At 43.0% G+C, this 72,089-nt stretch overlaps 1 protein-coding gene across 4 annotated transcripts; it reads right to left on the reverse strand.

Annotated features, from left to right (window-relative positions):
• Positions 1-1,160: 1,160 nt before the first annotated feature.
• Positions 1,161-51,306, reverse strand: LOC126278486 (cytochrome P450 4C1-like). 4 transcript variants are annotated; one of them, XM_049978644.1, is made up of 7 exons: positions 51,249-51,303; positions 49,023-49,316; positions 36,358-36,522; positions 30,016-30,396; positions 24,673-24,939; positions 11,774-12,281; positions 1,161-4,055 (listed from the first exon to the last, which is right to left on the reverse strand). In XM_049978644.1, the coding sequence occupies exons 2-7, from the start codon at positions 49,302-49,304 to the stop codon at positions 4,000-4,002; spliced, it is 1,659 nt and encodes a 552-aa protein (XP_049834601.1). In that variant the 5' UTR covers positions 49,305-49,316; positions 51,249-51,303; the 3' UTR covers positions 1,161-3,999. The 4 variants fall into 4 exon arrangements, with proteins under 4 accessions (XP_049834601.1, XP_049834600.1, XP_049834603.1 ...); XM_049978643.1 differs by having other exon boundaries at positions 49,023-51,306; XM_049978646.1 differs by lacking the exon at positions 11,774-12,281 and having other exon boundaries at positions 1,517-4,055; positions 51,249-51,304.
• Between the last annotated feature and the right edge of the window lie 20,783 nt (positions 51,307-72,089).

Consider the following 72,089-nt stretch of genomic DNA (forward strand, 5'->3'; position numbering starts at 1 on the left):
CTTCCGTAACGCTAGTATTGTGCCTTACTACAGTAGGTGGTACCCTGGCTAAACTTGTATTGGCCACGCCTCCTGTCGCAACATGATTGCTTAATAAATTCTTGAGATACATGACATTAACTGATATACATTAATGCCACTGCACTGTGTTTTCTGGCATGTTCGTTATGTCTGTTCACTTCATGAAAGTCTCGTTGAAAATTAGAGATGAAAAACTTTATCTGAAACTTTAGATTGCAATAAAGGTGAATGCGTCTAATTTAAAACGCGAATCTTTTTTACGTAAGAGTTAATCCAATTAATCTACAGAAGGTTAACTCACAAAAGGACGGGAATTTGTAGCACAGACAAAGTAAGGCTACCCGCAGAATTTAACTCTTCAAAAAAAATTTTTTTGTTTTCTTCCAGATTAGATCTTTTCTTATTATTCATAGCACCTCAAGGATAATTAAATCAATTCCTGGAAGATGTGACTTATAAATGTAGGTTTTTGATCCGCTGTCAAACAGTTCTCTCAGTTTACTTTTTCCACGCACAAAGATCTATACTGTGCATCACACACTTCATTCATTCGTCCTTTTTCTAATTACTACACTGTTTTCGTTCAGTCTTTATCACTGTATCGTCTGTGTCCTATTTCAGTCCGATAACGCAATTAATGCACATAGTTCATAACTATGGATCAAAATTGGGTCCATTTGTATACGCTGAGATTACTTTCATTTTCACGAATACCATACACATTGTGCCGTACAATTTGAAGTTAGTTTTGTTTAATTTATTTCATTGTCACGTGTAATATTTTTGGGGCTAAATAAACAGGAATAAAAGAGAAAGGGGAAGCAATTTAATTGCTCTGGTTTTCTAATTCTATAGCTCTTCTGATCAGAAGAAAGAAATATTTAGAAGCACTGTTGGTTGCAGTCATTGTTATCTTTTCGATTAAGAGTCCTGTCTGTTACGATTCGTCCTTTCTCTTGTAGGGCCGACTCACCTATCGCCATATCGTGTTTAGCATTTGTTGTAACACTGTCTGCTAAAAGCTACTTCATTAGTAAAGGTCAATGTTTCGTCATCGTAGCAGTGTGTTAATTATGGTAGTATTATTGTTCGTTTCTGGAATTCAGTTGAATGGAAAGTATCGGTAATGATTCTATGTGCTCTGCGACAGTTTTGTATTTCGTATGATATATCTAGGTATGCTACATACTGAACTGCCCTACAAACCTTGCTCAGATAAGCATGATTCTTTTGAGGGTTGTCAATTTGCATTTAGTTGTTTGGATTAACCTGAGAAATTATCAACGTTTTACGTTGCACTTTAGTGATGAATAGAATCTCGCTATTCATCTCCAGTAAACATGATAGTTAGAATATTGTACTACATGTAAGCTACCCTTACGTTGTAGATCAACATCGGAAGAACTGTTAATCAGCATCTTCTTGATATTGTGTAAAAAGTATATAATAAATAGATTTGGTGATAAAGGACAATTTTGTCGAGCTCCTCCTTTTATTTGCTAAAATGCATAAAATTCTATTCGCAGTTTCAATTAGAATTTTATTTACATCGTACTTTCTCTGCATAATTTCTCAATGGATTATGTCTCGACTTATCAACCTAGAGTGAGAAATTTTCTATTTACACTATCATATGCTTTATTTCAATCGATGAACAGGATATGTAACTTTTTTAAATCGACAGATCTTTTAGTTAAATCTGTAGAATAGAGAAAACTATCTGTATAAGGTGGAGATTTACGAGGTTATAGCCAATTAGCAAATTACTTATGGTAGAGGGCGAAGAAACTAAACAGGAATTTCACGAAGAGCGTTAACAAAACAAAAGTGACCTGTTAAACATTATAGTTACTGCAGACACAGTATTACAAAAGGAGTAAAGGGAGCAAGATCACACCTTGAGGCCGAGGTAAGGAAAGTTTCAGAAAAGGATAAACTTATCCAATAACAACATTCTTTAGCCAAGTCCTACTGATGACAAATATTGATCTGGATACAAGGAACATGGTAGTAAAACTATAGCTCCGAGCGATGTAGTTTATGAAAATGAAAAAAAGAAAAAAGGTTTAAAAAGTTAAGTGAAGATATGACACACAAATATTATGGGTATGTGGAAGGAAATCAATATGCAGAAAATTCTCACCAAGAGCTTGCATCCTACTTCCTCAATTATTTGCTGTTCTCTACAGTTTCTGGCCTCTACATCTCCTCTAGTGCCGTGAAAGTAATTTCCTGATGTCTTGCCACATGTCCTATCCTCCTTTCCCTTTTCCTTGTCAGTGTTTTCCACATATTTCTTTCCTTTTTTACATTCGTCTGTAGCAAAATATTTCGAACGGGTCGATGATCTTCTGCCCCGGTTTCGCCACATTCCATGTTTCACTATCATACAGTGCTGTGCTCTGAACATACGTTCTCAGAAATTTCTTCCTCAGATTAAGGCCTATGTTTGAGAATAGTAGACTTCTCTTGGCCACGAGTGCCCTTTTTGCCAGTGCCAGTCTGCTTTCGATGTACTCCTTGTTCCGTTCGTCACTGATTATTTTGCTGCCTAAGTAGCAAAGTTCCTTAACTTCATCAACTTATTGACCATCAATCCTGATGTTAAGGTTATCGCTATTCTCATTTCTGCTCTTCTCATTACTTTCGTCTTTCTTAGATTTACTCTCAATCCTCATTCTGTCCTACTGTTAATTCCATTAAGCAGATCATGTAATGCTTCTTCACTTTCACTCAGGATAGCAATGTCATCTACGAATAGTGTCACATATCCTTTCACCTTGAATTTCAGTTCCACTCCTGAACTTTTCTTTTATTTCCATCATTGCTTCTTCGATGTACAGATCTAACAGAAGAGGCGAAACAATACATCTTTGTCTTACACCTTTTTTTATCCGAGCACTTCGCTCTTGGTCGCCCTGTTTTGGCTCTTGTACATACTGTATATTACCCGTTCCTGTCTATAATTTGCTCCAAATTTTCTGAGAATTTCGCACATTTTGCTGAATTTTACAGCGACAAATGTGACGTCAGTTTGGGTGACCACGATGGAGATGTAGTTAAAGAATTCTGTTACCTTGGCAGCAAAATAACCTATGACGGACGTAGGAAAGGGGACATAAAAAAGAGATTACCACTACCAAAAATGATGTTCTTGGGCTAGGGAAGTATACTAATAACAAACATAGGCCTTAATTTTAAGAAGAAATTTCTGAGAGTGAACGTCTGAAGCACAGCATTGAATGTTAGTGAAACATGGACTGTAGAGAAAACTGGAAAAAAAGAGATTTGAAGAGTCTGAGATGTGGTGCTACAGACGAATGTTGGAAATTATTTTGATTGATAAGAGTGGAAATGAAATGGTTCTCCAGAGAACCAACGAGGAAAGGAATACTTGTCAAACGTGACAAATAGATGGGGCAGGATGGTACGACATATGTTAAGTCGTCACTGGACAACTTCCATGGCACTAGAGGAAGCTGTAGAGGGCAAAGACTGTAGAGAAAGAAAGACAGAGACTGGAATACATACACCAAATAATTGAGGAAGTAGGTTCCAAATGCTCCTCCGGGATGAAGAGGTTGGCAGAGGCGAGGAATTCGTGGCGGGCCAAATCAAACAAGTCAAGAGACTAATGACCCGAAAAAATATTAACAAGGTTGTTCTTAACGCACTACGTTATTTAAGCTTTCTGGAAATGGAAACAAGTAATAACTATATTTAAAAAAAACTATAATAACGAATACACTTGGAAATTCAAGGAGATCGTCATGAAACGATCTCACTCTACCGTGGAGACGGTATCTGAAAGTGCTCTGGGTGGTGGGCACTGTTAGTCGCTGCAGAGGCCCGCAGTGCAGGGGCGGTGCTGAGCCCGTTGCGCCTTCGGACAGCGGCCGCGTCCACGGCTGGCCGCAAGCCGCCTCCGCAGCACTTGTCGCGTCCCGTGTAATCTGTTTGCCGATAGTCCGCCAGCCCTCACCAGTTGTAGCTGGCGCGCCGCGGCGCCGTCTCGTCGTACTCCGGCTCCTCCTCTGCGAGGCACACAAACACGGGAGGGCTCAGCGGCAGCCGCTCTCACACTCTGTCTCACTACCGGTACATTTCGACGAAGACCTCTTACTCAACGGTGGAAATCAGTATGGAGGGGGGTTCCTTCGATACTAATAGTAGGTTATCTGTAAAATATTGTATCGAATTTATTAAGAAAGTTGTAGATACACATAAGACATACACAATCATGACGGTATTACATAGGTTCCTTCATAACGCGAGCAACAAAATAAGGAATTTTCATCTCCTATTTGGAGACTGGTATAAAGGCTTTCTCTGTCCTATTGTGTTACTGCATTGTTAGTACTTTGTCCAACCTCAGTTCTTCGTAATTACCTCAAAAATTCTCTTCTGCAACGATTTTGTTAATGTTTGTAGTTCCTTCAGTGAAATTGTTGCCTGCTCTTCTCGTATTCCACATTTCAGTTCACATAACGTTTTTTTTTTCCTTTTCTGTGCAACATTTAGTCTAAAATAGCAAGAATACTTGTAAATTTCAAGTGGTTCAAATGGCTCTGAGAAGTGTGGGACTCAACATCTGAGGTCATCAGTCCCCTACAATTTAGAACTACTTAAACCTAACTAACCTAAGGACATCACACATATTTATGAACGAGGCAGGATTGGAACCTGCGAGCGCAGCGGTCGCGCGGTTCAAGATTGAACCGCCTAGAACCGCTCGGCCACACCGGCCGGCAAATTTCAAGTGCAAAGGGTTTTCAGCCTAACATATCATTGCAGAAATTTTGAGATCCCTGAATTCCGACTTGCTATAACAGAATCCCAGAATTTTCAAAATACCTTGTCAGTAAGGCTTACATAGGACAGCCCACTCGCAATGTGAAAGAACTTTGCACTGGACATCAGCGCTCCGTTCACCTCTTGTAAATAAGCAAGTCTGCTATTGCCGAACATTGTATTGCCACTTGACATTCAATGGAGTAGGACAGAACTATGATTCTGTACACGGAAACATCTTTTTGTGAGTCCATTTTTAAAGAGTTCGTGGAAATGCACCTGGCGGAAAAGCTGATGAAACACGGTAAGGGCTACCAGTTGGACAGTGCCTGGAACCCCATCATCTCCTCGATCTTTCCTAGCTGAATACTACACCGTGTGCCAATAGACGCGACGAGCATTAATGCAGAGGACGGCTGAGTTTGGCGGTTCCACCATTGAAGGCGCTGCCGCTGGTCCGTCTGTCAACTTAATTTTGACGCGTCGACGGGATACTCACAGCGCGCTATGTATTGCGGAACGGGGTGAGTCTCCGTTAGTCTTCGATGTCTCATCTTTCCAGCGGTGGCGCCCTTCCTGGTGGAATCGCGAAACTCAGCCGTCCTCTGGATTAACGCTCGCCGCGACAGTTGGCGCACTGTGTATTCTTCAATTACGACAGATCGAGAAGATAATGGGGTTCCTTGCACTGTCAACTGGTAGCCATTATCGTGGTCCACAAGCTTTTCCGGCAGGTGTATTTCTACTGGCAGGTGCCCAGTAGAAATATCGTGAAATGAATTAAACGATGACCGGCTGCAACTGCGGTAATTCATCAAGCCAAGCTAAAGTTCTCTGGGGCTGATTACCATAGTGCTCAGAGCCATCTAAACTTTTATGGGAACAAAAACGTGCAATACGAGTTATATGTGATGTGAACTCAAGAACATCTTGCAGAGACCTGTTTAGGGAACTACGCATACTAACTACTGCTTCCCAATATATTTATTCCTTAATGAAATTTGTCATTAAAAATATATCACTTTTTCTAACCAACAGCTCAGTCCATGGAATTAATACTAGAAATAAGAATATCTTCACAACTGCTTAAAATCACTTATTATTGTATAAACTGGTGAGCATTATTCGGGAACCCACATTTTCAATGACTTGCCAGCAGCTATAAAAAGCTAAACAACCAATGAAATTCAGTTTAAGAGAAGCCTAAATGATTTATTGGTGGCCAACTCGTTCTACTCCATTGATGAATTTTTCAATAGAACCAACGTTTATTGGACATTTTTCTCGTTTTTGTCCACACTACCGCCACTGAAAGTTACCAACCCTACACTCTCCGCGACACAAGAACATATACTTGTATTCAAGTGTCAGACGTATCAGGACGATTTTCAATTATAACTTTCGACTCGTTCGTTTCCGGTACAGGGATCCTTACTTCAAATTAATACATTTATCGTTCTTCATCGCCGTAGAAAATCTATAACACCATCACGGAATCACTCCGGTTATACGTACATTTACACACCCCCGCGCCTATATTTGACGCTCTGTAGTCTCGTTGGATGAAGTTTCCGGACATGGGTTCCTATTCAAAATACGATGTACTCATTCTCTCTACAAGTCCTAGAAGTCTGTAACGGGAATTTCGGACCACCCTGTATATAATGTAGTGCAGTAATGTGTTCATTGTAAATAAGTATTTTAGTAGTTCTATTATATGTTTATTACCTTATAAATAAATAAAACATTTTTAAAATTTTAAATTGAGTGCAGTAATGCGATCTTAGTAAATGAGTGTTGTAAAAGGATTCTTTCATATAGTGTTCATTTAAAAAAATGACCATCATTCCACTTGGGAAATGTCTAAGGTACATTAGCTTATTTGTTTTAGTTGTAAATATCTGTCACGTGTTATTGTTTTTCTCTCATGTTCTACATCCTGGGGGACCTCCTCGCTACGGATCAATTACAAAGAAAGTAGATCTAATCTAATCTAATCTAAGCCCGAAACTTATTTGACCTTTTACGCATTATTTCAGTCGTTTTCAGAACTTTCCCTAGCTAACACCACCCAACAGGGAAAGGAAAAAGATAATCGCTCACATAAACTACTGAATGTACCTGAAAAATTGTATCATTGAACGACACAATCGTATGGAAAAAATACCTCATTTTTCATTGACCTATGAGGAAATAATTTGAAACTAATAAAACCAATATAATTACGATTAGTGTCATTGGCCAGAAACGTTTTACATGCTTAATGACAAATGTTTAACACATCTACTCATTTGCAAGGTAATGAGTCGTTTCGAGCTGTTTTATAGATGGGAGTTCGGTTCTTTAAAGAATCAGATTGTGTTTGTGAGTGGGACGAGCTTAAGTCTCTCCATGCGAGGCAAGATTTCTGTTATTTTATTTTTGTTGCGATGCATTTCTGTCTGTGTAGGTAGCAGTATAGAAGACAGAGGACAGAAAGAACGTCAGCTTTGATCCTAATCTAATCTGTCTTTCTCATTGCATTGTAGATCTAGATTTCAAGTGACAGTGCAACTATTATCATTGCGTTGTAAGTAGTCATGTAGACGGAATGTAATTACAGCGACACATGTTCCACGCTCAAACTTAGACCAACTGTCCTAGGTTACTTCTCGATCGTGGGGCACTATCATTCCCATGGAATCGAACTGTTCCTAATTGCAATTCCTACGTATATAATTGAAGTGACAGCCTTTAGGTTTAAAGAGTGTCTTTTAGTGCTCATGAAGATGTCTTCCCACGCTTCTTTATTTATGGTCAATTGGCACTTTTCGCACAGCACAGGTATCTTGTTTAAATAATTGTGCCGTTGGTTTTGATCTTATCGTGAATTCACTACATGGTAAATAACAGCATCATCTGCAAACAATCTGAGATGGCTGCTCAATTTGTATATTAAATCGTCTTTATAAAGGTTGATACAAAAGCAACTGTACACATTTCAAGGATGTAATGTATGCATCAAAATAAGAGTCAAATGTTAAAATAAGAGTTAAATGTTTTCTGAAATTGGCTCATTTCAGAGTTATGCAGTATAAAAGGAATTACAAGATAAACAAAACACAAAATTAATTTTTATCAGAAAGCAACGAAACGAAGGGACCCGAAATTCAATACAGTTATGTACTGTACTTTTATCCCAGGACATGTTCAAAATGGTGTCTATGTAGGGGAAGACAGTATCGTGCTTGGCATCTTACCGCTCTCTGAATGTTGGGGGCTCTGTTCATCTCATTCTGAGATGCACATTTTGAGTTTGCTGCTGTATTTGCGCTGTATTTTCAGTTATATCACAAAAGAAAAGCTCCTTCAGATGGCCCGAAAGATAAAAGTACAGGGTGCTTAGATCCGGAGATCCGACTGCGGAAGTGACTGGTCCTGCACGATCAATCCAAGTATATGGTTAAGTAACAATGAGATACTCTCTTGCCGCCGGACTGAAATATACAGACGCACCGTTGTGCGTAAACCACAAGTAAGTTCGTGTAGCAAGTGAGACATCATGGAGGAGACCACCCAATGCATCTCCAAAAGCTATCGATACACTCTGCCAGTCAGGCACTGTGAAATAAAATGCGCTCCGAGTAAACCGATTGTCCACTATAGCACACCAGATGATCATTGCAAAATGATTTTGATAACTTCTTACTGCAGGTACACGATGTTTCTCATACAGGTACACGTGCATGTTACGAGCGTTCACAATACCCGCAAGGGTAAAGAGGCTCTCATCCGTAAAAGGTACCAGAGGACCACACAGTGGCGCTCGGGTAACCACTGACAGAAATTCTGACGTCTAGGATAGTCTGTAGGTGCCAGCTCCTGTGCTTTCTGTATGTAAAAAGGGTGGAATTGCTGTGTCCGTAGCAGGCGCCACACAGGTCACTGAAGAGCCCCTGCGGTGGCAGTTGCACGGCGTGAAGTATACTGTGTGATCTAAGGTATCCGGACACCTGGCTGAAAATGACTTACAAGTTCGTGGCGCCCGTCTTCGGTAATGCTGGAATTCAATATAGTGTTGGCCCACCCTTAGCCTTGATGACAGCTTCCACGCTCGGAGGCATGCATTCAATCATGTGCTGGAGCGTATCTTGGGGGAATGGCTGCCCATTCTTCACGGATTGCTGCGCTAAGGAGAGGTATCGATGTCGGTCGGCGTGTCCTGGCATGAAGTCGGCGCTCCAAAACATCCCAAAGGTGTTCTGTAGGTTTCAGGTCAGAACTCTGTGCAGACCAGTCCATTACGGGGTTATTATTGTCGTGTAATCACTCCGCCACAGGGCGTGCAGTATGAACAGGTGCTCGATCGTGTTGAAAGATGCAATCGCCATCCCTGAATTGCTCTTCAAGATTGGGAAGCAAGAATGTGCTTAAAACATCAATGTAGGAATGTGCTGTGATTGTGCCACGCAAAACAATGGGTGCAAGTCCCCTCCAGGAAAAACATGACCTCAGTATAACACGCCTCCGAATTTTACTGTTGGTACTACACACGCTGGCAGATGAAGTTCACCGCACATTCGCCATACCCACACACTGCCATTGGATCGCCACATTATGTACCGTGATTCGTCACTCCACACAAAGTTTTTTCACCGTTCAATCGTCGAATGTTTACTCTCCTTACACCAAAGGGAGGGGTCGTTTGGCCTTTACCGGCGTAATGTGTGGCTTATGAGCAGCCGCTCTCACCTGCAGCCTAACTGTCATAGTACTTCCAGTGGATCGTGTTGCAGTTTTGAATTCCTTTGTGATGGTCTGAATAGACGTCTGACTATACACATTAGAACCCTCTTGAACTGTAGGCCGTCTTTGTCAAACAGACAAGGTCGGCCTATACACTTTTTCGCTATATGTGTCCCTTCACGTTTACTCTTCACTATCACATCGGAAACAGTGGATCTAGGGATATTTAGCAGTGTGGAAATCTTGTGTACAGATGTATGAAACAAGTGACATCCAATCACCTCACCACGTTCGAATTCCCTCAGTTCCACGGAGTGTCCCATTTTGCTCTCTCATGGTGTCTAATGACTACTGAGGTCTCTAATACGGAGTACCTGGCAGTAGGCGACAGTACAACGCCCCTAATATAAAAAGGTATATTTTGGGGGGAGTTGGACACTTTTGATCTTCATCTACGATTTCCAGGATGTTCTCAAGACCGGTGATGTAATGCTTAGCACAACTGATAATACGTGTCTTAACTCGGAAATAACGCAATTTCAGAAAAAAAAATTCTATAGCAATTTAGACTTATTTCGATGCATAGATTACACTCACGAATCTTGTACAGTTACTTTTGAATCACCCTGTGGGCTGGTCACAGCAGAAGGCCTAAAATACTTACTTGGGGAACGTCGGCTATCACTTCTGTTTTACAAGGTCATTTTCCGTCACTACAGTACTGGCTATTAAAATTGCTACACCACGAAGATGACGTGCTACAGGCGTGACATTTAACCGACAGGAAAAAGATGCTGTGAAATGCAAATTATTAGCTTTTCAGAGCATTCACACAAGGCTGGCGCCGGTGGTGACGCCTACAACGTGCTGACATGAGGGAAGTTTCCAACCGATTTCTCATACACAAACACCAGTTGACCGGCGTTACCTGGTGAAATGTTGTTGTGATGCCTCCTGTAAGGAGGAGAAATGCATACCATCACATTTCGGACTTTGATAAAGGTCGGATTGCAGCCTATCGTGATTTTAGTTTATTGTAGCGCGAGACTGCTGCCCGCGTTGGTCGAGATCCAATGACTGTTAGCAGAATATGGAATCGGTGGGTTCAGGAGGGTAATACGGAACGCCGTGGTGGATCCCAACGGTCTCGTATCACTAGCAGTCGAGAAGACACGCATCTTACCCGCAAGGCTGTAAGGGATCGTGCAGCCACGTCTCGGTCCCTGAGTCAACAGATGGGGACGTTTGCAAGACAACAACCATCTGCACGAACAGTTCGACGACGTTTGCGGCAACATGGACTATCAGCTCGGAGACCATGGCTGCGGTTACCCTTGACGCTGCAACTCAGACAGGAGCGCCTGCGATCGTGTACTCAACGACGAATCTTGGTGCACGAGGGCCAAAACGTCATGTTTTCGGATGAATCGAGGTTCTGTGTACAGCATTATGATTGACGCATCTGTGTTTGGCGACATCGCGGCGAACGCACATTGGCAGCGTGTATTCGTCATCGCCATACTGGCGTATGATTCTGCGTGATGCTATGGGGTGCCATTGATTACACTTCTCAGTCACCTCTTGTTCACACCGACGGCAGTTTGAACAGTGGACGTTACATTTCATATGTGTTGCGACCAGTGGCTCTGCCCGTCATTGCATCCCTGCGACACCCTACATTAAAGCAGTATAATGAACGACCGCATGTTGCAGGTCAGGTGGATACAGGAAATGTTCGACTGCTGCCCTGGCCAGCACATTCTCCAGATGTATCACCAACTGAAAACGTCTGGTCAATGGTGGCCGAGCAACTGGCTCGTCACAATACGCCAGTCACTACTTTTGATGAACTGTGGTATCGTGTTGAAACTGCATGGGGAGCTGTATCTATACACGCCATCCAAGCTCTTTTTGACTCAATGCCCAGGCGTTATTACGGCCAGATGTGGTTGTTCTGGGTACTGATTTCTCAGGATCTATGCACCCAAATTGCGTGAAAATGTAATCACATGCCACTTCTAGTATAATATATTTGTCCAATGAATTGCCATTGATCATCTGTATTTCTTCTTGGTGTAGCAATTTTAATGGCCAGTAGTGTACCACGAACTGCGGTCTTTCCCGCAGCAAATCACTCATGTGGAAGGTGATTAGACGTCTGAAGCTGAGTTATACAAGGGAGCTCACCTGATTAAGGTATCGGGAGTTTACTGGTCGAGACTCTACACCTCCGTACCTTGAGGTATGGTGGCCGAGACGTGAGCGGTGGAGAGACGCCTGTGGAGGAGTCCGCAGAGGGGCGGCGCCGGCGTCTCCGGGCGGTAGTGGGCGGGGTAGCGCGGGAACAGCTCCAGGGGGAAGCCGGCCTCGAGCTTGAGCACGATGCCGTGGGCGAGGCCGCGCAGGTCCTGCCAGCTGAGGCGGGACTCGACGCGCAGCCGGCGCAGCACGGCCGCCACGGCCGCCTTGGCCAGCAGCAGGCCGTAGGCGCGCCCCACGCAGATGCGCGGGCCCGCGCCGAACGGCACGTACGCGTACGGGTGGCGCGGCCGAGCGCGCGGCTCCGCGAAGCGCTCCGGGCAGAAGTGCTGCGGGCTGTCGAAGTGGTCGGGGTGGCGGTGCGCCGAGTAGCTCAGCACCAGCACCGACGCGCCCACCGGCAGCGTGCAGCCGCCGATCTTCAGCTCCGACGTCTCCACCTCGCGGTGGATGATCGGCGCCGGCGGGAACAGCCGCAGCGTCTCCTGCCGCGCAGAGGGCGCACGTCACGCGGGCGTGCCAGCATCGGGCGCACGGAGTGACCAATTTTACGTCGGGGAATTGGGAGAGGGAACAACAACTCCAAGGAAAGGCACTTCTCATCCTCACCGGCTGAATCAGTAAAAGAGGCCATACTGTGCTACGGTCGTAATCTTAAACACGACCGGCACACTCGGTTACGAAAAGTAGGTGGGGCTCAAGCACCAAGATTTAAATTCTTGCGAACTAATAGTTTCAGAGTTCCTCTTCGATAAGACACCAAATCTTTTCTTTTTACCATCGAAATGTTATCCTCACACTCTCCCGGTTAGTAGCCAATAATTAAAAAAGCATGCTAAAAAGCATTGTCCGTAATTTTTTATGTGAAATCTCTTAAGGGGAGACGTTAATGAAAAACACATACTATTTCAAAAATGCACCAAATCCACAGTTTTTTTAGATATGGCAATGAAATTATGTACCACTCTTCACACGAATGTAACACGTGGACTTATAAAATCCTTTGATTCTATACAGGGTGCTCCACTGATCCTGACTTATTTAACGAAATAAGCGTGAAACGAAAAAACTACAAAGAACGAAACTCGTCTAGCTTGAAGGAGGAAATCAGATGGCTTTGTCCTTGGACCGCTAGATGGCGCTATCATAGGTCAAACGGATATCACCTGCGTTCTTTTAAATAGCAAACCCCATTTTTATTACATACTCGTGTAGTACGTAAAGAAATATGAATGTTTTAGTTGGAGCATTTTTTTCGCTTTGTGACAGATGGGGCCGTAATAGTCACAATTGTATAAGTACGTGGCATCACGTGACATTCCGCCAGTGCGGACGGTATTTGCTTTGTGATACATTACCCGTGTTAAAATGGACCGTTTACCAATTGCGGAAAAGGTCGATATCGTGTTGATGTAAGGCTGTTGTAATCAACATGCCCAACGGGTGTGTGCTGTTTATGCTGCTCGATATCCTGGACGACATCATCCAAGTGTCTAGACCGTTCGCCGGATAGTTAGGTTATTTAAGGAAACGGAAAGTGTTTAGCCACATGTCAAACGTCACCCACGACCTGCAACAAATGATGATGCCCAAGTAGGTGTTTTAGCTACTGTGACTTGTGAGGAACGGTGTCAAAAAGCTTCTGGCAATCAAGATATACATAATCGCTCGTGATAAGTGTGTAATCCACCCCTGCCACTAATTTTAGTTGTCGTCATTCCACTATATAGCCTATAGTAGTTCATTATTCGCAAATTCAAATTCATTACTTCATGAGAATACAGAGCTAGCAGTGTGACACAAGAATGATGTTTTCAGCCGCACGGGATTAGCCGAGCGGTCTGGGGCGTTTCAGTCATGGGCTGTGCGGTTGGTCCCGGCGGAGGTTTGAGTCCTCCCTCGGGCATGGGTGTTTGTGTTTGTCCTTAGGATAATTTAGGTTAAGTAGTGTGTAAACGTAGGGGCTGATGACCTTAGCAGTTAAGTCCCATAAGGTTTCACACACATTTGAAAATTTTTTTAAATATATTTTCTGAATCCATACCGACTGTGTGTCAATAGATCGTTTTCTTCGATGTAGTTCATAATTTTTCGGACACAGTGTATGTTTCAAAACCCTACCGCAAATCTATGTCAGTTGTATGAGACATTTATTCATCGCATTATTCCTGTTTCCATTTTTGAGTACTGATGTAACCAGTGCAATTTCCGAGTCTTTAGGTACCAGTACGGACCTTTCATCGAGCGAGCAGTTCTATATCACTGCTAAGTGTGGTGCATATTCTGAAACTAACGTAACTGGTATGCAATTTGGGCCAGAATATTTACTCTTAGTTATTGATTAGAACTGGATCACTACACCAAATATGTGTAATTTTAAGTTACTCATGTTTCCTGCAGTTCTTGATTGTAATTGTGGAATTTAACTTCGTATTTTGGCGAACGAATTTCGGAAGTCTGCATTTAGTAACTGTTCTTTAGTAGCACTGTCATCGGGAACATTAATATCGCTATCGCGTAGTGAAGGTATCCATTGTGCGTAACCGCTGGTGTGATTCACATGCGACCAAATTTTTTTTGGACTTTCTGTTTGATTTCGTGACAGAGTTTCGTCGTCGAAACTATTAAAAGCACCTCGCATTTAAATACGCGCTAAATTTCTGACATCTGTAAAACTCCAGCCACCTTCTGGATTTTGCGTTCTTTTAGATTTGGTATGCTTTTCTGATCACTTCTGTAACATTGTTCTGACCTGTTCTTTGTACGTCTAGGGATCAGTTCCGTGGGCCGGCCGCGGTGGCCGAGCTGTTCTAGACACTTCAGTCCGGAACCGCGCGACTGCTACGGTCGCAGGTTCGAATCCTGCCTCGGGCATGGATGTGTGTGATGTCCTTAGGTTAGTTAGGTTTAAGTAGTTCTAAGATGTAGGGGTCTGATGACCTCAGATGTTAACACCCATAGTGTTCTGAGCCATTTTTTTGGTATCAATTCCGTCTGTTATTGATTTACATTGTTTCTTTGAACTGAAGCCACCTCTCGTCCAGCTTACGTAGTTAGTTATGTTTTGCACTTATTTTAGGTTGGTTTGGATTTTACGGTATACAGTCTATTTACAACAACTTTTTGGTCATTATTTCTTGTACTGATAATGATGCTCCCTATCCGTTCAGGATTATTTGTTACAAAGAGGTCAAGTATACTTTCTAAATCATTTACATTACGAGTGGGCTGCTGAACTAATTGCTAAAAACAGTCTTCGGAGAAAGCATGCAGTACAATTTCTGACGAAGATTTATATGTATAACAGGCTTTGAAACTGTATTTTCGTCAACAGATCGAATGTTGATTGCCATCACCACCGAATTGTAACCATATGAGTGGGGTTCCTATTTGAGATGATAAAAGAAGTTTTCTTTCATCTTCTGAGCAACTGTATGATCTGTGTCAGGGGTGTCAGCAAAGGGAACCAGAAGCATTCGGGAACAAAATTAGGACCCCGAAACCAAGGAATTTCTTATAAAGAAATTTTTCATTAATTACGGTCCCACAAATAAAATTTTCCATCAACAATAAAGCAGAACATAACCTAGTATGTGTTCGTAAAGGAGATATGTTTGTAACAAGTTTTGAGACGTTCGTGGATGTGATTGCTAACAGCTGAAAATAGTAGTTCTGAGAGTAGTGCTTGTGAAAATGTCGCTTTTGAGGAAAGTCAATGACAGATTATGATCCAATTTGACCGTGGGAGTCCTGACAGTAGTGGCTGACAGTGTACCCGTCATGAGAACAACAGTACAGAAAATACTTGTTATGAAAGCATCCATTGTGAGGGTAGCCACTGTGAGAGTGTCGATCAAAATAGTACCAGTTGTGAAAGTAACATTAGCAGCAGTGAAGGAAATAGCTCTTGAGAGTATCAGATATAATGGGAGCAGTCGGAGTAAAGATGTTCACACATTAGTTCTATAGATAATTAGGTACGCGACTTGATTCGGAATAAATTTATCATTAAGTTTGCACATACAAGAGGGTCTACTTGAGATAACTATACATGTATGCAACAATTTGATACTGTGTCGTAGTTTCTACTAGCTTTTACAATGTGATGTGTCAAATGTAACTGCAAAAAATGATGATAGTATAAATATCAAAACCATTATAATAAGACATTTAAGTGTCCGCAAATACGAGACGTGTGTGCTAGTGGGATTTATGAGAAACGATTTCTTTACACTCTAGCACCTTCACAAAGTAGACATTAACACAAAGTCTATCATCCCGCTAGATGACCAAAACTAGACAGAGCCTCTGTTGTGAGTGACAGGTTATGAGGCATAACACAGCTGGAATGTTGTACCTAGAGGATAGTGTAAGTAGAAACACATAGGGATAGTGTTTCTTGATTGGTCTTTCAGTCTCGTAACCAAATTTTTAATCACGCGAAGGAATGTACATTACAAACTGTCATAAGCAAATTTCTCCATTTGCTACTGTTTCTGTTGTTGTAAGAAATGAGGTTGTGGTCTTTTTTGTAGCGTCTGGAAGTATTACAACTTCTACATATTTAAGTACTGCTTAGTATATTTGCCCCCCCCCCCCCCCCCCCCCACTGAACCGCGGGGGTGAGGTGGTTTGGTGCCACAGCAACAGACGGGTATATGTCGAAATTCTAGATAAACGTGTGGTTCCTGGAAATGGACAGTAGCATTTCATTAGTTACAGGGGCAACTGTTTAGATGGATGACTGATCTGGCCTTGTACCATGGTACTCCGAAAGGCTAAAAGGAGGTGGAAACTACAGCCGTAATTTTCCCGGCGGCTTGCAGCTCTGCTGTATGGTTAAGTGATGATGGCGTCTTCTTGAGTAAAATATTCAAGAAGTAAAATAGTACCTCATTGGTATGCCTGTGTGGGGACTACTCAGGAGGACATCGTCATTAGAAGGAAAAAAAACTGGCGTCCTACGGATCAGAGCGTGGGATGATGGCTGCCTTAATCGGGCAGCAAGGATAGAAAGTTAGAATGGGGAGTGGGTAGGTTGAATTTAGGTATAGTGGGGATTAGTGAAATTCGGAGGCTGGAAAAACAGGATTTCTGGACAGCTAACTACAGGGGTATAAAGAAAACGTCGAATAGGGTTAATGCAGCAATGTGTTTATTTACGAATAAGAAAACGGGGATGCTAGTAAGCTGCTATGAACAGTATAGTGAACGTATTATCGTAGCCAAAACAGCCATGAAGCCACGCCTGTCATAGTAGTACAAGTTTACATGTCAGCTAGCTCCGCAGATGATGAAGAGATTGAAGAAACGTATGACGAGAAAAAATTACTGGGATAGTTAAAGGAGACGAAACTCTAATCATGATGTTTGTGATAAGGGACTGGAATTCGATTGTAGGAAAAGGAACAGGCATACAAGTACTAGGAGAATATGGACTGAAGGGAAAGGAATAAAAGAGGAAGCCGCCTGGTAGAATTTTTCACAGAGCATAATTTAGTCATCGCTAAGACTTGCTTTAGGATAATATGTTTTCAGATGGATTATGTAATGGTTAGACATAGATTTTGGAGCCGGATTTTAAATTGTGAGACATTTTTAGGAGTGGTAGTGGAATCTGACCACAATTTAATGGTTATGAACGGTAGATTAAAACTTAAGAAATAAAAAAAAGCTTGGAAATTGAAGAGATGAGACCCGGATGTTGTTGTTGTTGTCTTCAGTCCTGAGACTGGTTTGATGCAGCTCTCCATGCTACTCTATCCTGTGCAAGCTGCTTCATCTCCCAGTACCTACTGCAACCTACATCCTTCTGAATCTGCTTAGTGTACTCATCTCTCGGTCTCCCTCTACGATTTTTACCCTCCACGCTGCCCTCCAATGCTAAATTTGTGATCCCTTGATGCCTCAAAACATGTCCTACCAACCGATCCCTTCTTCTAGTCAAGTTGTGCCACAAACTTCTCTTCTCCCCAATCCTATTCAATACCTCCTCATTAGTTACGTGATCTATCCACCTTATCTTCAGTATTCTTCTGTAGCACCACATTTCGAAAGCTTCTATTCTCTTCTTGTCCAAACTAGTTATCGTCCATGTTTCACTTCCATACATGGCTACACTCCAAACAAATACTTTCAGAAACGACTTCCTGATACATAGATCTATATTCGATGTTAACAAATTTCTCTTCTTCAGAAACGCTTTCCTTGCCATTGCCAGTCTACATTTTATATCCTCTCTACTTCGACCATCATCAGTTATTTTACTTCCTAAATAGCAAAACTCCTTTACTACTTTAAGTGTCTCATTTCCTAATCTAATTCCCTCAGCATCACCCGATTTAATTTGACTACATTCCATTATCCTCGTTTTGCTTTTGTTAATGTTCATCTTATATCCTCCTTTCAAGACACTGTCCATTCCGTTCAACTGCTCTTCCAAGTCCTTTGCCGTCTCTGACAGAATTACAATGTCATCGGCGAACCTCAAAGTTTTCACTTCGTCTCCATGAATTTTAATACCTACTCCAAATTTTTCATTTGTTTCCTTTACTGCTTGCTCAATATACAGATTGAATAACATCGGGGAGAGGCTACATCCCTGTCTCACTCCTTTCCCAACCACTGCTTCCCTTTCATGCCCCTCGACTCTTATTACTGCCATCTGGTTTCTGTACAAATTATAAATAGCCTTTCGCTCCCTGTATTTTACCCCTGCCACCTTTAGAATTTGAAAAAGAGTATTCCAGTCAACATTGTCAAAAGCTTTCTCTAAGTCTACAAATGCTAGAAACGTAGGTTTGCCTTTTCTTAATCTTTCTTCTAAGATATGTCGTAAGGTCAGTATTGCCTCACGTGTTCCAACATTTCGACGGAATCCAAACTGATCCTCCCCGAGGTCTGCATCTATCAGCTTTTCCATTCGTCTGTAAAGAATTCGCGTTAGTATTTTGCAGCCGTGGCTTATTAAACTGATAGTTCGGTAATTTCCACATCTGTCAGCACCTGCTTTCTTTGGGATTGGAATTATTATATTCTTCTTGAAGTCTGAGGGTATTTCGCCTGTCTCATACATCTTGCTCACCAGCTGGTAGAGTTTTGTCATGACTGGTTCTCCCAAGGCCGTCAGTAGTTCTAATGGAATGTTGTCTACTCCGGGGGCCTTGTTTCGACTCAGGTCTTTCAGTGCTCTGTCAAACTCTTCACGCAGTATCATATCTCCCATTTCGTCTTCATCTACATCCTCTTCTATTTCTATAATATTGTCCTCAAGTACATCGCCCTTGTATAAACCTTCTATATACTCCTTCCACCTTTCTACCTTCCCTTCTTTGCTTAGAACTGGGCTGCCATCTGAGCTCTTGATATTCATACACGTGGTTCTCTTCTCTCCAAAGGTCTCTTTAATTTTCCTGTAGGCAGTATCTATCTTACCCCTAGTGAGATAAGCTTCTACATCCTTACATTTGTCCTCTAGCCATCCCTGTTTAGCCATTTTGCACTTCCTGTCGATCTCATTTTTGAAACGTTTGTATTCCTTTTTGCCTGCTTCATTTACTGCATTTTTATATTTTCTCCTTTCATCAATTAAATTCAATATTTCTTCTGTTACCCAAGGATTTCTAGCAGCCCTCGTCTTTGTACCTACTTTATCCTCTGCTGCCTTCACTACTACATCCCTCAGAGCTACCCATTCTTCTTCTACTGTATTTCTTTCCCCTATTCCTGTCAATTGTTCCCTTATGCTCTCTCTGAAACTCTGTACAACCTCTGGTTCTTTCAGTTTATCCAGGTCCCATCTCCTTAATTTCCCACATTTTTGCAGTTTCTTCAGTTTTAATCTACAGGTCATAACCAATAGATTGTGGTCAGAGTCCACATCTGCCCCTGGAAATGTCTTACAGCTTAAAACCTGGTTCCTAAATCTCTGTCTTACCATTATATAATCTATCTGATACCTTTTAGTATCTCCAGGGTTCTTCCACGTATACAACCTTCTTTCATGATTCTTAAACCAAGTGTTAGCTATGATTAAGTTGTGCTCTGTGCAAAATTCTACTAGGCGGCTTCCTCTTTCATTTCTTAGCCCCAATCCATATTCACCTACTATGTTTCCTTCTCTCCCTTTTCCTACACTCGAATTCCAGTCACCCATTACTATTAAATTTTCGTCTCCCTTCACTATCTGAATAATTTCTTTTATTTCATCGTACATTTCTTCAATTTCTTCATCATCTGCAGAGCTAGTTGGCATATAAACTTGTACTACTGTAGTAGGTGTGGGCTTCGTATCTATCTTGGCCACAATAATGCGTTCACTATGCTGTTTGTAGTAGCTTACCCGCATTCCCATTTTCCTATTCATTATTAAATCTACTCCTGCATTACCCCTATTTGATTTTGTGTTTATAACCCTGTAGTCACCTGACCAGAAGTCTTGTTCCTCCTGCCACCGAACTTCACTAATTCCCACTATATCTAACTTTAACCTATCCATTTCCCTTTTTAAATTTTCTAACCTACCTGCCCGATTAAGGGATCTGATATTCCACGCTCCGATCCGTAGAACGCCAGTTTTCTTTCTCCTGATAACGACATCCTCCTGAGTAGTCCCCGCCCGGAGATCCGAATGGGGGACTATTTTACCTCCGGAATATTTTACCCAAGAGGATGCCATCATCATTTAATCATACAGTAAAGCTGCATGTCCTCGGGAAAAATTACGGCTGTAGTTTCCCCTTGCTTTCAGCCGTTCGCAGTACCAGCACAGCAAGGCCGTTTTGGTTAATGTTGCAAGGCCAGATTAGTCAATCATCCAGACTGTTGCCCCTGCAACTACTGAAAAGGCTGCTGCCCCTCTTCAGGAACCACACGTTTGTCTGGCCTCTCAACAGATACCCCTCCGTTATGGTTGCACCTACGGTACGGCCATCTGTATCGCTGAGGCACGCAAGCCTCCCCACCAACGGCAAGGTCCATGGTTCATGGGGGGGGGGGGGGAGACCCGGATAAATTGAAAGAACCAGAGGCTCCTGAGAGTTTCAGAGGGAGTACAGTAGAAGACCAATGAGTAGTTTGAATAGATGAAGTAGTGAAGGCAGCAGAGGATCAAATTGGTAACAAGACAAACCCTCGTAGAAATCCTTGGATAATGCAAGAGATTTGACTTTGATTGTTGAAGGGAAAACATTTACAAAAATGCGCCAAATGAAACAGGTGAAAGATAATATAAATGTTTAAAAATGAGATTGGTATAAACTGAGAAATTGCTAAACAGGAATCGCAAAAGGACAAAATGTAAAGATTGAGAAGCATATTTCTCTAGAGGAAAGATAATCACAGCCCTGACGAAAATTAAAGAGGCCTTTGGGGAAAAGAGAAGCAGGGGTATGAATATCAAGAGCTCAGATGGCAAAGAAGGAAAAGCTGAAAGGTGGGCGGAGTATGAAGAGCATCTGTACAAGGGAGATGAGCTTGAAAGCAATATTATAGAGAGGGAAGTGAACATAGATCAAGATCAGATGGCAGATACTATACTGCGAGAATAATCTGATAAAACTCTGAAAAATCTAATTCGAAACAAAGCCCCAGTGAATAGAAAATATTTCGTCAGAGCTAGTAATAGCATTTGGAGAGCTACCCATGACAAAACTCGTACATCCGGTGTGCAATATGTATGGGACATACGAAATACCCTCAGACTTCAAGAAGGGTGTTGTATTCCAATTCAAAAAAAAAAAAAAATAGTTGCTGACAGGTGTTAAAATTACCGAACTGATAGTTTAACAAGTACAAACACGAATTTATTACAGAAGAATGAAAAAACTGGTAGAGGCTAACCTCGGGAAAGATCAGTTGGATTCCAGAGAAGCGTAGGAACACGTGAGACATTACCGAATCTACAACTGATCTTAGAAGATGGGTTACGGAAAGGGGAACAGACTTTTATACATATGTGATTTAAAGAAACGTTGTTAGTGTTAACTGAAATACACTCTTTGAAATTCTGAATGTAACAGGAATAAAGTACAAGGAGCGAAAGGCTATTTACAATGTGTACAGAAACCAGACAGTAGTTATAAGAGTCGAGGGACGTGAAAGGGAAGCAGGGTTGAGAAGGGATTCAGACAGGATTGTAGTCTATCATGATGTTATTCAATATGTACACTGAACAAACAGTAAAGGAAACGAGGTAGGAGAAAGTAGACGAGGTACTGGCAGAAGTGAAGCTGTGAGGACGGCGCGTCAGTCGTGCTTGGGTAGCTCAGATGGCGCCCGGCACGTTGGCTCAGCGTGTTCGGCCAGAGGGTTAGCAGCCCTCTGTAATTAAAAAACTGAGCTAATCGATCAACAACGAACTTAAACGGATATCTTACGACGTCCGCCCCGAGCAGATGCAACGAATAAAAGCGAACAAAATGAGATTTAAAAAAAATGGTAGAGAACATGCCGGCGAAAGGCAAAGGTCCCGAGTTCGAGTCTTGGCCCGGCATACAGTTTTAATCTTCCAGGAAGTTTCAGCAAAGGAAACTAAAGAAAAATTTGAAGTGAGAATTAAAGTAGAGGGAGAAGGAATAAAATCTTTGAGGTTTGCCGATGACACTGATAACTCTGTCAGAGACACCAATGGACTTGAAAGAGCTGCTCAGAGCTACGTGCAGTGTCTTGACAGGAGGACATAAGGTTAGCATCAACAAAAGCAAACAAGGATAATGGAATGTAATAGAATTAAAAAGGCGATGCTAAGGGAATCAGACACTTAAAGTTTTGCCATTTTGGAAGCGAAATAACTGAAGGTGATCGAAGTAGAGAAGGTATAAAATGATAGCAAAAAGAGCAGTTCTGAAGCAGAGAAATTTGTTAGTATCGAATATAGTTTTAAGTGTTAGGAATCTTTTCTGAAGGTATTTGTCTGGAGTGTGGCCATGTATGGGAATGAAACATGGACGATAAACAGTTTACGAAAAAAGTGAATGGAGTTTTCCGAAATGTGGTGCTACACAGGAATTCTAAATATTAGGTGGATTGATCAAATAATTAATGAGGAAGTATTGAACAGAACTGAGGAAACAAGAGATTTATGGCACAACTTGATCAAAAGAAGGTATCGATTGATGGGACACATTTTGAGATATCAAGGGTATGGTGTGCGTACTGTAAGACCTCCAGCACACACACCATCAGATTATTTGACTAGTCGCTCTAACGAAGTAGGCGAGTGTCAGAAATATGTTTTGTGGTCTTATCGTGGCGTGTTTATCTTCTGCTGTTAGGTAAGACGATAGAAATGCCACTTGCACGCTTAGAGTAGCAGATTCACTGTGACTAACTTTAAACAGAACTTGATTAATTTTCACACAAATTTTTTAAAATAATAACAAGCATAAAACTTGGTTCTGGATGCTATTTACAATTGACAATCTGAAGTTCCTTTGGTATTGGTACGTTAATCTTATTCTCATATATATCTCTGATACTTGACAAAAGTGTCTATACATTTAGCTTCATGGCTATATACAGGAATATGGTAATCTTATTAGGTGCAGACTGAAACTTGACTATAGGCTGGTACAGACTAGTTCAGACAAATGAACACTGGTACAGACTGGTGCGGACTGACTAATCGGAGGTCTGTGCACTCATTATAATACCTCGTGAGTTCATGTATCACTGCGCAAGTGTGATCTGCGAGGAGAAAAGGTTCTACGTTAGCAGCAATCTCATTGGCTGCGTTACATATTAATACACGGATCGGCGGAAGCAGAATTTGGTCCGTCTCTATGGCAGCGCCATCTCGTAGTGAGAAGACGGACGAGCGCTGCGCCTGCGCTGTTGTACTTAGCGGGGCGCGCTCCAGTGGGAAAGTTGGGTACGTGCTGACTATGTGGAACTATGTACACAACAAAGGGATAATCAGTTTAGTATTAGGGAATTATGGGGGGTAACATTCTTAGAGGGAGACCAAGAGACGTTTTCAGTAAGCAAATTCAGTAAGATGCTGGTTACAGTAGTTATTCAGAGATGAAGAGGCTCACACAGAATTGAGTAGCATGGAGAGCTGCACCAAATCAGTCGTTGGACTGAAGACGACAACAACAATGTAATATATTGAAGCTGTTTGGAGGATACTATTATTTCTTTAGTTAGAGAATCTGACAGAGAAAAATTCTACATACTTTTAAAGCTAGTCACTTAAGGTGGGTGCGGTTGAAACTGACTTCAGCCATCATACATCATTTTGCACCTTTAAACAGAAAAATATCTTCGACTGAACACATACTGATGGCAAATGAAATAAGATTCTCTAATTTTTATCAATTTTACCTGTCTTGAGAACAGTATTTTGTGTTAGTAGCCGATAGCTTCAATTTAAAACTTTTTGTTTTGTTTGTAATAGATTTTTGAAAATACTTCTTATCAATTTGATTTCACTTGATAATTAGTGCTATGTAGTAGAATAAAAAAAGTAACACAAAACTATTAAATACACTATCGACAAGACTTTATCGATTTGTCCACATACATATGGCCATGTTGTATCTTGTAACACATTGTCACATTAGGAAAGACCTTACCTTCTCGGAATAATTTTTGTAATTTCAGAATGACACTGCAGCACACATAAAGTGATTACTATGATTCCAAAACGGAATAAGAAAATATATCTATTTCTATTGTAGGACTAGATAGTGGCGAAAATTTTAAATGTGTTCGAACGTACGACACTGCCCGCTGCTCACTGAAACTACAAAAGCGTTTGAGCTACTAAACAGCAAGCATTAAATAGAAGAGAAGATGGAGAGATTTTCTTTGTGTAAATGCGGCTGTGGAGACAGTTTAAGTGCGTAGAGTTAGGTAGCGGTGCAGGTAGCTCACCTTAATGACAGCATCGAGATAGTGCAGGCGCCGTAGGTCAGCCGCTGTGGGGGTTCGTTGCGGGTCGTCTCCGAAGACGGCGTCCAGCTCCGCGACCAGGTTGTCCTGCACGCGCGGGTACATGCCGAGCAGCAGCAGCGCGAAGCAGATGGTGGTGGCCGTTGTCTCGTAGCCCGCCGACAGCAGCGTGTTCACCTCGTCCTGCAGCTCAGTCGCGCTGAGGCGGCCGCCAGACTCCGTGGCCGCCAGCAGGTAGTCCAGCACCACCTGTCAGCGGTCAACACGTCACTGGTTTGGTTCTGTTTTACGACAAAAGCATCTGAGAAGGGCTAATAAATCAGAGGTGGAGGTAAGATATTGACTGTCCTCGGCAGCCACTTGTCAACGAGGAGGAAGAAATCCTTCGAAATACCGTAAGTGGGATGTGGAACACACTTCTTCCGATGGCCATTTTTGCGGAGTCTGGTCTCTTGCTGATATAAGCCACCATGTGAACGAATGCGAAGCAGAGAACCACATTGTGGTGACATAGTTCAAATGGTTGAAAGGGTTCTGAGCACTATAGGACTTAACTTCTGAGGTCATCAGTCCCCTAGAACTTGGAACTACTTAAACCTAACTAACCTAAGGACATCACACACATCCATGCCCGAGGCAGGATTCGAACCTGCGACCGTAGCAGTCGCGCGGTTCCGGACTGAGCGCCTAGAACCGCGAGACCAATGCGGCCGGCGACTGGAAGTGAATCAAGGACTGTGAGAAAATATGTGTTAAGACATCAGGGAATAACTTCTCAGTGGTACTTCAGGAAGCTCTTGAGGTTAAAAACTGTACAAGAAGACATAGATTGTAAGATGTCCAAAAATAATTGAGGCTGTAGGACGCGAATGATACTCTGAGATGTATAGATAGGCACAAGAGTGATGTTCTTGGTGGATTACATCACACCCGACAGAATATTCGTGACTAAATAGAAAGACTCTTAGTTTTCATGCTGGAAGTTTATACGTTTAAAAATACTATCCTATTCCCTGCATCTTCGTCGATTTATGCATTTGACAAATATACTGAACACATCTCCTCCTTCCTTTCCGTGTCAACCTCTTCCTCCATCTCTCTGTCCACCTCATCCTCTCACCTCCGCCTATCTCCTCCTTGCCATTCTCTCTTATCTCCTCCATCTTTATCCTTTCCCTCTACTGCCTCATTCTGACCATACCTTCCACCTCGTTCTCTCTGACCATATTCTCCTCCCCCCCTCTCTTTCCATCTCCACCTCCCCCTCTTGATTTTCCACCTTCCCACTACCTCTCTATACCTTCCACCTGCCTCAGAAATCTCCCCCTCCTCCCCCCTTCACCCTATTTCCTCCTCCCCCCATCCTGTCAATATTCTCCTCTGTCCATCTCAAGCTGTTCCAAGTCACTGTATGTCTATCTTTTAAGCGATGGTTGCTTTGTGGGACTCGGTTGTTCGAAAGAGGATGTCAATTAACCAACCGTCAATTTTCAACCTTATTTTATTGGGCAACGAGTTTCAGCATTTTACTACTCCATCTTCAGGCCCCTGACAGACGTGTAGGAATATTCCGCCATGCTTGTGATCAAAACAGCGGTCACCAATAGTGGTGTTAGTAGATATTTGTTACAGTGACCACTTAAGCCATCACCTGCCGACTATTATCCTTCAATTAAAATAGCAAATGTTATCCCTGTGTCAACATTGTCGAAAATTGTGCAGACAGGAAGAGACCAATAAGACGACGTAATGACTGATAGGTGAGAGGTAATTAGATAGTATGCATTACCGATACCTTGGATGTTCGTAATCCTCGGAGAAACAGAGTGGAGTCATTTATGCAGCAGTGTATTACTAGCGACTGCTGACATTGCTGTTGCTAATGTTGTGCAGTAAGCTCTATCACGTACATGTACATGCACTGATGTGGCAAAAGTCATGGGATGGGGACAAGCACACATCCAGATGCTGGTATCATCACATACACAGGATATAATATGGCGTTGCATTGGTGGAGTTGTCATTTGCACTTAGTTGATTTACACTCCTGGAAATGGAAAAAAGAACACATTGACACCGGTGTGTCAGACCCACCATACTTGCTCCGGACACTGCGAGAGGGCTGTACAAGCAATGATCACACGCACGGCACAGCGGACACACCAGGAACCGCGGTGTTGGCCGTCGAATGGCGCTAGCTGCGCAGCATTTGTGCACCGCCGCCGTCAGTGTCAGCCAGTTTGCCGTGGCATACGGAGCTCCATCGCAGTCTTTAACACTGGTAGCATGCCGCAAAAGCGTGGACGTGAACCGTATGTGCAGTTGACGGACTTTGAGCGAGGGCGTATAGTGGGCATGCGGGAGGCCGGGTGGACGTACCGCCGAATTGCTCGACACGTGGGGCGTGAGGTCTCCACAGTACATCGATGTTGTCGCCAGTGGCCGGCGGAAGGTGCACGTGCCCGTCGACCTGGGACCGGACAGCAGCGACGCACGATTGCATGCCAAGACCGTAGGATCCTACGCAGTACCGTAGGGGATTGCACCGCCACTTCCCAGCAAATTAGGGACACTGTTGCTCCTGGGGTATCGGCGAGGACTATTCGCAACCGTCTCCATGAAGCTGGGCTACGGTCCCGCACACCATTAGGTAGTCTTCCGCTCACGCCCCAACATCGTGCAGCCCGCCTCCAGTGGTGACGGGACAGGCGTGAATGGAGGGACGAATGGAGACGTGTCGTCTTCAGCGATGAGAGTCTCTTCTGCCTTGGTGCCAATGATGGTCGTATGCGTGTTTGGCGCCGTGCAGGTGAGCGCCACAATCAGGACTGCATACGACCGAAGCACACAGGGCCAACACCCGGCATCATGGTGTGGGGAGCGATCTCCTACACTGGCCGTACACCTCTGGTGATCGTCGAGGAGACACTGAATAGTGCACGGTACATCCAAACCGTCATCGAACCCATCGTTCTACCATTCGTAGACCGGCAAGGAAACTTGCTGTTCCAACAGGACAATGCACGTCCACATGTATCCCGTGCCACCCAACATGCTCTAGAAGGTGTAAGTCAACTACCGTGGCCAGCAAGATCTCCGGATCTGTCCCCCATTGAGCATGTTTGGGACTGGATGAAGCGTCGTCTCACGCGGTCTGCACGTCCAGCACGAACGCTAGTCCAACTGAGGCACCAGGTGGAAATGGCATGGCAAGCCGTTCCACAGGACTACATCCAGCATCTCTACGATCGTCTCCATGGGAGAATAGCAGCCTGCATTGCTGCGAAAGGTGGATATACACTGTACTAGTGCCGACATTGTGCATGCTCTGTTGCCTGTGTCTATGTGCCTGTGGTTCTGTCAGTGTGATCATGTGATGTATCTGACCCCAGGAATGTGTCAATAAAGTTTCCCCTTCCTGGGACAATGAATTCACGGTGTTCTTATTTCAATTTCCAGGAGTGTATGTGAAAGGCTTTCTAGCATGATTTTGGCCGCTCGGCAGGAATTAACAGACTTTGACTGTGGAATGTTAGTTGGAGCTAGGCACATGGGACATTATATTTCGGAAATTGAATTCAGTATTCCGAGATCTAAAGTGTCAAGAGTGTGCCGAGAATCCCAAATTTCATGCATTACCTCTCTCCACGGACAACAAAGTGGCCGTCAGTCTTCACTTAACTACCAAGAACAGCAGCGTTTGCCCAGAGTTGTCCCTGCCAGCAGGCAAGCAACTCAGCATGCAGTAACCGCAGAAGTCAATGACATCGTATATCGAACGTATCCGATAGGATTAGGACTGGGAAATTTCGAGTTAACGGACTATGACAACAGACGACGAATGCGAGCGCCTTTCATAAACGCGTGACATCGTCCAGAGGGCCTCCAAAAATGGTTCCAATGGCTCTGAGCACTATGGGACTTCTGAAGTCATCAGTCCCCTAGTAATTAGAACTACTTAAACCTAACTAACCCAGGGACATCACACACATCCATGACCGAGGCAGGATTCGAACCTGCGACCGTAGCGGTTTCGAGGATCCAGACTGTAACGCCTAGAACCGCACGGCCACTCAGGCCGGCAGAGCGTCTCCCCTGGACTCGTGACCATATAGGTTGGATCTTAAATGACTGAAAAACCAAAGCCTGGTCAGATGAGTCTCAACTTCATTAGGTAGAAGATGATGGTAGAGTTCGAGTGTGTCGCACACCCCACTGTGCTATCTGGTGGTGTCTCCATAATTGTGTGGGCTTTATTTACAAGAAATGGACTGGATCTTCTGGCCCAACTGAACCGATCACTGACTGGAAATGGATATACTTTTAGACAGAATAGTTGCGTGGAGATAGTAACGATTGGTTTACTTATAATCAATCAATCAAAATGACAGCCACAATAGCGTTATTTATTTTGTTTGCCCTGAAGATGACTCCATCACGGGTTGAAACTGGTTTGCGACAAAATAAATAACTCGATTGGGACTGTCATTTCGATTGAATGTTTGGAAATGGATATATTAGAAACAAATAAGCCCTCGGTCACAAATATTAAGTCAAAATTGACCAGGTTACGACGCTACTATGAGCGTCGTCTTCAGAATTAAACTAACTGTTCTAAAACATATTAGGTGTATAATACATTAATAATATTAAAGTTTGCACTGACTGGAAAGAGATTCAGTACTTACAAATCACATTTAAAAAAAATCTAAGCTGGAAAGGCGACGTCATGAATAGTTGTCAAGAAGATGGCGAGTCGCTAAATGTTGATCGTACTTGAATTAACAAGGGTTGCATATACCTAATATTTTTAGAACATTTAGTTTAATTCTGAAGACGACGCTCAAATTTGACTTAATATTTGTGACCGAGGCCTTATTTGTTCCTAATGTAATTCTGACACGGTCACTGAACCTTAGCAGCTACCTGTATGTTCAAAGGAAATGGATATGTTCGGCTACCTGGAGACAAGTAGTAGCATTTCATGGATTTCATGTCCGCGAACATGTTAGCAGGACACAATTGTTCGCGACTGATTTGAAAAAGTGTTTGGACAATTCGAGTGAATGATAAGATTACCCATCGAGCATTTATGGGACGTAATCTTGCACCGGAAACAACTCCGCAATTATTGACGGCTATAGGGGCATCGTGACTCAGTACTTCTGCAGTCATCCTCCAACCCCTACTTGAGTCTATGTCACGTCGCGTTGCTGTGCTATGCCGGGCATATGGAGGAACGACACGATATTGGGAGGTATCCCATGACTTTTGCCGGCTAGGTGTAATTATGAGTGTTAACAGGGGTCACGTTGTGCTAGGCACCTGCTTGTCTCGACTGTCCCCGCCCGCAGCCTCCTGCCGGCGGCAGGAGCGCTGGGCGATGACCTCCTGCGAGAAGGCGTTGAGCTCGGCGAGCGTGCGCGCCTCGTCGCGATAGAGCGCGGTCCGGCGGTAGAGCCAGCCGCAGGCCCACAGCCACGGCTTGCAGAACTTCTCCTCCACGATGGCGACGCTGCGCGCCAGCAGCTGCACGTAGCGACGCTCGCCCGCCGCCGCCGGTGCCGCCCCCATCGTGGTGCGGCACACCGCCTCCAGCACGGCTGCCGCCACGTACGGGAACACGTCCAGCGTCGCGCCGTCCGCCAGGTCGGCCAGCGTCGCCGACAGCTGCTCAGCCTGCCGCGACAGCTCGGGCACCATGTCCTGCACAGGCGCGTCTTACCATTCCACTCACCTTGCGCATGTCCATTGATCACTGGTGCCTTACAGGGCCATTGAAGGCACAGTAAGGTTAGTTTCTCTACAACAAGCTCTACAGTTTTAATTCATTTCTTTAATCCTTTTTCGGCTTGGTAGGTTGGGGTGCCGGTTATGCTCTTATGATGATGCGGATGATGATCAAGTTTTCGTATAACTTCCTGGCAGATTAAAACTGTGTGCCGGACCGAGACTCGAACTCAGGACCTTTGCCTTTCGCGGGCAAGTGCTCTACCAACTGAGCTAACCAAGTACGACTCATGACCCGCCTCCACAGATTTACTTCAGACAGTACCACGTCTCCTACCTACCAAATTTTACAGAAGTTCTTCTGCGAAACTTGCAGAACTAGCATTACTGAAAGAAAGGATATTGCGGAGACATGGCTTAGAGTGAAAATCTCGTTCTGGAAACATCCCCCAGGCTGTGGCTAAGCCAGGTCTCCGCAATAACCCCACAACTTTACTTCAGCCAGTACCTCGTCTCCTACCTTCCAAACTTCACAGAAGCTCTCCTGCGAACCTTGCGTAAATAGCACTACTGAAAGAAAGTGCACACCCCGCTGCAGAGTGAAAATCTCGTTCTGGAAACATCCCCCAGGCTGTGGCTAAGCCAAGTCTCCGCAGTAACCCCACAACTTCAGCCAGTACCTCGTCTCCTACCTTCCAAACTTCACAGAAGCTCTCCTGCGAACCTTGCGTAAATAGCACTACTGAAAGAAAGTGCACACCCCGCTGCAGAGTGAAAATCTCGTTCTGGAAACATCCCCCAGGCTGTGGCTAAGCCAGGTCTCCGCAATAACCCCACAACTTTACTTCAGCCAGTACCTCGTCTCCTACCTTCCAAACTTCACAGAAGCTCTCCTGCGGACCTTGCATAACTAGCACTACTGAAAGAAAGGATATTGCGGAGACATGACTTAGCCACAGCCTGGGGGATGTTTCCAGAATGAGATTTTCACTCTAAGCCATGTCTCCGCAATATCCTTTCTTTCAGGAGTGCTAGTTCTGCAAGGTTCGCAGGGGAGCTTTTGTAAAGTTTGGAAGGTAGGAGACGAGATACTGGCAGACGCAAAGCAGTGAGGACGGGGCGTGAGACGTGCTTCGGTAGCTCAGATGGTAGAGCACTTGCCCGCTAAAAATATAAGCCTCGAGTTCGAGTCTCAGTCCGGCACACAGTTTTAATCTGCCAGGAAGTTTCATATCAGCGCACACCCCGCTGCAGAGTGAAAAATCTAGTTCTGGAAGCTTTAGTATTTCGATCCTTTTGACCGATGGTCTGCAGAACTTCAGCTGTTCACTTAAGTAATAAAATAAAATTCCTGCAGCCGTTGTTTTGATGTGATTTTATCCTATGGCAACCAGTTTCGGTGACTCAACAGACCATCTTCAGGCTTTCACCAGAGCCCAGTTTTAATCATTACACATCATGTTATTCTATTACAGTGTAATCAGTTTCGGTGACTCAACACACCATCCTCAGGCTTTCTTTCCGTCGGTGTTGTCGTCTCTTATTCTCAACCGGGTGTAGTTGGGGGTGACGCCTTCAGAGACATATCTTTTGTTGAAGTTGATGGCTGATGCTAGATTCTTTAGCTTTATCTTGTTAGTAATATATCCGCAAGACTGTCCCATTATCCGGTAAGGTGTTTCAAGTATTTGTAGCTACATGCAAAAAAAATAACTAGATGTATGTTACTAAGTAATGTGACAGTCCTGCAGTTTTATTATAGACAACACCGACGGAAAGAAAGCCTGAAGATGGTGTGTTGAGTCACCGAAACTGATTACACTGTAATAGAATAACATGATGTGTAATGGTTAAAACTGGGCTCTGGTGAGCTACAGATAAAGGAAGCTTCTCATATGATCATCCAAGTTAATTGTTGGAAATTATAACTGTACGCAACGGAAATGTCTTACTGAATGTAATTTAATAGGGTTCCAGTCAAACATGACAATGTGGGCACCACATCACGTGCATGGACTTATTTATGGTAGGAAGGGTCATCTAATCTATTCAGAAACAAGTGGTCATTATAATGGTCGTATAGCAGGGGAACACCAAACTTCAAGCCTGCAGCATGAGCAGTCTGCGTGGCGTCCACGGTGTGGCCTGTCACACGGCTTTGCTCCTTCCCTCTCGGAAGTGCACAGGTCAGTGTGACGTTGCATTGTGCATACAGGTGAGCCATTTTTCGGTCGGCACAACTCTCTCAGTTCGGCACAATCGATCTGTCAGAGCTGTTTAACCTTCTTCGAGTGAAACGCATTCAAAATCCTAGTGGCTGATTGCACAAAGAGAGGTAGTCTAGCGACCTATCGTCTCATTATTTTTTTAAATTAATGGGAATGACAAAGGATCCGGATTACAATACTCCAAATGGTTCAAATGGCTCTGAGCACTATGGGACTCGACTGCTGTGGTCATTAGTCCCCTAGAACTTAGAACTACTTAAACCTAAGGACATCACACACATCCATGCCCGAGGCAGGATTCGAACCTGCGACCGTAGCAGTCGCACGGTTCCGGACTGCGCGCCTAGAACCGCGAGACCACCGCGGCCGGCTACAATACTCCATTCGCATTAGCGACAGGTGTTGCATACTTGCTACGGCCGGGAGAGCGGCATACTGACCACATTCCCTTCCATATCCGCATCCAGTGATGCCAATGGTGTGAGGACGACACGGCGGCCGGTCGGCTCCGTTGGGCTTTCATGGCCTGTTTGGGCGGAGTTAAGTTTATTTTTTTGCATGAGAAACCCCTTTTTTCAATTATGAAACTAACGAAGATACGATGACGTGGCAATTTGAGCGAGGAACTCTATGAAATTGCCTGAATCTGCCCATATAATAATAGTTTGTACCACATAAAAATTATATTATGGTTCGAGCGCTCCAAAAATAGTTAAATAATACTGAAAATTTGTTTTTTTTGTCACCTATGTTGTTATAAAATGTGAAGTACAAAGACAAGCAGTATCGCTCTCAGGCTGCGTGGCGTGCCGGTTGGGGAAATGTGAAGCGATGTTGAGCGCTTTGGCGCTCGTGTCGGGGCATGTCCCACCAGCCAAATTAATAGCCGATCCTGCATAAAGTGAATCATACTAATTTACCCACGTATATGAATAACTGAACATTCAAATCTTGTACACGACGTTGCTAATGGTGAATGATAGGCATCGCACATGTGAGTGGACACGTTAAATGCTAAATTATGCAGTTAAAACACGAATAGGGACAGTGACTGTAAGTATTATTTGTAAATTGCAGGAACAATACCCAAAAATAGGATCGAAGACTAGTGAGATTGCCAAAGAGCATACATAAAGCCGACTAGCTACTACAACGATATAGCTGGCTCCTCAGTGGACTGAACAAATATTGCGTACCTACGAATGTGCCGATCGCAATGATTGCGCCTCTTACCACACTCACAACATCATACAGACGATAAGCCTGTAGAAACTGGCTACTCAGAGATCAGCTCTCTTTCTGTTCTCTGTACTCTGTTTTCTGGGCGACAGCAAGAGTAATCATAACTGAATTTTCGTCTGACCGTTGGCGGGGTTGTTACTGCTACGAAGATACGGAATCAAGATGATTCCAGCCCGATGCCCGATGCTGACGTAATATGCTTAATAAGGTGTACTGTTCCATTTGAAGGCTCCATTGGTCTTTGTCAGTGTGATTCGTACGTTGATGACAGATTTCACGTGAGCGGTGAAGATGACGCTTTTCGGCGTCGAAACTGGTAGAATGCTTCGAATAAATGACGTTGGATTACAATACAGCTGTCGGTTTCGATTATCATTCTCCTAGTGCTCTATAACTTTACCGCCTTTCCCCAGTGCGGGAAATAGTCGGCTATTAGTGTGCGATTTCTGTGCAATAGAATTTAAGTAAAGATTTTAAATAACCATCTGGTGTCGCGAACTTTTACTATTTTCAATCAAGAGTGGTCTGAGGTTGGGAGGAGGGCAGTAAATCTCTCTTACTAGATGTCATAATATCCTAAATAGGCTATGAGGAACCTGACACATAGGCACAGCGGAGAAAGAAGTCTATGTTTTCTCGGCATATACTTCACGATGAACGACCAATTGTAGAAAGGAATACCGTGAACGAATGAGTAGATACTGGGAACTCAAACTCATTCCTTGGTTGAACACAACGAATAAAATATATGTCCTACAATTTCCAGTTATTAATGAAAGTTATACAATTTTCGGATCAGAACCGCACAATCAATATTCAAAACAATCCTCCTCTTATATCGGGAAACCTATGAATTTAATCGGATTACACGTTTTCGAATCCCCAGAATGGTGGCGAATGGTTTCGAGGGCTTCTGCGAAACGTTGATGATGCATCAGTCCAATAAGACTGTCTGCTGTACAGATCGAATATTGTCGGTAGTGTCATAGATAATAATCTCAGTAATCCACGCAATGCCAGGGTAACGCGAGCTGAGTGTACCTGCCGTAACAATCTATATATGATTTCACGCATTACCCGCGCACCTCAAAGAACGTGACTGAAATTTGCTGGAGCCCCATCACGTACTTTTCTACAGGCTCTCACGTCTTTGAGGGGGAACATTCTGCGGCATCTCTGGAAAAGCGTTTTGAACAAATTCTTGCTCATCGATCTTTTTACAGGCACAATAATTTCTACTAACTTTTGCCTATAGTCATTCGCTCGCTCTGTTTTGAACCCAGAGTACAATGGTCTCTACTTCCTCAACATTTTACGAATTTTGTTATTAAATAGCGGTGGGTGTTTTCCGTGCTTATGCCCTTCCTCGGCACATTTTTCTCCAGAGCGGGATTTACAATCAGTTGAAACTTGGCCCATAACTTCTCTACGTTACGTTCAGTGTTTCCGAAACTAAATAACATTCATTCATTGTGTAAGTGGGCTGCTAAAACAGCCCTTCTCTTCTTAACAGAAATATTCTCGCAGTCTTCTTAAAAGATTTATCAAGTTCAGTAGCCATCGTTACTATAATATCATGATCACTAATCCCTGCCTCCGTACTGACGCTGCCGATAAGGCCAGGCCGGTTTCGACAGGGCCTAACATATTTCCATTGAGTGAGGACTGTGGATCTAGCTGCTCAAGACAGTTTTCTAAAAACATATTAAAACTGCTTCACAAGACTGCCGGCCTGTACCACCTGCAATGAATCCATAGACTTTCCAGTATACGAACGGTAGATTAAAGTCGCCTCAAATTAATATAGTATGACATCAGTATTTTCATGCCTCTGAGCGTATAGTTTCCTTTGATGATTCTGAAACTCTCAAGGCGGTATCTGGTGGCTGGTAAAAACATCCGACAAGTATCTTCGCCTAGAACTGTTAGAAGCGTCCATATAACTTCACATTCAGACTCACTTTCAACTTCAATAGACACAATTATTTTGCTTTGCAATGAACATTCTCCCGTCCCACCGCATCTCACGTGTCTTTTCGACATGCACTCTGTGCTTCATGAACTATTTGGACCTTCCTAATTCGGGTGTCAGCCACATCTCGGTTCCGAGATTAATTTGAGCGTGTCAACTGCCTCGGTGGGCAGTAACTTCGAGCGGTTTACTGTTATAAAAACACCATGTTGGCTCTACAGGTACTCTGCTACCCTTTTGTAGAGCACCAACAACCTAACATGTGGAGTCTTAAAAGTCTCCATCCTATAACGCAGTTCCATAAATCTGCAGTCAAGACCGTTGCAGAATCGACGGAGACTTTTGTTGAGACCCATCTACTCGGCTCCAAACCAAAGGCCCCGCTTTACTCGGGATAGTATACTGCAAATTGCGAGCACTGCTTGCACTCCACGAGCGAGGCCAGCTGTCTTCACCACTTCCGCCAGACGGAAGCATGTGATGGTTGGAGCATACCTGCAGGACGTTGGAGCTGAAGGCTGGTGCGACGATCTTGCGGTGCGCCTTCCACAGTTCTCCGCTGGCTGTGATCAGTGACTGGCCCATTAAGTTGCTGGCTAGTCTGTTGATGTAGCTGTCACGGGAAATCACTGAAGAATTCCCCAGCACACACGCGATGTCCTGTAGCGAAACACAGAGTTGCCATCCACTTTTAGACACTTTCGTTTATGCATATTTAGAACAAAACTTGGATAAAGAGAGATAAAAACGAAATATTAATCCGGCAGTGGTGTGTAGTGATATGGTACACCCCTTCTGATGATTTTCTATAGTTAATTACCAGACTCCCTACCACACGGCTTTGTAGTTCCATATAACTGCTACGGAATGTCAGTACAGCGGTACAAGAGAATTACTGTAACTTTAGTTGAGAACAAGACTTCGTGAGACGCTACGCTGTTGAAACAAGTTCGAGCATGATGAGGTATGTGAAACCCCAACACACCATTCCCGTCCCGTAAGCAGAGAGAATCAAGGTAGCTATATCATTGCATTTTTGTGCTTTTTTTGGTATATGATATGGTATTTGGTCACATAACTAATAGTAAATATTGTTATACGTGGACTGTTGTAGGCCAGAAGGGGACATAGTACGAGCGTTGGTTGAACATAATGAGGGGGCAGCAGATTCCGATGATGGAGATGAGGAGGATGCTGTTATTGACAGTGATCACAACACATCAGAGCAGGAAGCAGATGAAAACGATGAAGACGAGGTCCAAGATAGTTATTATCTGCGGAAAGATGGAAGGAGTAAATTGAGAAAAGAATTTCCATAACATAATGTTAGAACAAGGCTGCACCATGTTATTACTCATCTTCCAGGCCTCGTTGATGATGACAAAAAATTATATACCATTAGAATGTTTCAATCTCGTTATATATCCAAATATTTTTGTCTAAAGTGTTTTTTTTTTTACGAATAAGCGCCTGTAGACTCAGAGAAAAAAGTAGTCACAAAAAAAACGTAGTAAAGTCATAACGAAGCATTAAATGATTGCAGTGGGCTTCTGTCCTCGTTTTTATGACCAAGATATTTGAACAGCCAGGAAAGAAGTAAGGCTCCAGTTAGAGAGTAATTGTAAGAAGCTATTCTCTGTCAGTGAATATATTACTTTCGATGAGAAATTAGAACCTATTACACAATATTTCTAACTGGTTGACTAATATTAAACAACATTATTTAATTTCGTTGTTGTCACTACAAGATAATAACATAAAAAGATATTAATGCCTAGTAATAACTTACAATTGATTAAATAAGTAATTTCAGCGTTAAATTAGTCGAAATATGCAGAAAATTACATGAGATACAGTACACCTCACACATCATTAGCTTTAGAATTCCATGCTAAACAAGTACCGGATTAATAGTGTTTCATGTGGGAAGTACGGCAAAAATAATCATGAAACAATTATCATCGACCAGAAATAAAACTACAAAAATTGTTCAATGAATTGAACGGTCAGATACGAAATGGCAACAAAAGAATGTTTTCATGAACACAAGAATCTTACTGCTAATACATATTGGATGTAGCAAGATGTTTCTGAAACTGTATTCCACAATTGCATCGTTCTGAGGTATATAATAATTAAATTTATTAAAAAATATATATGAAATATCTTACAGAAAACGTATATGTGGTGTCACAGCCAGATACCACACTTGCTAGGTGGTAGCCTCTAAATCGGCCGCGGTCCGTTAGTATACGTCGGACCCGCGTGTCATCACTATCAGTGGTTGTAGACCGAGCGCCGCCACATGGCAGGTCTAGTCTAGAGAGACTCCTTAGCACTCGCCCAGTTGTACAGCCGACTTTGCTAGCGATGGTTCACTGTCTACATACGTTCTCATTTGCAGAGACGACAGTTTAGCATAGCCTTCAGCTACGTCATTTGCTACGTCGAAGCAAGGTGCCATATTCAGTTACTATAATTCATATTTAAATGAATGTATTCTGAACACATAATATTGTGAATCATCTACCGTCAAGAGCGACGTTCATCATTAATGGATTAAAGTTAAGTATCAAGCTAATTATGTCCGCTTTCTGAATTCTCATTCCTTATCATGTTCCAGACCTCACGTAAGTATAGTTCTTCTCTTTTCACGCCAGCCTGCGTGAGCTAAAACGCGTGCATTTCGGCCTTCACTCGTAACACGGTGTTGGCTCTTCTGCTAACACAAAAGTACACAAAGACACACGTTTGTTTAAATGCAATGTTGCGTCTACATTTCAAAACATTTGGTAAAAAATTTTCGGATATTTGCTAGTGGCAACATTTACAATTTCTGTATTAGTACAAACGTAATGTTCGTTTCTTCAAAATCTCAAATCTCCAAAAGTTCTTCACAGATTGCTTTGAAATTTTGACCCAACGTTAATTTCTAATAGGAAGTGTTTTTGGGTTCCCAGTTCTGTAATATATGTACACAGAGTGAATCACCCAAAGATTGCACCGCAAATACTGCGGAAATTTGCTGCTGGTGTGCGGTTTTCAAAGAATGGGTTGGTAGTCAGGGGCTCATATTGTCCGCCGATAAACGGACTGTAAAAGTAGTTTGAAAGTGTACTTTTGTGCTAACATACACTATTACAAATGCAACAATACCTATTGACATTAACAGCTTAACAATGTAAATTAGAATGTCAATGGTGTTTGTTGTAGGATTAGTGCGATTCGTTTGTGAGATATCGTATTTTGAAAAGTTTCCCCACCATCACTTGTTTGACATTCAACGTGGGTATTTGATAGGTACGACTTTGTTACGTTTCGTTACAGTGTGCTTGTGTGTATCTTCAGTGCATCGTGACTTGCTAGCGAGTTAGTGTGTGATAGTCCAAGCAGTACGTCGAGACTGGGCCTTGGGATTTAGCAATGCAGAAAATGCCAACATGCTCGAGCTGTAGGGTGTAGGAAGAATGCAGTACGTTGTTGTTAGATGTCAACCGTCTCGACAATTATTTATCAACCCATCCAACCAGTTACGTGATAGTAGTTGTGTGAAACCTAGACAACGTAACAGAAGGAAATAAGTGAGGACAGAAGTGGGAGAAATTAATGTTATTGCTGCTGTGATAGTTGATCCGCACGTTAGCTTCCACGCGATCCCACGAGGAAGTAGCATGGGTCACGCAAGTGACCTACAGGTTCTCCTTCGATTTAGATTCTAATTCTATCACATCTCTCTCCACCAAGTGCTGCATGGAAATTATTATGAGAAACGTGTTAACATCTCTCTTCTACCGGGAAAGCAGAGAGACGCTGTCCACAGGGACATACCAACTACACCCCAGGATATGCAACGACGTATTACTGCAGCCTACTCGGACATCTCCGCTTAAATGCCAACACGTGTGCGGCAGTTGCTCCATACCACACTGAAAGCGCGTATTGCCGCTGCCGGTGCTCATTTAGAACGCAACTTATGATAGTCAGTAGTCTCGTTACTGGTGAGAATCCAAAAATCTAATTTAACAGGTATGTTGTTCTTCAGTGTATGCTACCACCAGTATTTTACAAATGTCGATGTGGGAACTTTTAAAAATACGGTATCTCGTAAACAACTCGCACTAGAATTCTGCAACAATCATCACTGACATTATAATTTGGCGCAACATTTCCGCAATATTTGCCGTGCATGTTTTAGGTTATTCACCATGTATTTTAGTTCATATCATATACCAATAAACGCGTATAACACATAAAGGAAAAATACTGTAACCGAAGTCTCAAAATTCGCGATTTACTTTGAATTTGTAAGAAACATATAGGCACGTATAGTGAAACATTGACAGCAAACAGGAAAGTTTCATTTGTGGCTTATTGGTATATGATTAGGATATTATTATATGATCTGCATTTGCAATAAAAAAAATAGCCGGCCGATGTGGCCGAGCGATTCTAGACGCTTCAGTGTGGAACCGCGCGATCGCTACGGTCGCAGGTTCGAATTCTGCCTCGGGCATGGATGTGTGTGATGTCCTTAGGTTAGTTAGGTTTAAGTAGTTCTAAGTTCTAGGGGACTGATGACCTCAGAAGTTAAGTCTCATAGTGCTCAGAGCCATTTTTGTAATAAAAATAAACAAGGCTCAACATCCGATAGAGGGGGCAAAGAGGAGATGGACAGAGGTTTTTGAGGAAATTGACATAGGAAACGGGAAAGAGGAGATGGGGAGAGAGAGAGAGAGAGAAAGAGAGAGAGAGAGAGAGAGAGAGAGAGAGAGAGAGAGAGAGAGAGAGAAAGAGGGTAGGTGGAGATAGAGAAAGAGGTGGGAGGAGAAGATGGACAGAGGATGGGGAGGCAGCGAGGAGGAGAGAGAGGGAGCAAGAGGAGATGTTAAGAGAGGGGAAAAGAAGAAGATGGACATAGAAGAAGATAGATAGAAGGGGAAGGAGGAGGAGATGGGTTAAGAAAGAGGAGGCGGAGTTGGTCAAGGACTGGGGAGAGAAGAAGATTAGGACCTACATGCAATTCCCATACATATTAGAAACGTGTGATTTCCCTTTTTTTATTGAAGCAGGCCGGAAGGGTGGAAATAAAAAGTTGGTAACAGTAAAGTTGGAAAGTTGTTGCGGAAGACAAAGAATACCTGAAATTTATGACATATGTTGACACCACCGACAGGCATTGGTTGGCGGATAGGTCGTTATTTCAGTGTTTAAATTTTCCTACCGCCACAGACTCCTGTGGAAGGAAGATGGCAGAGTCATGAGGACCTGGATACGGTGTGTTACTGGCAGTTTAAAGTTTCATAAACGGACGTCCCAATTCTAGGGTGGTTATGTGTAACTACACGGGAACAGATTTACTGCAGTAATATGAAATCGACAGTTGTGACAATGGAAGTTGCGTGATCTCTTGTTGAACCCGGTCGTGTCCTATTATTCGATAACAGTTTTTTATCAGAACAGGGAGCTAAGAGGCAGCCGGAGACAGCTCTGATCGAGGAAAGAAAATGGCACGGCTTATTAAAGCTGGAGTACAGGACATTGTTCCTGGAAAATATGCACTCTTTGATTTTGGTGTACCGTTCTGACCTTCGTATTTTTGAACTTCCGTTTCGAGGCATTCTTCTTTGTTGAGAGTTCTACAACGGGCTGAAAATGGATTAGTTAATGTTGTACGATCCCCGAATGTATTTGAGCGTAAGCTGATTTCTAGAGAGAAGAGGTTAGCTATGCCAATGTTGAGACATTTTTATATAGTTTCATATGCCTAAATGAGTCTTTCGAAACTTATCAAAAACTTTATTTGTAACAATGCAGTACAAAGGGCATGATTAGGCCGTGATTAGTAATCCCACCGACCTTTTTCAGCGTGCATGTTTAGCGTGGAAACGTGACAGAATGGGACAAAGGAGCCATCACGTTCAGACGAGCCCATTACTACACTGTTTATAGTTCTTGGTGCACCAATAAAGGCTATTCGTTGTGACTGAAAGTAATAGTGTGCCAGCCCCAGCCATGAAAAACGGCGTAAAGTCAGTTGTCGTTGGAAATCATAACCGTCAAGGACTCACGCACTTCGCCCGAGACAATAGCTCAATCCCGATAGGCATTTTTGCGGTCAGTGAATGGAGTTCAAATTCAATCAGTTTCCCAGTGAGTATTCCGAAGATATCTGCATCCAGTTAGCACGTGGAGACTGTCCAAAAGTTTCGAAAACTGAGTCGGGGATTATCCAATATAGCTTTATTATCTATCACATTCCTTTGATTACTAGGAGTTAATAAGCTAGCTAGTTTGCCTAAAAACTAGGCTATTTACAAAACATGAATAATTTAAGATTTCATTGTCATTGTTCATTTCTACACATTTACCTGATTACTGAACTGCTGATAGAATAGCTGAGAAGGATATACAGACAAGTGAAAAAGTATCCATACAATCAGTGCTGAATATATGTTAGCAATAATAGCACTCAATTAACTCTGGAATAATGAAGATCGTTAGTTCGCTACTGAAATAGAATCCCACATGCAGGCAAGCATACCAGCGTAATTCAATAGCAATTACTATTGTATATGAAAGGCGTTATTAAAAATAATGTCCCTCCACTATTCAGTTACTGAGAAATGTTAATCCCTAATTCAATTTCTGAAAAATCTAGTAAGCAACAACAGCTTACTTTTAACTGCCGTAAACATATAAAAGCGTCTTGTCCGGAGCCATTTTAGGTCAGTCTGCAGCGAGTTTGACAGGAGAAAGAGCTATGTCCGCCGATACGAGGAAATTTACAGCAGACGATGCAGTACAAATTTCAAGTCAGAAAGTGTACCGGATTTTATCCAGATTTTGTTTGTGGGAGTTTTTTTGATCATCCAGTGACTGTACTGAATGCTGAATGATTAGTTGGACACAGAGTGTGTTATTATTATTACTGTTATTATGAACTGTGTCTAACTTCTGTCATACTTGCTGTGAGGCAGATTAGCCTGTGAGCAGTATCAATTAATGAGGGCGTCGTGTTTGTGCCTATTCGAAATTTGGATCTGAAACACAGAGTCACAAGAGCATAATTCTGTGACTGCATTAAATATTTGTCCACCACAATTAAATTTTTGTGTACAGATACTTCAGTGTCAGGTCACTGCACATGAAGAAGCACATTATAGGTCATCAATCTAGTGTAGTATGTGGCTTTCGGATTGTCTGTCATAATTTAAGTAAATTGGATTAGAACTGGCGATAAATAGTGGTTCATTCAAAATCTAAGAGAAAAATAAGTGTTCCAACTTCAAAAAACGGTTTGAACTGCAAATAACTGTTAGAACTGCAAATTTGGTGTAGACTACACTCCTGGAAATGGAAAAAAGAACACATTGACACCGGTGTGTCAGACCCACCATACTTGCTCCGGACACTGCGAGAGGGCTGTACAAGCAATGATCACACGCACGGCACAGCGGACACACCAGGAACCGCGGTGTTGGCCGTCGAATGGCGCTAGCTGCGCAGCATTTGTGCACCGCCGCCGTCAGTGTCAGCCAGTTTGCCGTGGCATACGGAGCTCCATCGCAGTCTTTAACACTGGTAGCATGCCGCGACAGCGTGGACGTGAACCGTATGTGCAGTTGACGGACTTTGAGCGAGGGTGTATAGTGGGCATGCGGGAGGCCGGGTGGACGTACCGCCGAATTGCTCAACATGTGGGGCGTGAGGTCTCCACAGTACATCGATGTTGTCGCCAGTGGTCGGCGGAAAGTGCACGTGCCCGTCGACCTGGGACCGGACCGCAGCGACGCACGGATGCACGCCAAGACCGTAGGATCCTACGCAGTGCCGTAGGGGACCGCACCGCCACTTCCAAGCAAATTAGGGACACTGTTGCTCCTGGGGTATCGGCGAGGACCATTCGCAACCGTCCCGCACACCGTTAGGCCGTCTTCCGCTAACGCCCCAACATCGTGCAGCCCGCCTCCAGTGGTGTCGCGACAGGCGTGAATGGAGGGACGAATGGAGACGTGTCGTCTTCAGCGATGAGAGTCGCTTCTGCCTTGGTGCCAATGATGGTCGTATGCGTGTTTAGCGCCGTGCAGGTGAGCGCCACAATCAGGACTGCATACGACCGAGGCACACAGGGCCAACACCCGACATCATGGTGTGGAGAGCAATCTCCTACACTGGCCGTACACCTCTGGTGATCGTCGATGGGACACTGAATAGTGCACGGTACATCCAAACCGTCATCGAACCCATCGTTCTACCATTCCTAGACCGGCAAGGGAAGTTGCTGTTCCAACAGGACAATGCATTTCCGCATGTATCCCGTGCCACCCAACGTGCTCTAGAAGGTGTAAGTCAACTACCCTGGCCAGCAACATCTCCGGATCTGTCCCCCATTGAGCATGTTTGGGACTGGATGAAGCGTCGTCTCACGCGGTCTGCACGTCCAGCACGAACGCTGGTCCAACTGAGGCACCAGGTGGAAATGGCATGGTAAGCCGTTCCACAGGAGTACATCCAGCATCTCTACGATCGTCTCCATGGAAGAATAGCAGCCTGCATTGCTGCGAAAGGTGGATATACACTGTACTAGTGCCGACATTGCGTATGCTCTGTTGCCTGAGTCTATGTGCCTGTGGTTCTGTCAGTGTGATCATGTGATGTATCTGACCCCAGGAATGTGTCAATAAAGTTTCCCCTTCCTGGGACAATGAATTCACGGTGTTCTTATTTCAATTTCCAGGAGTGTATATTATTCGCAATTGCCTATTTCCAACCACTCATTTCTCAGCCAGATTCGATGGAGGTGCAGCTATCGAGAACATATTTGTTCGGGTAAAGACAGATATGCTACAAGGTACATGCATTCATTCAGCAAAACAAACGAAAATTAGCTAGTAGACGACAAACGCTGAAATGACGAATACTCATGCACTCAATCGCACTTTGGATGGCCATCTAAACCACCCGATCTTTGAAATTATATAGAACTAATTCGAAAAATCAGCGAAATATATGTCAATATCCATGGAATATGGTAACAATTAGAGACCTAATTATAGTATTCTATTGATCACAGACATAAGGTGTCAGGTGTTTTTGGCAGCCCTTGGCCTAGCGAGTATTTTTTTACCTATTGGAAGAACGGGTATACAATACAGGGTCAAAAATTAAACACTATACACCTCCTTAAACGCAGACAAATTGAGAGAATCTGTTTCTTCTTTTGCATTAGGTGTAGTCTATGATGAATCATAGGCAGTTTATAGAAGCATCACTTGTTCGTGGGTTGTTCCTGAAAAAACCTGAAAAACCATGATTTTTTACTACGAAAATTGCCAACTGTGAGGATGGCACTTCTACAATTTATATTCGTAGCGTAAAGATAAACCTTTTTTATGTTCTCTTAATATGATATTCTTGGGGAACTCTGAAAATTTTTTTCGATATCATTATCGTTTGCGGAGATCAAGAGGTTCTAATTTTCTGTACATATGCACTTAAAATATGCAATGACGTAGTGAACACATGGCAAGGGTTTAGAGCCATTGCAGAGGTTCCGAGGTCAGCAAAAATGTTTAGGTGAATTTTTTCCACCAACATAACATTAAGACGAACCGTCTCTGTACAATGGGTACTTTACTCCTACTCAAATATGCCCAAAGTGATACTGCAGTGACAAAGATTAGCTGTAAAGGATCTCAACAAGACTGAAAATAACTTGCAATGATTGTTAAAAATTACGTAAAATGAAAAGACTTCACATTCAGTAAAATATTTCTTATAAGAGTTTTACTCTTTTAAGATACAAATCAGAAGCCGGTCTTTCTCGACGAATTGCTATCTGAGGCCAAAGTATCCAGAAAAATAGTAAAGTACACGATTTTATGTTAACCTTACATATTTAACATACTTATTTGTTGTTTATATGTGTCGAAGTACATAAACAAGTCGAAGTATATAATAAAATTTTCAAAACTTTACTGACCTATGGAATTTGGTATAAGTAAGGAGCACACCCTTCTGTAGCTGGGTAAAGAAGGTAACCAGTGGAAAGATATTCTTGTCGGATCAAGAGAAAAAAAACTAAATGCTCTTCTATAAGAGAGGGGAAACCAAATGCCTCAATTCTCATTCCGCCTTCCTCAGCAAAAATTAATGGATGCGAACATATTCACGGTTTTTGTGTTGGAAAAGAGTAACAGTGACGGTGGAAGAGATAGGAGGCAGTGCCAGTGGGACAGAAGAAGGGAGGAGGTAGTGATGATGGGAGGGAGAAAACAGTAGTCGAGGAGAAAGAGAGATGGATAAAGCTAATAGCAGTGGGCGCCAAAGGCAGAGCAAACAGTGAAACTGAACAATACGTATAAGTAGAGGCCATATAGGCCTAGAAGCCTGGGGGAGTCTGGCCTTCCCAGCTAGGCAAACTTTAACTTGTTAGTATAAGCGAGGGCGCATTTATGACCGAAATTTCAAACTCGTGGCTATAGAGGAAAAAATAAGCTGAACCGTCTAGAATTTTTGAACTACCGAGGTACGTTGGAGACAGTGAGACTGGAAGAGAATGACAAAAGAGATAGTATAAGTGAGATTGGAGACAGTGGTAGTGAGATATTCAATAAATAAATGGCAGAAAATGGAGAAGTGTGGGAGACACACATACAGACGAATAGAGGCAGTGAGTTGCTGAGTATGAATGCTTCACCACAATTAGAGATTAGGTAAAACGATTTAGAACGCCGTCCGTCAAAAAGAGTGAATATATTCGCATGACAAAATTTTTGGTGAGGAAAGCGAAATGAGGATTGAGGGAGCTGGTTCTCCACTTACGTGTCAGGGTCTTTCAAATAGAAACACATTCGCCTTTTTTGTACTCCAACAGAAACTTGTTGACTGCTTGCCGATATGAGACCGTTGTCATTGCTAGAGGCGGATTTACTCAATTCTAGGTCAGTGTCTCCTGGCAGTGACTGACGCTTTCCACTCGTGTTTACGTTACGTACCGGATGGTACGAAGGTCCAATATGGACTGTAATTATCGCGTGACATCGAAGCTTGTTAGACATGCCAATGCGTTAATGTGGAACCGATAAGTTCCAACTGTGTCCATCGCTGCAGTTCTGGTACTGTGCATGTTATGACGTTATGATATCGGCGCTATCATTTGACAAGCCATAACGTGAGTAAACATGAGAACTGCCGAATTTGGGGCACTGTTAATCCGCATGTTGTGCACTAAAAGGCATCCCACTCACCGTGTATGAATGCATGTGAATTCACAAGCACCTTTATTCTCGGTCCGTTCTTTTTTTGAAGAAAATACTCCCAGAGGGTCTGCCAGGTGCATAGCGGCATGTACTCGTTATTGAGACATACTCGTACAGCGTGTGATTCCTGGTTTGGAAGAGTTTAAGTGCGTAGAAACCACTTTCTTTGTGGAAGTTGGGGTAGCACCTCATGTTGCTCTCCCAGTGAAACACCTGCATACGGCAATCTTTCATGAACGTGTTATTTCCAGAGTTTTTCAGACCCACAGCCTGCAAGATTGACTTATCTGAATCCATGTGATTCTCGGCTCTATAGATACTTAAACGAATGCTTTCACCAGGAACACGTTCGGCCTCTACCTGCTCTCAACGACAGTATACAGGAACATGTTGCTCAGATTCCATCGGAACTGCTGCGGACAACTATTGATCATTTTTGAATAGATAAACCGTCTTGGCCGCAAAACAGGCTTCATCATTTTAACTTTTGCCAGTCACGCATTTTGCCGTGTTTAAGGCATCTTCATATATTGTGGCATAACTGGTGCTGAACACATAGGCTGCCGCCCATACAAATGTCTTAGCAGGAAAAAACCGTCATCAGTGTTTTAAGCAAATTACGTGATGTCCTGATACAAAATAGTGTTGAGTGTATAGGAAGTCATGTTCTAAAATGCACAAAAGCCCTTACTAGGCAGTTGCACTTGTCTGCGTTTTATGCATTTTGGACATGACTTCACGAATACTCAACATTATTTTCTCTCAGTACACCACTCAACGTGCTTAAAATATTGACTAAGGTGTTTCCCAGTTAAGAGATTCGCATGAATGCCAGCCTATGTGATTATCATCTTTTGTGCCAGTCAGCCTGCAGATGCCTTAAACAAGGCGAAACGCGTTATTGGAAAAGTGTAATATAATGAAGCGCGTTTCGCAGCCAAGACTCTCTCTTCAACATATTTATCACTCCTTGCTACATTTTTCCATCATGAATTAAAAAAACATTGTTGATCACATCTTTTTACGGATGCAGCATTTCGTCGACGTCTCTGGTACTCATCTCTGGTGCTCATACTGAACAAGTTATGTAAATGGCGGTTAACAATAAAATCAAGATACGGCCTTTCTCACTTGTTTGATCTTTTTGCCCACGTCCCATTCTTAATCCATTACAAATGGAAACATTTATATACGTACTCTCTTGAATTCACAGCGACAGATTTCCAGCTGGTGACCAAAACTGGGGCTATTTTATTTCAGCATATATCAGTTCCGTTCAAAATGGTCCAAATGGCTCTGAGTACTATGGGACTTAACATCTGAGGTCATCAGTCCCCTAGACTTAGAACTACTTAAACCAACTAGCCTAAGGACATCACACACATCCATGCTCGAGGCAGGATTTGAACCTGCGACCGTAGCAACAGCGCGGTTCCGGAATGAAGCGCCTGGAATCACTCGCTCACAGCGGCCGGCTTCAGTTCCGTATTATCGCAATAGCCTATCTACGAAGTTTCGCTGCCATACGAATATAACAAAAAAAAAAGAGTGTGAAATCTTATGGGACTGGGCTGCGAAGGTCATCAGTCCCTAGACAATAACGGTCCATATTGGATCTCTATGCGTAACTGCACTTAAATTATAATCATCCGATAGATTAGTAGAATAGCACAGTAAAGAATCCACCACCTTTCTCGGACAAGAGTTGTTGACTACCACATACTTCGTGATATGTGGGTGAAATATTGACAGAATAAGCATGGAGAGCTGCGTCAAACCAGTCTCAGGACTGAAGACCACAACAACAACAAGACACATTTGTCAACGAGAAAAGGAATTTGGCCCTGTTGAGCAATAAGATTTTTCGGTGAGACCCACAGTTCCAGCAGCTGCGCTTACCTGAGGGTCAGTGACGACGATGTAGAGCTTGGAGCCGATCCAGACACGGACGGTGGGTCCGTAGTGATCTATGAGCGCCAGTACCGTCTGGAAGGCGCGCTGGGGATTCCTGCAGAAGAGCGGCGCGTTGCCCACCAGAGGCCAGGGTTCGGGCCCCGGGATGCGCGCCGCCAGCTGCCGCAGCCGCTGCCGCCCCCACCACCAACGCCACAGCGGCCAGAACAGCGCCGCCAGCACCACAAGCACCGGCCACCCCGCCCATTGCACCTGCTGTGACGTCATCTTCAGCACCTGCTACTCCAGTCACATGCACAGCACACAGACACGGGTGCAAGTCCCGTGGAGACGGCTTCTCAGCTGCGTCGAGACCTACTCACTCCACCATACCCTTCTGTAGTATGACTTGCTGCACTTGTTGCAGTTTTCTGGCAGTAGTATCAATGCAGTTACCCTTAAGTTACCTTTTAAACTAATGTTCCACCAGTCAAGAAAAACAAACTGAATTAAAGAAGTCGGAACTATCAACCTCTCGTCAATCTTTGTCATGCGATGCTACAACGCTGCAGACGTTATCTGCCTGATTTACCGAAACATAGTTTACAGAGATATGAAAATAAGATTTTCCATACACAAAAGTAGCAGTAGTTGTGAACTGCACATTTAATAACCAGGTGATATTAGACACGAATGCAATGTGGTATTCATTTACTCGCAAGTTACTGAATCACGGCCACGAAGTTTTATATAAGGATGTCTAACATGCAATATAAAATAAAGGAGAGCTTGAACATTGTAATCTACCTTTTAGTTTTACCAACAAAGCCTCTGTGCTGATAATCTGAATAGCTTGGCGTGGTCACTATCTACGTAGCTAGTTATCTAGTCCCTAATCTCTAGTTAAACTACTTTTTGTAGCTCGATAGGCGTTGTTTTACGCCTTTGAAGAGCCTGTGTCACTCCTTGTTTCTACCTCAAACGCAGTGACAATTTCGTTGTTTCATACCGATAACAAATATTTTATAAATTTCATTGAAATTATCAGTGCAATGCCCCGGCTGAAATATTGGAATAAGTTCTTAATTTTAAATTAGTCGTCCTTTTAAAGCTCCCAGGAACAACTTTAACAAGAAACTGTGGTTGCATTATACGGTGGCATTAAAATCATTGGTTCATAAATTCAATTTCAGTCAAAATGCAGAAAGTCCGTCTTCTTCTTTCTGCTCAGTCCCACTCCAAAATTTACCTGTGACTGGTAGGTACAGCCTTGTACCAAAAGCTACTCCAGCAACGATAGCTTGCTGTTGACTGCACCGTCTATTATCTTCTGCCACACTATTTCAAGCTTCTTACATATCGCCTCCAGCAGACAGCTCCTGCTTACCGACACGTTTAAGCTGATTTTCCACTCTGCATTCATCGGTGGCATTAACTCTGCATAGGAAGCTATGTCAGTCACAAAAGGTCAAAGTTTTTTTTTATAGTTGTCACGGAATTGAAATAGTAGCTAACAGAGCAGGTACATAACATTACACTTGTGCACAGAATGCAGAATTACCCAACAAATTTGCTTACTGATAAAACTCAGAAAGTACAATGAGGGTCTTATACAGAGTCAAGGATTCCTTTTTGTGGTTTCAACTGTAAGAATAAATTCACAAGATCTCTAACCAAATTTTATATTTTATGAATAACCATACATCAACTTGATGAAAGCTTTCTGAGAAAATTAGGTCTCCTTCGAATCGTTCATCAAACAATGTTTACCTCGAAATGTGAAAGAACTGCCTAGGTTGTTTCTAGGCGCACTTATTAGTCTTGCATTCAAGTACAGGTATTATAAAACATGAGATCAGTGGAAATATGACTTGTGTTTTTCACTGGAAACCGTCTCTTAGACCAAGAGGAAAAGCGTGGAAAACATTATATACCTGGAGTACAAAAACAGTACAAGTATATTCATTGAAAATTAATGTGGGACTGAAAAACAGACGCACACGTCCAGCACCTCGTGAGAATAGTGAATACGAACTCTGAATGGTGTGATGGCTCCTGCGATCTGTGAAGCGAACGATTAGGTGTTACACACTCCTCAGCTATCTTGATAATCAGATATGAAGTATATTCCAATTAGTTATTACACTTCATACTAATAGCTGAATGCACACTGCAAACTACGATACAAATACTCTCCGTTTACGAAAAAGAAGCGAGAGTTGCGCTACTGACCGTAAGTGAACGTTACTTGAGCACACGTTATTCTGTCGCTACGTTCATAATGAAAGATTCTCCACTTCTCTAGCTTCCATATATATACGCTCGCGAGAGAGTCGGTGTTCCGGGATGCTTCCCACGCATCTTGCTGACGCGAAAGGATCCATTAATCTGTTCCAAGAACACAGAAGCAAGGTGTAATCTGAAATTTCCTAATGAGACTGATGACATACTGCTTACGTGGCAGGCGTGATAGACCTGTCTAATTACAGATAAATGCTGGGTTACGCACTTCGGAAATAACTGTATACGGAGATTACGTCTTCGAATGGAATAACAAATATGGCTTACTTTACAGAACGAAATAAGAAAAGGACAACAGAAGGACTACACACCACGTCCTCGAGTAACCATTTGACCTGGCGCACAACACGACTATTAAGATTTTCAAAATGTGTTAGTAGAAATTTTTCTAATTAAACGAAGGAAATATGAGGAATCTAAACATAGGTTTTAAATTTTAACTGGCCGTGTAATCCCCTGTGGGACGTACAAGCTTATTATCTGTCCATGCATATTATAAAAATGGATGTATGTACGTGTGTGTATGTACGTGTGTGTATCTGCATGTGTGTATGTGCGTGTGCATATGTTCGACATCTCCTTCTAAACCACTCCACCGATTCCAACCAAACATAGTATACATATCTCTTAACGTGAGGCAACTTCCGCTGTGGGATAGGAACCAGCAACCTACCACAGTTCAGGAAAGACGATGTCATACACTCTGAGATGAGTGAAAAAGTGCCACACCATGTCTGATGTTCAAATTTATTACTTCCTTCCTACTAATTCTATTCGTGACACATTTGGCAGACAATATCCACATATGCCGCTGACTGTATCTACAGATATATATCATTGTAGGACACATAGTTCAAGAACTATAAACACTAAGATGCGAGAAAAAAGTGCGCATCATGAACGATGTTGTATGGTAGCTTTTTTGACAGCTTTCAACTACGAAGTGCAAACTGTTGTGGGCGAAAACAACTGCCGTCTACAGATCTATGAAGATGCGTTTCCATGGAGACGTTCACAAAATCTCGTTACAAATAGGCGAAGCAGCAGCGCCCAAGTTCAGACACTGTCCGGGATACTACATTTGGACATTTGCACGTGACGTATATTGTTTTGCATGAGTATTTCATAATTTGAAATGTGTTTTCATGAATACATGGAAATGAAACTTTTTAAATGTTACACTATAAACAGAGTTACCTTTTGTTTTCGTTTCTAATAGAAAATTGGCAAATTGAATAACAGGGTAATGTCTGGTTGGCCAGCTGAATAGAAGTCGTTTTTTAACATTGTTATCAAAAGTCTGGAAACCGATCTACTTTATACACATTGGTCAAATATGAATTCGGACGCACATAGGCGATGTATGTTTTTAATATGTATAGTACCTAATATATAAAGGGGAAACCTTGTTAGCAAAAAGCGAAAATTGTGCCATTGACTGATTTAATTCAGAGTTTCACTTGTTTAACGAACATTCGGACGAACGTAGGCTAACTATTAGTGTCCGGAAAAAAGATTCCAACATTTACGGAGGATACAGTATGCAACAGAGAAAGAAAAAAGTGTCTATACATATTGGTAGTAAACCTCGTATCTTCGGAATTGTCACCTGCATGTATATAAGAAGAATATCTTAAACACCGAAGACTTCGTGAGGAGACAAATGAGGAAATATCTTGCATACTAGTCGTATATGCAGAACATCATCTTTGCACTGGTATGAAGCACGTGTCCAGCACAAGAACACATACAGTATTCCGTAGCGTACTGCAGTCAATAATGTACCTGTCAGGAATGTTATTTTCACCTGGTGTGCCCATGGTGCATTGTTTGTTGTGATGCAGCAATATACACTGTAATATTTTTTCCCTGTCCCTCACTGGATGTACAGCCAAATCAACACAGAAGACGCCACATATGTTTTGCTAAGAGGCCAGCAAATCAAAGCAGAGATCGCGTGATCAGTACCTGCAATGCAACCCGCCAATGACCTTGAGTGTTCCAACGAATGTGTGATTCCATGAGATGTGAGGTGGAAAGCTCGATTGCATTGGATGGCAGTCACATCGAGCACGTGTTGTGATAAGTTGCGCAGAGACATGGATATCACTGACAGAAGTGGTTGTAGACAGTAACTCCAAAAATATGATATTCACAACCGACATTTATTAGAACTTTCTTCTTCCCTTGCTTCAAATGGTTCAAATGCCTCTGAGCACTATGGGACTTTACTTCTGAGGTCATCAGTCCCCTAGAACTTAGAACTACTTACACCTAGCTAACCTAAGGACATCAGACACATCTCGGGAAACGTTTGACCCATGCACTTTAATTTTTTAGCCAATACTCGAACAAACGTTCAGAACGACATAGGCCATTTACTTTCAGCAAGTTTACTCTAAAAGTGTATGTAATAAATAATACAGAAATGTTGTTAGCAAAAATCTCGAAAAGTGATTGGGTGATTTACTTCAAATTTTAACGAAGTACCCGTATAAACATTTGGGTGGACATAGGCTACATTTTTTGAATGTAAATAATGCGTAAATATTTATATGAAATGCAGAGGGCTAGGAGTATAATTTCAGTTATTTTTATGGGTTGCTGTGGTCAGTGTACAGAACGACACTACATCAGTACTGTATTTTATGTATTGAACCGGGGACCTAGAAACGATGGTGAGCCTTCTGTCCGCCGTAGCCCTCAATGGTTCACAACCCCACAACAGACCACAGCAGTCTATCCATCCCACCGCCGTCCCACACCGAATCCAGGGTTATTGTGCTGTTCGGGCCCCAGTGAACCCCTCCCTCTGGGAGCGTCTCATACCAGACGAGTGTAAACCCAAATGTTTGTGTGCTAGAGTAAGTATGGTGTTCGCGGGTGGAAACAGTGTTTGTTCAGCAATCACCGACATAGTGTAACTGAGGCGGAATAAGGGAACCAGCCCGCATTCGCCAAGGTAGATTGAAAACCACCTTAAAAACCATCCACAGGCTGTCCGCCACACCGGAACTCGACACTAATCCGCAAGTCGGATTCGTGCTGGGGACCGGCACGCCTTCCCGTCCGGGAAGCAGCGCGTTAGATCACGCGGGTAGCTGGCTGGCTAGTACTGCCTTTGTTTGCAGAGTAATAGTTATAACGAGAAGTACGTTTCCTTTGTTGCTTAGTATCTCCAAGTCCATGGGGCAAAAGGAAGCCCTTAATGCTTATTTTCCCCTGGTCAGCGTCACAGGTGTTGAGGTGTGAACCAAGGCGCGTAAGCCCATAGAGACAAGCGCAGTTATCTTAGCGGTGCACTTTCGACCATAGAGAAATCCTCAGATACCAGATTTTGAAACGTGTTTTTGCGAGAAGACCGTTAAACGCAGAGAAAAGACACGTGACACACAGTGAAAGAGTCGCACATTAAGGTACCAATGATCACAATAGTTGCATTTATCAACGTCCCGCAATTCTGGTTAAATCCACGTCTTTTAACGACAGTGTAAAAGTTTTTTGTTGAAACCAAATGCGAGAAAGAAATTATTGCGATGTGCTGTGAAAGTGAGTGGTATAGTTTTCTTTCTCGCAATCTGTTTTAACCACGATAGTAGGGTATGTAAACTATGAGACAAATTGTTTCCCCCATGTATGTTCGTTCTTCTTACGATTTATGAGTTGAAATTTTAAAGAAAAATTGTATATGCAAAAATGAGCTTTTGTTTCTTCCTCGCCTTCGCTTTTACAGAAAACAGTGAAACTGGATTTATCGTTTATCGGTTTACGATTGTAATACTACTATGAAATACAATCGTACAAAACTTTATAATCCTACACATTCATAGATTTATACTATGAGAAATATTGTAATTAGAGCTACTATCCTGACAGGTCCAGGAGCTGGAGAGCTCTATCTCATACTCACTATACCAGTGATTCCAACCGAAAGGGGAAAGAGGATACTGACAGAGATAATGGAAAGGAGATGATGCCCAGAGCGATGGGAGAAGATGGAGATACTGATGGACAGAGAGAGTGGGGAAGGAGTTTAATATATATATCCAATTTAATAAATGAAGCTAAGGAATTCTGTTACCTAGGCAATAAAATAACCAATGACGGACGGAGCTAGGATATCCAAAGCAGACTAGCAATGGCAAAAGGGCATTCCTGGCCAAGATAATTCTACTAATATCAAATATCGGTCTTAATTTGAGGAAGAAGTATCTGAGAATCTACACCTGGAGTATAGCATTAACGGAAGAGAATCCAAGCATTTGAGATGTGGTGCTACAGACGAATGTTGAAAATTAGTTGGACTGATATGGCAAGGAATGAGGAGGTTCCGCACAGAATCGGAGAGGAAAGGAATACCTGGAAAACACTGATAAGGAGAGGGGATACGACGATAGGACATCTGTTGAGACATAAGGCAATGTCTTTCATGGTACTAGAGAGGGATGTAGAGGGAAAAAACTGTAGAGGAAGACAGAGATTGAAATTCATCTAGCAAATAATTGAGGAAGTAGGTTGCAAGTGCTACTTTGAGAGGAAGAGGTTACCACAGGAGAGGAATTCGTGGCGGGCCGCATCAAACCTGTCAGAAGGCTGATGACAAAAAGAAAGAAAAAAATTCTAATTTCCACACATGTCTAGCATTTGCCGAGTTCACTAGCAGTGTACAAAGTACAGCCATTTACACATGTAGCTACATTTAAAAAAAATACTGGCACCGGTTTAATCCAAGCAGGTAGAGAGAGATGGAGGCATCCTGCGCATTCGCGGATTTGCAGGAAACCATACATCATTATTTACTTTGTTTACAAAACAATATATTCCAGATAGATAAAAACCGCGGGTGACTTGCCAAACAGTGAAACCACAAGGTGATTTCGAACCTGAGTGAAATATTTTTAGCGGGTATAGTCTCTTATAGACAATGATACTTGAACTGCGTTGATTATAAGTTATTCCAGAGAGACTTCCAATAGTACCTTAGTTGAGTGACGACAGCTGGACACAAATTATATTTTATTAAAGGCTCTTTAGAATAAAAATAAAAAGCGGTTAAAAAATTCTACATGTTTATAATGCTTAATAACCTAACAACAGAACTAAACAATGTAGTAATAGCGAAATAATCAAAGAGAAGTACGAACATATGTGATAATTGTCGAAATATGAAGTGTTATTAAACCTGTATATAAAGCTTTAGTGACGGAAACCAGGGACAAATTTTCTAAAGGCAATTATTAAGGGTAAGGAAATAGAAGCAAATTTAACGTTCGCCATTGACATTACGACAATGGTAGCAGTAGACTAATTTATCTGTACATCAGATTTAAAAGAAAGTTTGACATGATGATACAGTTTAAGAAAAATAAAAGTGCTTACGTATTTATCGGTACCTTCATAAACCAGGTGATGAAACAATATACGAAATGAAACTCCATTTGTGAACCAAAATAACTGACGACGACAGAAGTATAGATCTTATGAAACGCAGACTGTTAACACAAATAAATTAATTTTTTAGAGAAATAAAAAGATTTGTAAACTTAAATAAAAAATTTGTAGGAACTATTTCTTCATTCTATACTGATCATATATACAACTTAGTACACTTCGTCTCTTCTAGATAATTACAGGGAAACATAGTTACAGATATATTTACATGCAAACACATATAGGAACAGATATATTAGTTGTGCATTTTTAACTTCTCAGCCAACCAGGTGTACAATTTACTTTGAAAAAGGTTCCAAAGCATGGACCAAGATGAGGGTAAAATTTAGTGTGGTTTTTAGGGAGCTGACTTGTTGAAAGTGGGCTGCTTTTACCAGTCCAGAATGTTGCTTTCAATTAAAGCGATACCAGGGTGATAAACACTACATAGAGGGTGGGATTATAAATTTTCAAATGTGTCGCTACAGAATAACACCTATGATTTGAACGTTAGATCGGAGCATCATTGAAAAGGTAGTGAATAAAATTTCCGAGTAATGTTTAGAACACATTTTCACTAATGAAAATGACAGGTTGATGGGCATCGACGAATAGTTGAATTGATAATGAAAGGAAATGCACTGGTTAAAATTCTAAAGGTAGATTCAAATGGAGGTCCAACTAAATACACTGATGGGAAAAGAATCGCTGCTGTGGCTGCCCACTTCGGACATCGTAGCGCATACCACATAGGCATCCCATTTTACGCCGAACCATCACGGTATGCCTGCATCACAGGGTTTAAATTCATCAGGAGAACCTACGTCGTCTGTGATGTCAAAACAAATACTTACCAGCGAACACAGCACAACAAAACACCAGGTCTCCAACAACAGCCGCCAGGGACCGGTATCCGCTCGAAGAGGTCGTGGCTAGCGGAGGAACTACTTTGCTACGCCAGGCATGTAATCGCAAATAGTTATGGCAGAAACATCCGCCAACGAAATCTATAAGGCGGCCCACTGCCGGCAAAAGGCAGTTCAACGCACCGCTCGGAAGGATACAGAGCTGCCGCCCCAGAAACCACGGGCAGCCTCCTTTTTCTAGCTGGCCGATCTCTTGGTGTAGTCGTCGAAACTCTTGACGTTGTAAAATTATTTGTGTTTGATCCCCGTGAACAGTCGAATCTTTATTATTATTATTATTATTATTATTATTATTATTATTATTATTATCTGTTATTTTGTATTTGTGTCGATCCACAGTTGGGATCGAGTCGGTTGTTCCTTTGGAGATTGTATTATTGTTTGGTTTTGGTGAGTCCAACAAATATTTTTCGGACTTGTGATTTCCTTAGATACTTCAATCACTACACCAAAAAGGAGTTGTGCAACACAAACGAAAGTTAGTAGGTGCGTTCCCACATCTGAAAGAAGTCTATTAAAATTTCGTACAAGTCGCATAAGAGTGGCGCCACTATGAATAGGGTCTCAAACGCATGCTGTAACGGTACCGTTTGTTAGTTACCTTTGATACTGGTCGTTGATGTTAGTCAAGAATGACATTATGGCTACAGAGACGCCATTATCAACACATTAGTGACTTTGAACGAAGTCGTGTAAGAGGGCTAAGAGATATTGAAGAAAGATTTGACAGGAATGTAGCCACTGTACATTATTGCTAGCAGCGGTAGTCACGAATGTGGAGGTATCTTCCAACAGGGTAATGCTCGCCCACTTACCGATCCACGGGGCGTCAAACTTAAACTTGTGTTATCGCACGATCTACCGAACTTCGGCTACTGCGATACGGCAAGAGTGATGAAAACTTTAAACGGTTGGAACTAACCGTTAATTCCTGTGTACGAAGCATCTGCACCATCCATGTATTTGATCGTATCGGTGCTTCATACGTGCATCCGCTGTGTCTATTTCATCGGTTCACAATGTGCACACACTGAAATACCTCAGACAAGGGATCGAATACGTGGTATCTCCTGATAACCACAAGACAAGGTCTCACTTGTAGAATCCTAGCTACTCCCTTCCATCAAAAAGAAAGATTCGCAAACTCTTTCTCTGTAGTTGCTGTCCACTCCAAGAAAAGCTGCCCTACAGATCGCACGCAGTTTATAACACGTTGCATTTGAGGAAAAGCTGAAGTACTTCCTTTCCCCTTCCTCGTTACCTTTCCTTTAAAAACTCATATGTACGGTCAGTTTCTCTCCATGAAGTGTAAATCAGATACCTTTGCCCAGCTATGCTTCTCACAGTGTCTTCTGAAATTGGTACATATGTAGCTTTATTCTCAAAATACACTCCCGAAAGTTATTTGATCTTTGCCCAAAGCATTTTCTCGACCGTGCGTAATGCTTAACGCTGCACTGTTGACCCTCTCCATTACTTCATTCTTAAAACTCAGTTTTCACGTCACCCACCGTAGGTTAACTACTTGTTTATCATTGATAGTTGGAGTGTAGTGCGATTGGCTCCTGACAGAAGATCAGTCTTCGTTTTGGTCGACCAGTAGTGGTCGTGGAGTGAGTGGAGGAGCGGTTGAAGGTTAGTACTGAACGTTGTTGCACAGACTGTTTTCATACACTCCAGATCCTTGAAGCACAAATGTCTTAAGTCCGTTCCAAGTCAGGTTACCCGCTGTAGGGGCCTGCAGTAAGTCCCCAGTGAATGCTGAATGGTAAGTTAGCCCTTACCAGCTGAAATTTGAACTCCCAACAGATGTGCTCACGAACACAGGTGAGGCGCTGCAGGCGTTGACTTGCTGTTACAAAGGACCCCGCGTCGGTCAGCTGCTGCCATAGCCCATTAACGCCAACTTTCGCCACACTCTTCTAATGGATACATACGTCGTATGTCCGACTTTGATTTCCATTGATATTTCACTCAGTGTAAGCACTGACAACACTACGCAAACGCGGTTGCTCTTTTTCGTTAACTGAAGGCCGTCGGCCACTGTCTAGTCCGTGGTGAGAGGTAATTACTGAAATCTGCTGTTCTCGGCACACTCTTGACACTGTGGATCTCCGAATATTGGAATCCCCAACAATTTCCGAAATGCGTTCAAAGTATAAATGACAGCTCCTTTAACGCATCGGTCTTCTATACCGCCGGCTGGGGTGGCCGACCGGTTCTAGGCGCTACAGTCTGTTACCGCAGGACCGCTATGGTCACAGGTTCGAGTCCTGCCTCGGGCATGGATGTGTATGATGTCCTTAGGTTAGTTCGGTTTAAGTAGTTCTAAGTTCTAGGGGAATTATGACCTCAGGAGTTAAGTCCCATAGTGCTCAGAGCCATTTCAACCATCTTCAATATCTTGTGTTGGCGATACTCCTGACATCTACATATGTGCACATCATTATCCCATGACAATGTAATCATCAATTATGCGTTCAGGCTGACTGGGTCGCACAGGTAAATGTCAGTCATTAGGCAAGGGATGACTTTCATATGACGCGTTTAAGAATTGGCAAATGGGTCTGAACAGTATGGGACTTAACTTCTGAGGTGATCAGTCCCCTAGAACTTAGAACTACTTAAACCTAACTAACCTAAGGACATCCATGCCCGAGGCAGGATTCGAACCTGCGACCGTAGCGGGGGCGCGGTTCCAGACTGTATCGCCTAGAACCACTCAGCCAACCCGGCCGGTCATTTAAGAATATATTCAGCATCAGGTAACAACAAAAAATCAAATACAAAAGTATTTTAAAAACATAGTAATGGATAGCCTCAGAAACACACCTGATAGTAATCACTTGCCACAAACTGTACTGCCTCTACCTAGGAGCGACGGTTGCACGTAAATATGGTATATAAGGTTGTATGGGAAACAACCATTAGCAGACAATAGATAGAAGTCTACAGAGTTGCGGACGAAGAAGATGCTACAGATTGTATAGTGACATCAAGGCACATCAACATTTGTTATATCATGTGTCTCATGGCAGTGAATCAATTTATTAACATATAAATATAAGAAATATTTTAACATCGGAGGTGATCAGTCCCCTAGAACTTAGAAATAATTAAACCTAACTAACCTAAGGACGTCACACACATCCATGCTCGAGGCAGGATTCAAACCTGCTACCGTAGCAGTCGCGCGGTACCGGACTGAAGCGCCTAAAACCGCTCGGCCACCGTAGCCGGCTAAAGAAGTATTTTATATAGGCAAATGGTAATGATGAAGTTAAAGTGATAAAAGGTGAAACAAAATATTTGTTTCAACTCCCGAATATTACATTGTTCCACACTCATCGTCAAAAGAAACTATCACAACAACTGTGCGATATGACAATAGTTATAAAATCACAATGTAAAATAGCAATACAAGAAATGTTTCAAAGTAAAATTATTGTCACCTGCCGTCGTTAGTCACTCAGTTTGGTGTCAGGTGATTTCACCATCCACTGCACCTTTATATATTACGTAGCTCGTCATTATAAACAGCTTCCTGTATCAGTCTTCTTTCAGACATAAGCACATAACATTTCTCCCACTTGTATTTTCCGTTAGTTGCTCAGCAGTTTTGTAAATGTTTCTGTCTTTATGATGTGCACAAGGATTAAAATTACATACCGACGGTCATCATAATGAACCGTCACAACTGCCTACAATTGAAATTTGCAGCCTGAACATCTTATGTAAACGAGAAGACAGTATTATACAGAAGAGGGACTGAAGACGTTGACAAGGCAGCGTACTGCCGTGTTCACAGCCGAGAAACAGGGAAGGGAGGCAGTAACTGCAAACACTCCAGTATTTGTGTAATTGGAGTGGCCATATGGTACATGTCCAAAAGCAAATACCCTGCGTAGTAGAACACCCGAGGTGATGACATGGTATGGGGGTAAATTTTGGCGCGAATGTCGTTGCTTCTTACCGATAAAAGGTGTCCAGACGTTACTTGAGATTTTTGTGGCCACTGTGATTTACGTACATGTTCCTGTCTTCAATCTTACCTTCTCTGGTCACACACTTTCTTTTTGGTGGCCGTTAGGTTACAAGTTGCACAATTATCTGAAAGCAGACGGTGAGTTTAGAACTTCTTGTCGTGTTTTCTGGAAACACGACGATGGAACAGCTGATTAGGGCTCTTATGTTGGGAAAGCGGATGTATGAGTTTACATTAAATTGGCACCTTATTATGCGTATTTCTATTATAGCGATCAGCCTGATGGTACATTCGTCAGAGGCCTCGATAAATGACGTCCCCTCTTTTCTTTGTTTCCGTCAACATGTTACGACGATCGCCCAAGAGCCTCAAACTTTTTCTAAAATGGCTTACTGCATCTTAGGAAGTTATTACGACTCATTTGCAAAGTTAAGCTGAGTTACCCTGCGGCTCTACACAGTTGACATTCTCGATCACTACTACATAGTTGTCGCCTTTTATTGACAAAAAGTAAAGAAAGAGTCGTTGATTTCCGACGTTTATTACCAAAACTCACTACATAGTTTAACCCGTAACGTTCCCTCATGCCTTCACACTGGTTGCAATTCTTGCAGCTTACCAAGCAAAAAATAACAAAAAATATAATGAATATTTTACAACGAACATGGCTATGCCTTCCAGACATGGCAATAGGAAGTACATTACATTGTGGAGGCAATGGTTTTCTGTTTTTAGGAAATGCAGGAAATTTATGATTGCAGCCACTGTACTAATCCAAAATTTATTACACAACCTGTTTCGTCGTTAACAGCCGATCTTCTGGTGTATGTAAACAATAGAAAAATGAAACAAGGCACAATACGTTATCACAAAGACAATTATAAATATAGTATTCATCGATACAACTTGTTGAGTTCTTACACTTTGAAATCATAGTCAGGAGGGAGACAACTCACAACCATTATAAATCATCGTAGCACAAACCAACCTCTCTCTTTAACCGACAGAAGCACATATACCGTCTCCTAATACAAGGACGAAGCACTTGACAAAACTGAATTAACAAACGATCCTCAGTAGAGAACACATGTCAGCTGCACCCCAACATTGCGTGATCACGATTCGTAGGGATATGGAATATTTATGGTTGACTTTCCATTCTCTCTTTTTGATCAGATGCGTTAATTTCATTCCGGCTGAGGATTGTGTCCTCGTGCTGTGCCTTGCATACATTTGACTTACTATACATGTATCTCTCCTTCCTATTTCTCGTCACCAAAAAATTTACGGACGTTAACAAGAAGCAGTCACGTCTGTCCGCAGAGTCATTTTCCACAATCACTTTCGACGTTTGTACAGTGAAGTAGAAGCGCACTGGAATGTGACGCAACAAATCACAATTAGCTACCAGTAATGCCTGTACTAGGTTCACTTTTTTCAAATAATATACTTAAGGTCTGGAAGCAACACAACAAATAAGTTCAGTTTCGCTAAAATGTGTGGAGAACCATGACCAATACACATCATACGTGGACATAGCTCATAAACTACGCTCTAAAAAGTATGCGTCCCAGAAGAAAAGTTAATCACCTACAGTTCCAAGAAATTTGCCAGTTGGCTTCTGACACACCCCATATGGTTAGTATCTACAAATCGTTACAAACACTACACTTCAGATCCAATGTAATCCTTACACATGATGTCCTGTCTCAGCTAAATGAAAAGCGACTACCATATTAAAACAGTCAACGTACCTGTCAATTTCTGTAATGAATTCGTTAGCGTGTCGTTGACACAACGTGAAGATGTTGATGAAGAGCTCAATGAATCAATGACGAATGTAAGTGGCTCGCTTAAACTGTACCCAGTTACCGGGCTACCAGTTTTAAAGAACGCTGCTATCTTTGAGGTCCAACTTATCGATATTGTACTGCTGACTTAACCACCGTCTTTTGAAACTTTGGTATCAGAGTGAGCATTCTCTCTCAACAATTTCCTAATGTTAGTGGTCATGCGTCGACTTGGCGTGGGGAGAGGAGTCAATGTTGAGCGCATAAGTTATGAGCAGGATTTGGAAGAGAGTATAAAAAATTGTTAAAGTATTACGCTGATTTGTAGAAGGAAACTACTTAGCTGTTCTGCGGAATGGCGCGTGGGACTAAGAGGTTTATTGTTAGTGCAGTGTCGTGTTTGAGAATCAGTAGCTGTCTTGGAGAAACAATGATAGCAGGACGCAAAAGAAAAGGCTTCCGGAATCAGTTATTACCTGTCTAATTAATACGGAAATGCAACGTAGCGATGGTTCCTTCAGTGTGAATAAGAAACAAAAGTAACTGTTAAACGAGACTGGATGAACGTAGCCACTGTGTTACTTACAAAGGAAACAATACATGAAGGTATTTTAACTTTTGATGTTATCATATTTTCAAAGCAACGTTTTTCGATATTTAATTAGATCCATTTAATAGTTTAAAAGTGTAAGAGACAAATATTCGTGTTAGGAACATGGTCAGCTTATTTTCGTAACGGTGATTTCTACGCAAAGCTCAGATACTCAGGTTCGATAGTCTGACAGCCGCAGAAATAAACTAGAAGAGACATTAACAGAGAGAGCAGTAAGGAGCTCTACGGAGGGCTAGCCAATATATATCCACCAAACATCAGATGCAAAGGTGCAACAAAAGAGGAGTTGAAGAAAATATCAAACAATTGCGACCTCTCAATTCATCATAATTTACATATGAAGGATTGACTAATATAAAGAACACCTTCCTGAATAACCATACTAAGATTAGAAGCTTTTGAGGAAGAAATCACGGACACTGGTGAAGAAACAACCCACAAAATGGATCACTTATTGCTAGCCTGACGAAACAGTTTTCTGGTTTTGACCTTAGAAGAAGACACTCGATAAGATTAAAGAGAATAAGAACTGGATTGGTTCTGTGTAAGAGAGCAGTGGCAAAGTGGTATCTTGAAAATGATTCTTTCTGTGCGTGTAGTTAACATCAAACTACGGATCATATTTCAAATTTTGTAATTTATGGGTTGAATGGGGAGACATTAAAGGTTACTTTTGTTAGCACATATGAACATATTAACAAATACGTAACCAGTGCCGTTTGTTGCATTGTAAAATGTTAATTACCTCTGGAGATATTGTAACCTAAAGTTGACGCTCGAAACCTCCGACGTTCAGTTGCGTGTTGTAACAAACACGGGCCACGGTCGGCGAGCAGCATCTGCAGGGACATGTTTACGATGACGACCGTGTTCACGAGTGTGGCTATAGTGCACTATTGTGGTTTGGCCTAGCTGTCGCAGTGACCGCATGTAGCGCTTGCTGCAATTGTTATTCTGCATTCGTCTCCGCACTCAGACCAACTGTAGTACACCGTGTTACCAGACGTCTGTGATAGTGTAGAGTTGTAGGAACTGTGACCATGGTGTATTCGAACTGTGAAAAGGCGGAGATGATACTCATCTATTGCGAGTGTCGACGAAATGCACTGAAGCCAGCAGGGTGTATGCAGAACGGTACCCGGACAGAGAACATCCAACGTGCCGCAAATTGCAAAACTAATGGATTGCCTCCCAGCTGATGTATCAGGCTCCCTTTTCGTGGACGATTTTACCATCTATTGCAGCCCGCAGCGTACATGTTTCCTGGAGCGCTGTCTTCAGCGTTCTCTTGACCGTCTTTACTCCTGGAGTGTCGCCAATGGCTTCCATTTTTCTGCGGAGAAGACGGTCTGAATTAACTTCAGGCTCTACAAAGAGTTTCTCCCACCGTCCTTACGACTCGGTCCCGTTGCTCTCCCATTCGTGGAGACAACAAAATTTTTAGGTCTTACATTTGACAGGAAACTTAGCTGGTCTCCACATGTGTCATATTTGGCTGCCCGTTGTACCCGTTCTCTAAATGTCCTCCGTGTTCTCAGTGGTATGTTGTGGGGAGCGGATCGAACCGTCCTACTTCGCCTATATCGGTCGATCGTCCGCTCCAAGCTGGATTATGAGAGCTTCGTATACTCCTCTGCAAGGCCGTCCATCTTACGCCGCCTCAACTCCATACAACATCGGGGTTTACGTGCGATCGGAGCGTTTAATACTAGTCCCGTCGAGAGTCTTCATGCTGAAGCCGGTGAATTGCCACTCACCTACCGGCGCGATATACTGCTTTGTCGTTACGCCTGTCGGCTACTGTCAATGCCCGACCACCCATCGTATCGTTCCTTTTTTGACGACTCTCTCGACTGTCAATACGGATTGTATGTCTCTGCCCTGCTACCCCCTGGAGTTCGCTTTCGTCGCCTCCTTCAACACCTTGGTTTTTCACTCCCTGCAACCTTTAGAGTGGGCGAGAGCCACACGCCACCTTGGCTCCAGGCACAGGTTCGAGTTCACCTTGGCCTCAGCTCGCTCCCAAAGGAGCTTACCCCCGGTTCGGTATACCACTCCCGTTTTGTCGAACTTCGTTCGAAGTTCATTAATATGACCTTCATTTATACAGATGGCTCTAAGACCAATGAGGGGGTCGGGTGTTCTTTTACTGTCGGGGCACAAAGTTTCGAATACCGGCTACATGGCCATTGTTCGGTCTTCACAGCTGAGCTCTTTGCCTTCTACCAGGCTGTTCTTTACATCTGCCGCCACCGACATTCTGCTTATGTCATCTGCTCCGATTCTCTGAGCGCCATCCAGAGCCTCAGTGATCCGTATCCGGTTCACACCGGATCCAACGCTCTCTTCAGCAGCTGGTGGACATCTCCAGTTAGCTTTATGTGGGTTCCTGGCCATGTCGGTATCCCTGGGAACGAAGCTGCAAATGCCGCGGCCAAGGTTACGGTCCTCCAGCCTCGGACGGCTTCTTGTTGTGTCCCTTCGCCAGATTGTAGCAGGGTCATTTTATCGCTATGGCTTGCCTATTGGGCTGCACTTACGGACAACAAGCTTCGGGCCTTGAAACCTCTTCCCGCGGCTTGGACGTCCTCCTCACGTCCTTCTCGGCGGGAGAAGGTCGTTTTGGCCCGGCTACGAATTGGACACTGCCGGTTCAGTCATCGCCATCTGCTGACGGCTGCGCCGGCGCCGTTCTGTCCATGTGGGCAATTGCTAACGGTCCGCCACATTTTAACGTCCTGTCCGGATTTTACTACACTGCGTCTTGATCTTGGCCTGCCATGTACTCTGGATGCCATTTTTGCGGATGACCCAGGAGCTGCTGCTAGCGTTCTTCGTTTTATCAACTTGACACACCTGTCTAAGGACGTTTGATTATGCTGTTGTTTTTAATCCTATGCCTGTTAATACGTCTTTTATAGTGTTGTCCCTTTTAGTTGCTGTTTTAACCTTGTGCCTCGCGGTGCATTCCTAACTTAGTCAGGGAGTAGAGTGGACCATTGTAGTTGTGCGCCCTAAAACCACATTAAAAAAACATAGCAAAACATCTACCGCCAACTGTATGTAACAGGTGTCGTCATAGCACGCAAACGGGTCCGTAACAGGCCCGTCACAGGAGAAGCGGGTGCAGTTGGTGTGTTAGCTGCTGTTGCCATGAACCAACACATGAGTACACGGGACATTGCGAGACCCGGTGGACTGAGTCAAAGTAGTGTCATGTGCATACTGCATCGTCACCGCTTTCACCCGTTTCATGTGTCGCTACATCAGCAATTACATGGTGATGACTTTAATCATCGAGTGCAATTCTGCCAATGGGCATTAACAGAGAATGCGTTGCAGTTCTACCTGTTTACCGATGAAGCGGGTTTCACAAACCACGGGGAAGTGAATCTACGGAACATGCATTATTGGTCCGTGGACAATCCTCGCTGGCTCAGACATGTAGAGCGACAGCGACCTTGGACTGTAAACGTATGTTGCGGAATCACTGGCGACCACCTCATTGGTCCGCACGTCATTACAGGAGCCCAAACAGCTGCAACACACATCGCGTTTCTACAGAATGATCTGCCAACGTTGCTCGAAAATGTCCCACTGGAAACGCGTTGACGTATGTGGTATCAGCATGATGGCGCACCTACACATTCCGCAATTAACACCAGGCTGACCCTTGACTGGATGTTCGACAGGCGTTTCGTAGGACGTGGTGGACGCATAAATTGGCCAGTCCTTTCTCCTGATCTTACATCTCTGGACTTCTTTCTGTGGGGTACGTTAAAGGAGAATGTGTACCGTGATGTCCCTACAACCCCAGAGGATATGAAACAACGTATTGTGGCAGCCTGCGGCGACATTACACCAGATGTACTGCGGCGTGTACGACATTCATTACGCCAGAGATTGCAATTGTGTGCAGCAAATGATGACCACCACATTGAACCTCTATTTGCCTGACATGTCGGCACACACTCTATTCCATTCCGTAATTGAAAACGGAAAACACGTGTGTACGTGTACCTCACCCCTCATGGTAATGTACATGTGCGTCAGTGAAAAAGACTAATAAAAAGGTGTTAGCATGTGGACGTAATGTGCTGTTCCAGTCTCTTCTGTACCTAAGGTCCATCACCGTTCCCTTTGGATCCCTACGTAATTCGGTGCTCTCCGATACACACGATCGAACTGCGGAGGAGTGCTACTCAAGCGTCAAATTTAGGTTACAATATCTCAGGATGTAATTAACATTTTACAATTCAACAATCGGTACTGATAACGTATTTGTTTATATGTTCAGATGTGCTAACAAAACTAACGGGGTTCCATTTAAACAAACGTAGGTTTGTATTAAAAAACATACTACCGTGCATTTTTGTATGGTTTGTATTAACCAATTACACTAGCCCCTCTCCTCACGTTCGGTGTGTGGAATCGATTCGTCAGTATTTGATGTGGTTTACGAAATATGTCCAGCGGTAATGTTAGGTGACTCAGCCTGTAAATTTTTTCTCGTATGATACCAGTTTTATTACGATCCGTGTTTTTTACTTTCTGATGTATTATTAAATTCACCAGTTTTATCGCTGTGTTTCGCAACTCCTATGTTATAATGTGTTTGAAATTTTTTCGTTACTGACTTAGATTAAAAACAGTCATCTGTGCTCACCCTGTGACCTGGACTACTTAGCAAAAACATGTGTGTGTAACCTTATGGGACCTAACTGCTAAGGTCATCAGTCCTTAAGCTTACACACTAGTTAACGTAAATTATCCTAAGGACAAACACACACCATGCCCGAGGGTGGACTCGAACCTCCGCCGGGACCAGACTACTTACCTTTCAGTCAATATGTATGAGGATAGAAACCAGCCCTGGTATAAACAAATGTTCTTTTAGAATGGCAGGGTTGTGTTCCTTTTTCGGCATTAATACATACTGTAGAGAATTAACAGGTGCTATCCTCTCCAAATGAAGGAAAAACGGAAAGCGACTGCGTTGAAATGCTGCAGAGAAGACAATACATATTATACAGACGCAGAGAAACCTCCACAGAAACTTCATTGGAGCATCTGAAGCGGGGAAGAGCACAGCTTATTGCGAACTGGAAGAGGGGTCGGCCTACCGCCTTGGATACAGCGCGCTGGTGCACGTGTCAGGAGCGACGTGACGGCTACGTCCGTCGTGATGGATTACTTGCCAACAAGCCGTCCCCCCCATCGCTCTAAGACTCTCTGCCGTCGGCATGGATTCATATAAAGAACATGATGAAGATACCTCACTTCTTCTCCCGAAAATTCAAGGAGAGAGCGGTTCGGCAAGAAAGTGTATTCGAGTCTTCACTTAAAACATCCGAGCTGATAGGCCGTGGTCGGAATATAAAACTCTCTCCTGATGTTTTGTCTCCGACTGCGGGAGACATCCTCGGAGGTAAAGCGGCGAACTGCGAAGAGAACTCGAGGAAGCGCTGCTTATATAGGCAGTACAGGGGGCACCACTGTCGATCACGTGGCGTCGGCTACGAGATTGTCTCTGGTAATGCCAACATTCTCGATTCAAAGTAATCGATCGTCAAGCTTGCGGAGCAACGCTGACATCCAAATTTTATCTAGTTTAAGACGTTCGTCTTTCCTGCTAAAATTATTACGATTTTATCAATCTCGATAGCCTCTCTATATAAACGTGCATTATAATGCGAGGCTATTGATATGATGCCTCGCTGAATTTTATTTCATGATCACCTTCCTTGTAAACATGTTCCGCTACGGCCGATTTATCCGTGTGACCCAGGCTGCAATTCCTCAAGACGGGTTTTCACACTTATCTTTGTGGTACCGATGTAAACCTGTCCACAGCTACAAGGAATTTTATATACCCCCGGTGTAGCCAAAGGGTGTCATGCATATTTTGCCGACCTTAAAAATTCTTTTATTTTCCTGGTGGGTCTGAAAATAGTTTCCACCCCATACTAGCATAAAACTTTCCCATTGCGATCTGTGACATTACTAATGAACGGAAAAAAAACTTTGACCTTGGGCGACTGTATTTCGTCGTTACTCCTGATTCTCTGCCTAGAGCGAAGTGCTCGATCTATATCCTTGCTAGAATAGCCATTCTTCACAAAAATTGACCGCAGATGTTCAGTCTCCCGTGCGGGTCTAGGCGCTACAGTCTGGAACCACGTGACCGCTACGGTCGCAGGTTCGAATCCTGCCTCGGGCATGGATGTGTGTGATATCCTAAGGTTAGTTAGGTTTAAGTAGTTATAAGTTCTAGGGGACTGATGTCCTCAGATGTTAAGTCCCATAGTGCTCAGAGCCATTTGAACCCTTTTGAACGAAAGATTTTATCATGATTCTATCACCGCTGAACTGCCATGGGACTGATAACCACAGCAGTTAAGTCCCATAGCGCTCAGAGCCATTTGAACCATTTGTTCAATCTCATCTTTTAAATAAACAGGTTCACAAAGTTTGTACGCCCTGTCTACCGATTTTTTCTTTACACCTCTTTTTTGTATAGGGTGGTGGTTTGAATCTATATGTAGATAACGATCAGTATGTGTGGGCTTTCTATACACCTTATGGCCCAACGTTCCGTCCCGTCGTTTAATCACAGACACATCCAGGAAATTCAATTGCCCATTCCTTTCCGTCTCCATAGTGAATTGGATTTTCGGATTAATGCTCTGTCAGGAAGGCACCAACTCCTCTACCCCGTGTGTCCATACTACGAACGTGTCACATTGTATGTTCAGTGTATTCTAGGTTAGTCTTTCTACATCTACACCTTCATCTACTTAGAGAGTCAGCCAGCCACCGTATAGTGTGTGGCAGAGGGTACTCTGTTCCATTGCTGGTCGTTTCCTTTACTGTTCCACTCGCAATTAGAGCAAGGGAAAAACCACTATCTGTATGCCTCCGTATAATCCCTGATTTCTCGTATCTTTCCTTACGCACAGTGAACGTTGGCGGCAGTAGAGTCATTCGGCAGTCAGCTTCAAATGTCGGTTCTCTAAATTTTCTCAATAGTTTTTCTTTAAAAGAGTTTCGCCTTCCTTCCGGGGATTCCCGTTTGTGTTCCCGAAGCCTCGCCGTAGCACTTAGGTGTTGTTCGAACCTGCTGGTAACAAATCTAGCAGCCCACCTCCGAATTGATTCGATGTCCTCCTTCAATCTCACCCAAACACTCGAGCAGACTTCAGGAAGAGGTCGCACCAGTGTCCTACATGCAGTGTCCTATACACGTAACCAAGCTTTCCTAAAAATTCTCTCAATAACCGAGGTCGACCAGTTGTCTTCCGCACCACAGTCCTCACATATCCGTTCCATTTCATATCATATTTAAAAGCATGACTGTGTCAAGTAGTACACTACTAAAGCTGTACACTAAAATTATAGGTTTGTTTTTCCTACGCATCCGTATTAAATTACATTTTTATGCATTTATAGCTAGCTGCCATTCATCACACTGACCAGAAATTACGTCTACGTCATCATGTACCTTCCCACAGTCACTCAGCGTCGACACCTTACCGTACACCACAGATTTATCAACTAACACCCGCAGGCTATTGCTCAGCCTGTCTACCAAATCATTTATGTATGAGGGTCGGTCAAAAAGTAATGCCCCCCATTTTTTTTTCTACTTAAAAAAATTAAGTTAAGTGAAAAATTTGAATTTGGCGCCATTCCTCAAACCTTCTTCTGCAATCCACTGCAGTAGTAACTTTCTGTGTCAACAGGTGGCAGCACAGCAGAAGTTTGTAAGATGACCGACATCGATGTTCGTTTGAGACAGCGTTGTGTGATTGAATTCTTGAATGCAGAAGGTGAAACGCCCATACGCATGCATGAAAGACTGAAGAAGGTGTATGGTGTTGTGACAGTGGATGTCAGCACTGTTAGACGATGGGTTCGTCGTTGTAAGGAAGCTGAAGGGCAAACACCGTTGACTGACGAAAAGCGGAGCGGCAGGCCGGTGAGTGCAGTGACTCCACACAACATTCAGCAAGTTGATGACATCATTCG

The sequence above is a fragment of the Schistocerca gregaria genome, chromosome 6, assembly GCF_023897955.1.
Source record: "Schistocerca gregaria isolate iqSchGreg1 chromosome 6, iqSchGreg1.2, whole genome shotgun sequence".
NCBI classification, from domain to species: Eukaryota; Metazoa; Arthropoda; class Insecta; order Orthoptera; family Acrididae; genus Schistocerca; species Schistocerca gregaria.

Bases quoted from the DNA above. Each gene is read 5' to 3' on its own strand.
- LOC126278486 (XM_049978643.1), bottom strand. From the start codon at position 49,304: ATGACGTCACAGCAGGTGCAATGGGCGGGGTGGCCGGTGCTTGTGGTG. The intron at 12,282-24,672 runs GTGAGCTACCTG...TCTGCGCGGCAG, and splicing joins ATCTCGATGCTGTCATTAAG to GAGACGCTGCGGCTGTTCCC. The intron at 4,056-11,773 runs GTACGGAGGTGT...TGTGCCTCGCAG, and splicing joins CTCGGCCACCATACCTCAAG to AGGAGGAGCCGGAGTACGAC.